Below are 72,089 nucleotides of genomic sequence, written 5' to 3'. Positions count from 1 at the left end.
CAACCCCCTCCAGATGCATGCCCGAAAGGTTAAAACCAGCTCCAACCCCCCAACCCCCCCTGCCCCGCGCAGACGCAGGCCCCAAAGGTGTACAAGCAGTTCCCAACCCCTCCAAGGCAGGCCCCAAAAGTGTACAGGCAGGCCCCTACAGTGTAGAAACGCTCCAACCCCCCCCCTTCCACCTCGAGGGAGGCCCTCGCCCCCCAGCATACACGAAGCTCCCAACCCCCTCTCAGAGGAATGCCTAAAAAAGTATACAAGCAGCTCCTAACACCCACCCCCCCCCCCCAAAAGAGGCAGTCCCCAAAGGTGTACAAGCAGGCCCTCAAATCCCTTAGGTGTACAAGCAGGCCCTTCAAATCCCTTAGCCCCTGCGCCAGCTTTATTGGCGAGCAGCGAGGCTGGGGGGGAGGGGGGCAAGACAGCCTTAAATAAAATACAAATATAAAAAGTGTTATAAATGGCTGTTATAAATCCAAATAGGATTACAATCAAAGTTTACAATTTATTAAACGAATAGAGGCAAGCAAGCAGCGCTGGGTGCGCCGGGAGTCTCTGCTCCCCCAGGACGCACACCTGTTACGTAAGGCGGCTGGTTTTGATGCTCCCAGGCTAATACATATTCATTACTACTTCGAGAAGAGGCAGGGTTATTAGAATTGGTTTCCGGAATCCGAAACCCCTCCCAGGGGCGCCTGCGTACCAGTCTCTGGTGGTCTCTCGGGGCTTGCTCGGGCTGAATGCTGGTTGTCTTCCTCTCAGGCTTTTGTCCTTCAATTGTCCTTCAGCTCCCCCTTCCTCCTCGTTTGGGAGCCTCTGCGCCGGATTTCAGAAACTCTAGCAACATCCCCTGCAGTAGTCAGCACTTTTCCCTAAAAACCCCTTTGTTCTCTTATCACCTAGACCCGGGCCTCGATGTTAACCCTTCAAATCCCTTAGTGACACGAATTGCTGGACCATTCCTTACAAAAGGAAGGATAAAATATGTAGAGGAGCAATGGCACACGCGAAAGCCCAGCGCCGCCGGCAGAGGCAGCGAAGGTTGACGGCAGAACAGTGCTCGGTTTGAACACGGAGAGGGAAAGCGAGGGGAAGGTGGCCGAAGCCGGCCGCAGTCTCTGAGCTCTCCTCCTCCTGATTGTTTTCTCTCAAAGCCATTTCTGTCTGTGTGCGGGCACCCGGAGCCGGCAGAAGTCCCCGTGAAGTCCTTCGGCAGGACGGAGGGCTGCGTGGGCTCCAGTGAGAGAGGGAGTTAGGAGAATCTTATCAAGTAGAGATAGAGCGCTGACAGCGTTAAACTAGGATGCTACTTAGTGTCTTTGCTAACTATGGTGCATTGTGCCAATTAACTAAAGCAAGAAGCCTTGGGCCCCTTACCAAGGTCAGTCTCCTAATAAGAGAGTGAGCCTGTCTTAAGAAACTGGGAGAAACTGGTCCTGCAGATGGACAAGAGCCAAGGAGCAACTGAGTCTGTGCAAAGACAAGAGGTCAACTAGCGCTGACGAGGAAGAGTCATCAATCTTCATGCCCACGACCTCCCGTGCTGCCCAGCGCTGAATAAACATACCTACTTTACAATCTCACTGATTGTGGAGTCCCTTTTCCGCAAGTCACTAGCAGCGGTTTCTTCCGCAGAGGTTTTCCCAGAGCCGCTTCAAAGCTTCCCTCGCGGAGCTGGGGCGTCGCAGGGGGTCGTCAAAGCACGCACACACACACACACACACACACACACACACACAGGCGTTGTTGTCCAAACAGAAAGTATTTACAACAAATTCGACAAGCGGTTTTCCTCTGCCAGCAGCAAATGCCTGAGGGCCCCTACAGCTTCACAAATCATAGCACAAAGAGCCTAAAGCTCCTCTAAAATTCAGGGAAATGATTCAAAATAGATCTGCTAGGGGAAAACGATCACTGGCGGCAGGGTACACAATACACGCGAGTCTCAGCTCTCCTCCGCAGGGTCAGTGCCCACGCCCAAGTGCGACGCTGATGGCACCCGAACATTTGCTGTAGCAGGCAGCAGAGCCAGCAGCTCAGGGGAGCAATTTTAAAAACCAGGAGGCACTTAAAACAACCCTTAATTGACCCAGTTACTGCAGGAGAGTCCCGACTACTCGCCCTGGAGTCCTACTGTCACCAGCAAAAAGCACCAACCAAAGCTTGGGGGAACTTTGGTACAGCACAAGAGAAGGGAGTGGGGGTAGCGTAGCCGTATCGCAGAGCTGCTGCTTTTCACACCATTTTATCATCCCTGATAATTGAAAGTAAGGCCGCGTGGGCTGACCCCACCACCACCACTCCTGGCAGCATGTTTGGTCCACAACGCTAGAATAATTATTTTGCTCCCTCCCGCCCCTACAGCTTCATCATCTGAAAAGATTACAGTCAAAACAATGGCATACACAAATAAAAGTCAAGAGTTGACATAGTAACTCCGGGATTTGGGTATCAACTGTCCGAGAAATCAGAACACCCAGGCTTCACAATGTGCCCAACATCGAGCTGTGCCAAGGGGGGGCGGAAGGAAGAAGCTTTCCGTTTAAGCCTTCAGAGCATCGCTCCATCACTACGTCAATTCACAGCCACCACAGCGTGCCGATGGACATCTTTCTGTGCCAAAAGAAACAAGTGTTTTGTCCTCTTGATATCAAAGGTAGCCACCTATAGTTACGGAACCATGCACAAGACCTTAACTCTGACCAGCAGGAAAACTTAGGACAACCGAGTGCAGATCCTGCCAATTTCTACCAGTTCCAACTGTGCTTTAAGTCTCATTGCAAAGCCTCAGTTAGAAAAAGGATCACCTCAGGGTATCCAACAAGAAGAAGAGTTGTTTTCTTTTTTTTTTTTTTTTTTTTTTTTTTCATATACCATAGGACTATGCAGTTCAATCATCAATCATCTTGGAAAGCTCAAGGAGGAGGTCATCCTCATCCTTCCCTGGGTCCAAGTCGAGCTCGGCTTCCAGTATGCCGTCTGAGAGTTCCCAAAGTAGCATCTCTAAATCCTCGTCTACAGATACGGGCGCGTTGCCTGTGGAACTCAGCCGGCGTGTCCTTGCTTCTTCTAGCTGGGAAGAAGCTGAAGTCGAGCTTGAGAACTCCATTGGCTCCACGGATTCTGCCTGGCTTCCAAGATGTGCTTCAGGTCTTGGCAGAGCAAGGAAGAGAACAATCAGTATATGCCATTTCTTAACGGGAAATCCCTTTTCTGCAAACCGGCTCTTAAAACCGTAGCCAACCCCTCCTGCACTTCAATCTTACCCAGGGATTGTTATTCAATTAACCCAGGGCTACATTTAGAGCCCAATATATTAGCAGGTACATTTTTCAGTTTGGGGGTTTCTCTGTGAAGCCAGAGCACCCGGAGTCTAGCAAAGAAGGGAAACCAACATGGCCTCCCGGAAGCCCAGTGTCCGAGAACTACATCTCCCGGCATGCTCTGGGAAAACAATATGGACTCCCGGAAACCCGGTGGCCAAGAACTACATTTCCCAGCACTCCCCAGAAAATTGAGCCTCGCAGCTGGCCGTAGGACGCCATTTTTTGCTCTGTGTCATTACCGGTTTCGTGTTTAAGGAGGGTTTTCCCGCCGTTTTGGGGGGTTTCCCCTCAATTTCGGGTTTTCAGCTCTCCATTTCAGAGTTCTTCCCCGCAATTTTGGGGTTCCTTCCCCTAATTTGGTGCTTCGCCCCCCCCCCCCCCTTTTGGGGTTCCCCCTCCATTTTGGGGATTCCCCCCAATTCCAAGCCCCCCACAATTTTGGAGGCCCCCACCATCCTTTCTTGGCCTGCCACCCTAATATTAAGGTTCTTTCCCCCAATGTTGGGGTTCTCACCACATGTTTGAGGTTCCTTCCCTTAATTTGGGGCTTAGCTCCCCGGGATCTGGGGCTTTAACCCCAATTTTGGGGGTCCCCCCCAAGTTTGGGGATTCCTCCCCAGGTCTGGGGGGGGTCCACATTCAATTCTGGAATTTCACGCTTCCATTTAAGTCTTCTTCCCCCCAATTTGGGGGTTCACCCACCCAATTTTGGGGGTTCCTCCCCTAATTTGGGGGGACCCGACCAATTTTGGGGGTCCCCCCCAATTGTAGAGTCCCCCACCCTCCTTTTTTGGGTTCCCCCCTAATATTAAAGAGTTCTTCCGCCCAATTTTGGGGGACTCCACAATTTGGCCGTTCCTTCCCCTAACTTTGGGCTTCAACCCTTCGATTTTGGGGGGGGCTCCCCCCCCCTTAGTTTGGCCTTCCGCCCTAATATTAGGCCTAACCCCTAAGAACCTTGACCCCTAACGCTATGGCAACCACGGATCTAACCCTAACCCCTACCCCAACAAACCCTAGAAACCCTAACCCTAAAAACCCTTGCAGCCCTAACCCGATAAAATTTACCACACTAAACCCCTGAAGACTGTTCTGGGGGGTCCACATTCAATTCCGGAATTTCACACTTCCATTTAAGTGTTCTGCCCCCCCAATATGGGGGTTCGCCCACCCAGTTTTGGGGGTTCCTCCCCTAATTGGGGGGGACACAACCAATTTTGGGGGGGACACAACCAATTTTGGGGGGGACACAACCAATTTTAGAGTCCCCCACCCTCCTTTTTTGGGTTTCCCCCAATATTAAGAGCTCTTCTGCTCAATTTTGGGGGAGACCCCACAATTTTGACGTTTCTTCCCCTAACTTTGGGCTTCAACCCTTCAATTTTGGGTGGGCTCCTCCCCTCTTATTTTGGCCTTCCGCCCTAATATTAGGCCTAACCCCTAAGAATCTTGACCTCTAAGCCTATGGCAACCACGGATCTAACCCTAACCCCTACCCCAACAAACCCTAGAAACCCTAACCCTAAAAACCCTTGCAGCCCTAACCCGATAAAATTTACCACACTAAACCCCTGAAGACTGTTCTGGGGGGTCCACATCCAATTCTGGAATTTCACACTTCCATTTAGGTCTTCTTCCCCCCAATTTGGGGGTTCGCCCACCCAATTTTGGGGGTTCCTCCCCTAATTTGGGGGGGACACAACCGATTTTAGAGTCCCCCACCCTCCTTTTTTGGGTTCCCCCCTAATATTAAAAGTTCTTCCGCCCAATTTTGGGGGACCCCACAATTTTGACGTTCCTTCCCCTAACTTGGGGCTTCAACCCTTCAATTTTGGGGGGGGCTCCCCCCCTCTTATTTTGGCCTTCCGCCCTAATATTAGGCCTAACCCCTAAGAACCTTGACCCCTAACGCTATGGCAACCACGGATCTAACCCTAACCCCTACCGCAACAAACCCTAGAAACCCTAACCCTAAAAACCCTTACAGCCCTAACCCGATAAAATTTACCACACTAAACCCCTGAAGACTGTTCTGGGGGGTCCACATTCAATTCTGGAATTTCACACTTCCATTTAAGTGTTCTGCCCCCCCAATATGGGGGTTCGCCCACCCAATTTTGGGGGTTCCTCCCCTAATTGGGGGGGACACAACCAATTTTGGGGGGGACACAACCAATTTGAGGGGGGACACAACCAATTTGGGGGTCCCCCCAATTTTAGAGTCCCCCACCCTCCTTTTTTGGGTTTCCCCCAATATTAAGAGCTCTTCCGCCCAATTTTGGGGGACCCCACAATTTTGACGTTTCTTCCCCTAAATTGGGGCTTCAACCCTTCAATTTTGGAGGGGGCTCCCCCCTTAGTTTGGCCTTCCACCCTAATATTGGGCCTTACCCCTAAGAACCCTGACCCCTAACACTACGGCTCCCACGGATCTAACCCTAACCCCTACCCCAAAAAACCCTAGAAACCCTAACCCTAAAAACCCTTACAGTCCTAACCCGATAAAATTTACCACACTAGACCTACGCCTAAAAGCCCTAACCCTAAAAATTAAGACCCTCTAAACCCTAACCCAAAACGTAAAGATTCTCAAAGCCCTAACGCTGGAGACCCTAACCTTAAAAAAAAAAAAATAAGACCTTAAAACCCTAACCCTAAATACCTGACCATAACTAAAACCCTAAGACCCTAACCCTAAAAACCCTATCAACACTAAAACCACAAAATACTTTAAAACCTTAACACACTAACCCCCAAACCCTAACCCTTATAACTCCAACCCTAACAACCTTAAAATCCTAACCCTAAACCCTGGAAACCCTAACCCTGAAACCCAACCCTAGTGCCTTAGCCCTGAAACCTTAAAACCCTAACACCTTATTAGAAACACTCTGTAACCAATACCATAGGCTCAGGCAAGTATCTCAGTGAGGTAGCATTTTTATTCACGATTGCAATGGCAGGCGTCCCACAAGCCACCTACTAGTTGCATAACACAGTTTATATAATTTTTTTTTTCCTCTCGGTGACCAGGACCCTCCCCAGTTTCCCCATTGACTGGGTAATCCATGTTCACAATCTATCCAGTGCTTCACAGAAAATACACAGCTGCTGGCCTGTTACTAGTCAATTTTATTTTTTTCTTGACTGTTTTCCTCTTTGAGGTGGTAATGTTTCTTACACCGTGATTTCCACCCAATTGCTCTAAGGATTCTGGTTGTCTGCATTTTACAAGGTTGTCTGTTAAGCTTTCTTATCACTGCAAGCATATATCAATACCACCTTCCTTCCCTCTAAACGATGTAACTCTGTGCAAAAACATTTTTATTCCCACAACCTTGATCCCCTTACCCTAAAATCCTTATTCTCTTTAACCCTAACAACTCTAACCACAACCCTAACCCTTCGTATCAACCCCCCGACGCTAATGACACTGACTAATGATCCAAACCCCAAACCCCAGGCAACCAACAAAGAAACAGACACAAAGCTGAAAACTACAAAAAAGGCAAAACCCTGGATACAGACCCCAAATCACAAACACGCTACCAAAATGCTACAGAAAAGCCCCAGACGCAGGCCCCAAGCACTACAGCTAGGCCCCAGAAGCTCTAGACACATCCCAAAGCCAAAATGCAATCCCCAAACACTACAGAAAAGCCCCCAAACACCAGACACAGGCTGCAGAAGTCTACAAGCAGGCCCCAGCCACACCCGGATGCAGACCCCAACTGTCCACAAGCAGCTCCCAACCCACCCCCCCCATGAACTGGACCCCCCCCCACCACCACCCAGATGCATGCCCCAGGCCCCAGGCCTCAGCCCCAGCCCCCACACCCCAGACTCAGGCCCCAAAGGTGTACAACCAGCTCCCAACTGCCCCCCTCAAAGGGAGGCCCCAAAGCCTGCCAGAGGACCCTAGAGCGTACAAGCAGCTCCCAACCCCCCCGGCACAGGCCCCAACCCCCCCCCAGACACAGGCCCCAAAGGTGTACAAGCAACTCCCCATCCTCCCCAGAGGCACGCCCCAAAGGTGTACAAACAGCCCCAACCCCCCAAGACCCAGACCCCTACAGCGTAGAAGCAGCTCCCAACCCCATGCCCCCAAGGCACATGCCCCAACCCCTCCCCCAAGGCAGGCCCTAACAGTGTACAAGCAGCTCCCACCCCCCCCCAGACGCAGGCCCCAAAGGTGTACAAGCAGGCCCCTACAGTATACAAGCAGCTCACAACCACCCCCCCAAAGGCAGGCCCCAACCCCCTCCAGATGCAAGCCCGAAAGGTTAAAACCAGCTCCAACCCCCCAACCCCCCCCCGCCCCGCGCAGACGCAGGCCCCAAAGGTGTACAAGCAGTTCCCAACCCCTCCAAGGCAGGCCCCAAAAGTGTACAGGCAGGCCCCTACAGTGTAGAAACGCTCCAACCCCCCCCCTTCCACCTCGAGGGAGGCCCTCGCCCCCCAGCATACACGAAGCTCCCAACCCCCTCTCAGAGGAATGCCTAAAAAAGTATACAAGCAGCTCCTAACACCCCCCCACCCCCCCCCCAAAAAGAGGCAGTCCCCAAAGGTGTACAAGCAGGCCCTCAAATCCCTTAGGTGTACAAGCAGGCCCTTCAAATCCCTTAGCCCCTGCGCCAGCTTTATTGGCGAGCAGCGACGCTGGGGGGGGAGGGGGGCAAGACAGCCTTAAATAAAATACAAATATAAAAAGTGTTATAAATGGCTGTTATAAATCCAAATAGGATTACAATCAAAGTTTACAATTTATTAAACGAATAGAGGCAAGCAAGCAGCGCTGGGTGCGCCGGGAGTCTCTGCTCCCCCAGGACGCACACCTGTTACGTAAGGCGGCTGGTTTTGATGCTCCCAGGCTAATACATATTCATTACTACTTCGAGAAGAGGCAGGGTTATTAGAATTGGTTTCCGGAATCCGAAACCCCTCCCAGGGGCGCCTGCGTACCAGTCTCTGGTGGTCTCTCGGGGCTTGCTCGGGCTGAATGCTGGTTGTCTTCCTCTCAGGCTTTTGTCCTTCAATTGTCCTTCAGCTCCCCCTTCCTCCTCGTTTGGGAGCCTCTGCGCCGGATTTCAGAAACTCTAGCAACATCCCCTGCAGTAGTCAGCACTTTTCCCTAAAAACCCCTTTGTTCTCTTATCACCTAGACCCGGGCCTCGATGTTAACCCTTCAAATCCCTTAGTGACACGAATTGCTGGACCATTCCTTACAAAAGGAAGGATAAAATATGTAGAGGAGCAATGGCACACGCGAAAGCCCAGCGCCGCGGGCAGAGGCAGCGAAGGTTGACGGCAGAACAGTGCTCGGTTTGAACACGGAGAGGGAAAGCGAGGGGAAGGTGGCCGAAGCCGGCCGCAGTCTCTGAGCTCTCCTCCTCCTGATTGTTTTCTCTCAAAGCCATTTCTGTCTGTGTGCGGGCACCCGGAGCCGGCAGAAGTCCCCGTGAAGTCCTTCGGCAGGACGGAGGGCTGCGTGGGCTCCAGTGAGAGAGGGAGTTAGGAGAATCTTATCAAGTAGAGATAGAGCGCTGACAGCGTTAAACTAGGATGCTACTTAGTGTCTTTGCTAACTATGGTGCATTGTGCCAATTAACTAAAGCAAGAAGCCTTGGGCCCCTTACCAAGGTCAGTCTCCTAATAAGAGAGTGAGCCTGTCTTAAGAAACTGGGAGAAACTGGTCCTGCAGATGGACAAGAGCCAAGGAGCAACTGAGTCTGTGCAAAGACAAGAGGTCAACTAGCGGTGACGAGGAAGAGTCATCAATCTTCATGCCCACGACCTCCCGTGCTGCCCAGCGCTGAATAAACATACCTACTTTACAATCTCACTGATTGTGGAGTCCCTTTTCCGCAAGTCACTAGCAGCGGTTTCTTCCGCAGAGGTTTTCCCAGAGCCGCTTCAAAGCTTCCCTCGCGGAGCTGGGGCGTCGCAGGGGGTCGTCAAAGCACGCACACACACACACACACACACACACACACACACACACAGGCGTTGTTGTCCAAACAGAAAGTATTTACAACAAATTCGACAAGCGGTTTTCCTCTGCCAGCAGCAAATGCCTGAGGGCCCCTACAGCTTCACAAATCATAGCACAAAGAGCCTAAAGTTCCTCTAAAATTTAGGGAAATGATTCAAAATAGATCTGCTAGGGGAAAACGATCACTGGCGGCAGGGTACACAATACACGCGAGTCTCAGCTCTCCTCCGCAGGGTCAGTGCCCACGCCCAAGTGCGACGCTGATGGCACCCGAACATTTGCTGTAGCAGGCAGCGGAGCCAGCAGCTCAGGGGAGTAATTTTAAAAACCAGGAGGCACTTAAACCAACCCTTAATTGACCCAGTTACTGCAGGAGAGTCCCGACTACTCGCCCTGGAGTCCTACTGTCACCAGCAAAAAGCACCAACCAAAGCTTGGGGGAACTTTGGTACAGCACAAGAGAAGGGAGTGGGGGTAGCGTAGCCGTATCGCAGAGCTGCTGCTTTTCACACCATTTTATCATCCCTGATAATTGAAAGTAAGGCCGCGTGGGCTGACCCCACCACCACCACTCCTGGCAGCATGTTTGGTCCACAACGCTAGAATAATTATTTTGCTCCCTCCCGCCCCTACAGCTTCATCATCTGAAAAGATTACAGTCAAAACAATGGCATACACAAATAAAAGTCAAGAGTTGACATAGTAACTCCGGGATTTGGGTATCAACTGTCCGAGAAATCAGAACACCCAGGCTTCACAATGTGCCCAACATCGAGCTGTGCCAAGGGGGGCGGATGGAAGAAGCTTTCCGTTTAAGCCTTCAGAGCATCGCTCCATCACTACGTCAATTCACAGCCACCACAGCGTGCCGATGGACATCTTTCTGTGCCAAAAGAAACAAGTGCTTTGTCCTCTTGATATCAAAGGGAGCCACCTATAGTTACGGAACCATGCACAAGACCTTAACTCTGACCAGCAGGAAAACTTAGGACAACTGAGTGCAGATCCTGCCAATTTCTACCAGTTCCAACTGTGCTTTAAGTCTCATTGCAAAGCCTCAGTTAGAAAAAGGATCACCTCAGGGTATACAACAAGAAGAAGAGTTGTTTTCTTTTTTTTTTTTTTTTTTTTTTTTTTCATATACCATAGGACTATGCAGTTCAATCATCAATCATCTTGGAAAGCTCAAGGAGGAGGTCATCCTCATCCTTCCCTGGGTCCAAGTCGAGCTCGGCTTCCAGTATGCCGTCTGAGAGTTCCCAAAGTAGCATCTCTAAATCCTCGTCTACAGATACGGGCGCGTTGCCTGTGGAACTCAGCCGGCGTGTCCTTGCTTCTTCTAGCTGGGAAGAAGCTGAAGTCGAGCTTGAGAACTCCATTGGCTCCACGGATTCTGCCTGGCTTCCAAAATGTGCTTCAGGTCTTGGCAGAGCAAGGAAGAGAACAATCAGTATATGCCATTTCTTAACGGGAAATCCCTTTTCTGCAAACCGGCTCTTAAAACCGTAGCCAACCCCTCCTGCACTTCAATCTTACCCAGGGATTGTTATTCAATTAACCCAGGGCCACATTTAGAGCCCAATATATTAGCAGGTACATTTTTCAGTTTGGGGGTTTCTCTGTGAAGCCAGAGCACCCGGAGTCTAGCAAAGAAGGGAAACCAACATGGCCTCCCGGAAGCCCAGTGTCCGAGAACTACATCTCCCGGCATGCTCTGGGAAAACAATATGGACTCCCGGAAACCCGGTGGCCAAGAACTACATTTCCCAGCACTCCCCAGAAAATTGAGCCTCGCAGCTGGCCGTAGGACGCCATTTTTTGCTCTGTGTCATTACCGGTTTCGTGTTTAAGGAGGGTTTTCCCGCCGTTTTGGGGGGTTTCCCCTCAATTTCGGGTTTTCAGCTCTCCATTTCAGAGTTCTTCCCCGCAATTTTGGGGTTCCTTCCCCTAATTTGGTGCTTCGCCCCCCCCCCACTTTTGGGGTTCCCCCTCCATTTTGGGGATTCCCCCCAATTCCAAGCCCCCCACAATTTTGGAGGCCCCCACCATCCTTTCTTGGCCTGCCACCCTAATATTAAGGTTCTTTCCCCCAATGTTGGGGTTCTCACCACATGTTTGAGGTTCCTTCCCTTAATTTGGGGCTTAGCTCCCCGGGATCTGGGGCTTTAACCCCAATTTTGGGGGTCCCCCCCAAGTTTGGGGATTCCTCCCCAGGTCTGGGGGGGGTCCACATTCAATTCTGGAATTTCACGCTTCCATTTAAGTCTTCTTCCCCCCAATTTGGGGGTTCACCCACCCAATTTTGGGGGTTCCTCCCCTAATTTGGGGGGACCCGACCAATTTTGGGGGTCCCCCCCAATTGTAGAGTCCCCCACCCTCCTTTTTTGGGTTCCCCCCTAATATTAAAGAGTTCTTCCGCCCAATTTTGGGGGACCCCACAATTTGGCCGTTCCTTCCCCTAACTTTGGGCTTCAACCCTTCGATTTTGGGGGGGGCTCCCCCCCCCTTAGTTTGGCCTTCCGCCCTAATATTAGGCCTAACCCCTAAGAACCTTGACCCCTAACGCTATGGCAACCACGGATCTAACCCTAACCCCTACCCCAACAAACCCTAGAAACCCTAACCCTAAAAACCCTTGCAGCCCTAACCCGATAAAATTTACCACACTAAACCCCTGAAGACTGTTCTGGGGGGTCCACATTACATTCTGGAATTTCACACTTCCATTTAAGTGTTCTTCCCCCCCAATATGGGGGTTCGCCCACCCAATTTTGGGGGTTCCTCCCCTAATTGGGGGGGACACAACCAATTTTGGGGGGGACACAACCAATTTTAGAGTCCCCCACCCTCCTTTTTTGGGTTTCCCCCAATATTAAGAGCTCTTCTGCTCAATTTTGGGGGAGACCCCACAATTTTGACGTTTCTTCCCCTAACTTTGGGCTTCAACCCTTCAATTTTGGGTGGGCTCCTCCCCTCTTATTTTGGCCTTCCGCCCTAATATTAGGCCTAACCCCTAAGAATCTTGACCTCTAAGCCTATGGCAACCACGGATCTAACCCTAACCCCTACCCCAACAAACCCTAGAAACCCTAACCCTAAAAACCCTTGCAGCCCTAACCCGATAAAATTTACCACACTAAACCCCTGAAGACTGTTCTGGGGGGTCCACATCCAATTCTGGAATTTCACACTTCCATTTAGGTCTTCTTCCCCCCAATTTGGGGGTTCGCCCACCCAATTTTGGGGGTTCCTCCCCTAATTTGGGGGGGACACAACCGATTTTAGAGTCCCCCACCCTCCTTTTTTGGGTTCCCCCCTAATATTAAAAGTTCTTCCGCCCAATTTTGGGGGACCCCACAATTTGGCCGTTCCTTCCCCTAACTTGGGGCTTCAACCCTTCAATTTTGGGGGGGGCTCCCCCCCTCTTATTTTGGCCTTCCGCCCTAATATTAGGCCTAACCCCTAAGAACCTTGACCCCTAACGCTATGGCAACCACGGATCTAACCCTAACCCCTACCGCAACAAACCCTAGAAACCCTAACCCTAAAAACCCTTACAGCCCTAACCCGATAAAATTTACCACACTAAACCCCTGAAGACTGTTCTGGGGGGTCCACATTCAATTCTGGAATTTCACACTTCCATTTAAGTGTTCTGCCCCCCCAATATGGGGGTTCGCCCACCCAATTTTGGGGGTTCCTCCCCTAATTGGGGGGGACACAACCAATTTTGGGGGGGACACAACCAATTTGGGGGGGGACACAACCAATTTGGGGGTCCCCCCAATTTTAGAGTCCCCCACCCTCCTTTTTTGGGTTTCCCCCAATATTAAGAGCTCTTCCGCCCAATTTTGGGGGATCCCACAATTTTGACGTTTCTTCCCCTAAATTGGGGCTTCGACCCTTCAATTTTGGAGGGGGCTCCCCCCTTAGTTTGGCCTTCCACCCTAATATTGGGCCTTACCCCTAAGAACCCTGACCCCTAACACTATGGCTCCCACGGATCTAACCCTAACCCCTACCCCAAAAAACCCTAGAAACCCTAACCCTAAAAACCCTTACAGTCCTAACCCGATAAAATTTACCACACTAGACCTACGCCTAAAAGCCCTAACCCTAAAAATTAAGACCCTCTAAACCCTAACCCAAAACGTAAAGATTCTCAAAGCCCTAACGCTGGAGACCCTAACCTTAAAAAAAAAAAAAATAAGACCTTAAAACCCTAACCCTAAATACCTGACCATAACTAAAACCCTAAGACCCTAACCCTAAAAACCCTATCAACACTAAAACCACAAAATACTTTAAAACCTTAACACACTAACCCCCAAACCCTAACCCGTATAACTCCAACCCTAACAACCTTAAAATCCTAACCCTAAACCCTGGAAACCCTAACCCTGAAACCCAACCCTAGTGCCTTAGCCCTGAAACCTTAAAACCCTAACACCTTATTAGAAACACTCTGTAACCAATACCATAGGCTCAGGCAAGTATCTCAGTGAGGTAGCATTTTTATTCACGATTGCAATGGCAGGCGTCCCACAAGCCACCTACTAGTTCCATAACACAGTTTATATAATTTTTTTTTCCTCTCGGTGACCAGGACCCTCCCCAGTTTCCCCATTGACTGGGTAATCCATGTTCACAATCTATCCAGTGCTTCACAGAAAATACACAGCTGCTGGCCTGTTACTAGTCAATTTTATTTTTTTCTTGACTGTTTTCCTCTTTGAGGTGGTAATGTTTCTTACACCGTGATTTCCACCCAATTGCTCTAAGGATTCTGGTTGTCTGCATTTTACAAGGTTGTCTGTTAAGCTTTCTTATCACTGCAAGCATATATCAATACCACCTTCCTTCCCTCTAAACGATGTAACTCTGTGCAAAAACATTTTTATTCCCACAACCTTGATCCCCTTACCCTAAAATCCTTATTCTCTTTAACCCTAACAACTCTAACCACAACCCTAACCCTTCGTATCAACCCCCCGACGCTAATGACACTGACTAATGATCCAAACCCCAAACCCCAGGCAACCAACAAAGAAACAGACACAAAGCTGAAAACTACAAAAAAGGCAAAACCCTGGATACAGACCCCAAATCACAAACACGCTACCAAAATGCTACAGAAAAGCCCCAGACGCAGGCCCCAAGCACTACAGCTAGGCCCCAGAAGCTCTAGACACATCCCAAAGCCAAAATGCAATCCCCAAACACTACAGAAAAGCCCCCAAACACCAGACACAGGCTGCAGAAGTCTACAAGCAGGCCCCAGCCACACCCGGATGCAGACCCCAACTGTCCACAAGCAGCTCCCAACCCACCCCCCCCATGAACTGGACCCCCCACCACCACCACCCAGATGCATGCCCCAGGCCCCAGGCCTCAGCCCCAGCCCCCACACCCCAGACTCAGGCCCCAAAGGTGTACAACCAGCTCCCAACTGCCCCCCTCAAAGGGAGGCCCCAAAGCCTGCCAGAGGACCCTAGAGCGTACAAGCAGCTCCCAACCCCCCCGGCACAGGCCCCAACCCCCCCCCAGACACAGGCCCCAAAGGTGTACAAGCAACTCCCCATCCTCCCCAGAGGCACGCCCCAAAGGTGTACAAACAGCCCCAACCCCCCAAGACCCAGACCCCTACAGCGTAGAAGCAGCTCCCAACCCCATGCCCCCAAGGCACATGCCCCAACCCCTCCCCCAAGGCAGGCCCTAACAGTGTACAAGCAGCTCCCACCCCCCCCCAGACACAGGCCCCAAAGGTGTACAAGCAGGCCCCTACAGTATACAAGCAGCTCACAACCACCCCCCCAAAGGCAGGCCCCAACCCCCTCCAGATGCAAGCCCGAAAGGTTAAAACCAGCTCCAACCCCCCAACCCCCCCTGCCCCGCGCAGACGCAGGCCCCAAAGGTGTACAAGCAGTTCCCAACCCCTCCAAGGCAGGCCCCAAAAGTGTACAGGCAGGCCCCTACAGTGTAGAAACGCTCCAACCCCCCCCCCTTCCACCTCGAGGGAGGCCCTCGCCCCCCAGCATACACGAAGCTCCCAACCCCCTCTCAGAGGAATGCCTAAAAAAGTATACAAGCAGCTCCTAACACCCCCCCACCCCCCCCCCAAAAAGAGGCAGTCCCCAAAGGTGTACAAGCAGGCCCTCAAATCCCTTAGGTGTACAAGCAGGCCCTTCAAATCCCTTAGCCCCTGCGCCAGCTTTATTGGCGAGCAGCGACGCTGGGGGGGGAGGGGGGCAAGACAGCCTTAAATAAAATACAAATATAAAAAGTGTTATAAATGGCTGTTATAAATCCAAATAGGATTACAATCAAAGTTTACAATTTATTAAACGAATAGAGGCAAGCAAGCAGCGCTGGGTGCGCCGGGAGTCTCTGCTCCCCCAGGACGCACACCTGTTACGTAAGGCGGCTGGTTTTGATGCTCCCAGGCTAATACATATTCATTACTACTTCGAGAAGAGGCAGGGTTATTAGAATTGGTTTCCGGAATCCGAAACCCCTCCCAGGGGCGCCTGCGTATCAGTCTCTGGTGGTCTCTCGGGGCTTGCTCGGGCTGAATGCTGGTTGTCTTCCTCTCAGGCTTTTGTCCTTCAATTGTCCTTCAGCTCCCCCTTCCTCCTCGTTTGGGAGCCTCTGCGCCGGATTTCAGAAACTCTAGCAACATCCCCTGCAGTAGTCAGCACTTTTCCCTAAAAACCCCTTTGTTCTCTTATCACCTAGACCCGGGCCTCGATGTTAACCCTTCAAATCCCTTAGTGACACGAATTGCTGGACCATTCCTTACAAAAGGAAGGATAAAATATGTAGAGGAGCAATGGCACACGCGAAAGCCCAGCGCCGCGGGCAGAGGCAGCGAAGGTTGACGGCAGAACAGTGCTCGGTTTGAACACGGAGAGGGAAAGCGAGGGGAAGGTGGCCGAAGCCGGCCGCAGTCTCTGAGCTCTCCTCCTCCTGATTGTTTTCTCTCAAAGCCATTTCTGTCTGTGTGCGGGCACCCGGAGCCGGCAGAAGTCCCCGTGAAGTCCTTCGGCAGGACGGAGGGCTGCGTGGGCTCCAGTGAGAGAGGGAGTTAGGAGAATCTTATCAAGTAGAGATAGAGCGCTGACAGCGTTAAACTAGGATGCTACTTAGCGTCTTTGCTAACTATGGTGCATTGTGCCAATTAACTAAAGCAAGAAGCCTTGGGCCCCTTACCAAGGTCAGTCTCCTAATAAGAGAGTGAGCCTGTCTTAAGAAACTGGGAGAAACTGGTCCTGCAGATGGACAAGAGCCAAGGAGCAACTGAGTCTGTGCAAAGACAAGAGGTCAACTAGCGCTGACGAGGAAGAGTCATCAATCTTCATGCCCACGACCTCCCGTGCTGCCCAGCGCTGAATAAACATACCTACTTTACAATCTCACTGATTGTGGAGTCCCTTTTCCGCAAGTCACTAGCAGCGGTTTCTTCCGCAGAGGTTTTCCCAGAGCCGCTTCAAAGCTTCCCTCGCGGAGCTGGGGCGTCGCAGGGGGTCGTCAAAGCACGCACACACACACACACACACACACACACACACACAGGCGTTGTTGTCCAAACAGAAAGTATTTACAACAAATTCGACAAGCGGTTTTCCTCTGCCAGCAGCAAATGCCTGAGGGCCCCTACAGCTTCACAAATCATAGCACAAAGAGCCTAAAGTTCCTCTAAAATTTAGGGAAATGATTCAAAATAGATCTGCTAGGGGAAAACGATCACTGGCGGCAGGGTACACAATACACGCGAGTCTCAGCTCTCCTCCGCAGGGTCAGTGCCCACGCCCAAGTTCGACGCTGATGGCACCCGAACATTTGCTGTAGCAGGCAGCAGAGCCAGCAGCTCAGGGGAGCAATTTTAAAAACCAGGAGGCACTTAAACCAACCCTTAATTGACCCAGTTACTGCAGGAGAGTCCCGACTACTCGCCCTGGAGTCCTACTGTCACCAGCAAAAAGCACCAACCAAAGCTTGGGGGAACTTTGGTACAGCACAAGAGAAGGGAGTGGGGGTAGCGTAGCCGTATCGCAGAGCTGCTGCTTTTCACACCATTTTATCATCCCTGATAATTGAAAGTAAGGCCGCGTGGGCTGACCCCACCACCACCACTCCTGGCAGCATGTTTGGTCCACAACGCTAGAATAATTATTTTGCTCCCTCCCGCCCCTACAGCTTCATCATCTGAAAAGATTACAGTCAAAACAATGGCATACACAAATAAAAGTCAAGAGTTGACATAGTAACTCCGGGATTTGGGTATCAACTGTCCGAGAAATCAGAACACCCAGGCTTCACAATGTGCCCAACATCGAGCTGTGCCAAGGGGGGCGGATGGAAGAAGCTTTCCGTTTAAGCCTTCAGAGCATCGCTCCATCACTACGTCAATTCACAGCCACCACAGCGTGCCGATGGACATCTTTCTGTGCCAAAAGAAACAAGTGCTTTGTCCTCTTGATATCAAAGGGAGCCACCTATAGTTACGGAACCATGCACAAGACCTTAACTCTGACCAGCAGGAAAACTTAGGACAACTGAGTGCAGATCCTGCCAATTTCTACCAGTTCCAACTGTGCTTTAAGTCTCATTGCAAAGCCTCAGTTAGAAAAAGGATCACCTCAGGGTATCCAACAAGAAGAAGAGTTGTTTTCTTTTTTTTTTTTTTTTTTTTTTTTTTAATATACCATAGGACTATGCAGTTCAATCATCAATCATCTTGGAAAGCTCAAGGAGGAGGTCATCCTCATCCTTCCCTGGGTCCAAGTCGAGCTCGGCTTCCAGTATGCCGTCTGAGAGTTCCCAAAGTAGCATCTCTAAATCCTCGTCTACAGATACGGGCGCGTTGCCTGTGGAACTCAGCCGGCGTGTCCTTGCTTCTTCTAGCTGGGAAGAAGCTGAAGTCGAGCTTGAGAACTCCATTGGCTCCACGGATTCTGCCTGGCTTCCAAAATGTGCTTCAGGTCTTGGCAGAGCAAGGAAGAGAACAATCAGTATATGCCATTTCTTAACGGGAAATCCCTTTTCTGCAAACCGGCTCTTAAAACCGTAGCCAACCCCTCCTGCACTTCAATCTTACCCAGGGATTGTTATTCAATTAACCCAGGGCCACATTTAGAGCCCAATATATTAGCAGGTACATTTTTCAGTTTGGGGGTTTCTCTGTGAAGCCAGAGCACCCGGAGTCTAGCAAAGAAGGGAAACCAACATGGCCTCCCGGAAGCCCAGTGTCCGAGAACTACATCTCCCGGCATGCTCTGGGAAAACAATATGGACTCCCGGAAACCCGGTGGCCAAGAACTACATTTCCCAGCACTCCCCAGAAAATTGAGCCTCGCAGCTGGCCGTAGGACGCCATTTTTTGCTCTGTTACATTACCGGTTTCGTGTTTATGGAGGGTTTTCCCGCCGTTTTGGGGGGTTTCCCCTCAATTTCGGGTTTTCAGCTCTCCATTTCAGAGTTCTTCCCCGCAATTTTGGGGTTCCTTCCCCTAATTTGGTGCTTCGCCCCCCCCCCACTTTTGGGGTTCCCCCTCCATTTTGGGGATTCCCCCCAATTCCAAGCCCCCCACAATTTTGGAGGCCCCCACCATCCTTTCTTGGCCTGCCACCCTAATATTAAGGTTCTTTCCCCCAATGTTGGGGTTCTCACCACATGTTTGAGGTTCCTTCCCTTAATTTGGGGCTTAGCTCCCCGGGATCTGGGGCTTTAACCCCAATTTTGGGGGTCCCCCCCAAGTTTGGGGATTCCTCCCCAGGTCTGGGGGGGGTCCACATTCAATTCTGGAATTTCACACTTCCATTTAAGTCTTCTTCCCCCCAATTTGGGGGTTCACCCACCCAATTTTGGGGGTTCCTCCCCTAATTTGGGGGGACCCGACCAATTTTGGGGGTCCCCCCCAATTGTAGAGTCCCCCACCCTCCTTTTTTGGGTTCCCCCCTAATATTAAAGAGTTCTTCCGCCCAATTTTGGGGGACCCCACAATTTGGCCGTTCCTTCCCCTAACTTTGGGCTTCAACCCTTCGATTTTGGGGGGGGCTCCCCCCCTCTTATTTTGGCCTTCCGCCCTAATATTAGGCCTAACCCCTAAGAACCTTGACCCCTAACGCTATGGCAACCACGGATCTAACCCTAACCCCTACCGCAACAAACCCTAGAAACCCTAACCCTAAAAACCCTTACAGCCCTAACCCGATAAAATTTACCACACTAAACCCCTGAAGACTGTTCTGGGGGGTCCACATTCAATTCTGGAATTTCACACTTCCATTTAAGTGTTCTGCCCCCCCAATATGGGGGTTCGCCCACCCAATTTTGGGGGTTCCTCCCCTAACTGGGGGGGACACAATCAATTTTGGGGGGGACACAACCAATTTTGGGGGGGACACAACCAATTTGGGGGGGGACACAACCAATTTTGGGGTCCCCCCAATTTTAGAGTCCCCCACCCTCCTTTTTTGGGTTTCCCCCAATATTAAGAGCTCTTCCGCCCAATTTTGGGGGACCCCACAATTTTGACGTTTCTTCCCCTAAATTGGGGCTTCGACCCTTCAATTTTGGGGGGGGCTCCCCCCTTAGTTTGGCCTTCCACCCTAATATTGGGCCTTACCCCTAAGAACCCTGACCCCTAACACTACGGCTCCCACGGATCTAACCCTAACCCCTACCCCAAAAAACCCTAGAAACCCTAACCCTAAAAACCCTTACAGTCCTAACCCGATAAAATTTACCACACTAGACCTACGCCTAAAAGCCCTAACCCTAAAAATTAAGACCCTCTAAACCCTAACCCAAAACGTAAAGATTCTCAAAGCCCTAACGCTAGAGACCCTAACCTTAAAAAAAAAAAAATAAGACCTTAAAACCCTAACCCTAAATACCTGACCATAACTAAAACCCTAAGACCCTAACCCTAAAAACCCTATCAACACTAAAACCACAAAATACTTTTCCTTAGTAACAGAGTTTCCAGATTACCCATTCATGATTGCATCAAGACCATGGACACCGTATACTCCAGCTGAACAGACCTAAAGGATACACCCCAAGAAGATGTGGAGGATTGGTATATAGATGGCAGCAGCTTCGTCCGCCAGGGACTTCGCCTCACAGGATATGCGGTAACAAACATCAGCCCAAAAGGTGGATATCATAGCCTTGACAAGAGGTTTTGAGCTGGCAAACATTTGGACATATTTGAAATATGCCTTTGGTGTGGTGCATGCACACAGGGCAATTTGGAAGGAGAGAAAGGACTTCTATCTTCCTCAATTAAACATGCAGAAGAGATACTGAAATTACTCCAAGCAGTATACCTGCCTACTAAAGTTGACATTAAAGGACATCAACTAGGGGATACTGATATTGAAAAGGGAAATAGATTGGCTGATGCAGGAGCCAAAGGGGTGGCAGAACGGGCATCTGAGAGTCAAATTTTGGCACTAGTACCAAGAACAGAAAATCAGGCATTAACAAAAGCTTTAGAAAATGAAGTAGAATATTCTAAGATGTAAACAGAAAATGTTACCTGCAGGTTTAACGTAAATAAATGATGGGAGAATTGTGATACCATATTAAATTGAATGGTAATTGTAGAACATCATAAAGCATGCTGGGGAACTGAAGCAGTATAAGAGTTTTTAAATAGAAAATGGATAGGGCCTAATTTGTATACCATTGTTAGACAGGTATAAAAGTAATCAAGCTCCAAACAGTGGCAAATTATTATTTATTTATTTTTTGAACTCCCAAGAAAAGGGGGGTACCGGAATTTATTGGTATTAACTGACACCTTTTCAGGATGGCCAGAAGCATTTCCAACCAGAACAGCTAAGGCTCAGGAGGTAACTAAGATATTACTACAAGAAATAATACCACATTTTGGAGTTCCAGCAACTATATCCTCTGACAGGGGACCACACTTTATCTCAAGAGTGGTACAACAAATTAGCTGCCATTTGGGTATAGACTGGCAACTTCATACTCCAGTATTGCCCTCCATCGAGTGGCCAAGTAGAAAAAATGAACCACTTAATCAAACAGCAAATTGTAAAATTGGGACAGGAAGCAAATTTGGCCTGGCCTCAGTCTCTTCCTTTAGCCCTTTTGCGTATACGAACTAGACCAAGGGCAAAGGAAGGATTAAGCCCCTTTGAAATCTTATATGGACGACCCTATGGAATACAAAGAGGGATAACCATGCAAGCTGGGGATGAAATTATGACCTCCTATATGGTGGCCCTAGGTAAACAGCTCGATGAAATTGGAAAGCATGTGAGTGGGACTCGGGGTAGAGGGTTAGATGGACCAGTGCACAATATAAAACTTGGAGATTAAGTGTATGTAAAGTCTCTTGCAGAGAAGACCTTGAAACCACAGTGGAAAGGACTTCCAGGTCACAGCAATCAGAATCAAGGAGCAGAATGCCTGGATCTATCATAACAGTGTGAAAAAGGCACCCAAGACCCCATGAAAGGTTACTCAGGTGCAACCTGGAAGGTTACATTTCTCACGGTCTTAATGGTATCATTGGTCAAGGAAACTGAACAGTGGGTATGGCAGAATATGTAGGAACTTTTAATCTTACTAAAATTAGAGATTATGGTGTAGGTGTCAACGAACTCAGGATCTCACAGCCTCAATTTTCTCACGCAAATCTGCAGGCTACAAAAAGGATTCTATTGGCTATGTGGAGACGATCATGCTAGAAAAAGCTTACCCTTAAATTGGAAGGGTCATTGTATTAGGGGCTATCTTAGCCCTCGAGGGGGTATATTCAAATAACACCTTCGTGATGAGACCCACGGGATTCCATAGTTTTGTAAGGTGGTTGATTCCATCCCTGGGAATAAGTGAATTAGAAAAAGCTGTCGTAAATATCTCAGCCACATTAGAAATTACTGAAAATGCCACAGCTGATGCTCTTTCAGCATTACAGGAAGAAATTTCCTCCCTACACAAAGTAGTGCTTCAGAATGGGATGGGATAGGACATACTTTTAGCCAAGGAGGGAGGATTGTGTACAGTCATAAACCAAATTTGCTGTGTATATGTTAACAAAAACAGATTGAGACTGACCTGGAGAAGATTTGGGAAAAGAATAACATGCAGTAGCTCAGGATGATACATCCTGGGGATTTATAGACTTGGTAGAAAAATTAACTTCCTGGTTGCCAAACCTAACCTGGCTGAAACAGTTATTTATCACAATGATCATGGTCGTGGTTTTGTTCATGGTTCTTTGTGTAGTGATCCGATGTACCTTATGGTATTTTAAGAGTACAGGAAACTCCTACAGCGAGTGGAAAAAACCAACTCAGATGGAAACTGGAGTCTAACAGATATTTTGAAAGAGCGATTGATAGAGAAACATTATATTGAACTAGAAATAGTAAAAGAATTTACTAACTTTTTAGAAAAGGAGGGACTGAGTGAGGGAGTTAGGAGAATCTTATCAAGTGGAGATAGAGCGCTGATGGCATAAACTAGGATGCTACTTAGTGTCTTTGCTAACTATGGTGCATTGTGCCAATTAACTAAAGCAAGAAGCCTTGGGCCCCTTACCAAGGTCAGTCTCCTAATAAGAGAGTGAGCCTGTCTTAAGAAACTGGTAGAAACTGGTCCTGCAGATGGACAAGAGCCAAGTAGCAACTGAATCTGTGCAAAGACAAGAGGTCAACTAGCGGTGATGAGGAAGAGTCATCAATCTTCATCCCCACGACCCCCGACGACCACCACCAGAATACACTGCACAAGCGCAGATGGGAGGAGTTTATGGAAATGACTCATTGGAACTAATTTTAATACAAAGCAGGGACAGGTTATGAATATGTATAGGTGTATTGTGAAACTTCATTCAGTGTAACTCTTCACTGCATATAACCAAGGCAAGTTGCCGCGTCAGGCACGCACAACTTTGGCGGGACTACCCCCCGTGCTGCCCAGCGCTGAATAAACATACCTACTTCACAATCTTGCGGATTGTGGAGTCCGTTTTCCACAAGTCAAACACATGGCAGCTTAGAGACATCTAAAGGCCACCCAGAGACGCTATGCATTCAGACAGTCCCAGAGACCCTGTAAAGAGTCCCACAGCTCACTAGGGGTGTCAAGGTAGCCCCCCAGTGCCTATGGAAGAGCCTGGAGATGCCTCCCCCCCTTCCTTCCCACCCCACCCCCCCCATACATGCGAGGATGGTATGAAGGAAAACCCTCAGAGATCCAGGCATAGCCCCAGAAGCACTAAGCCATATCTTGTACCTCCGTGTGTGGAGGGATCTTGGTGTGCTTCACGATGCCGACAGGTGTGCAACTTAGAGCAGCACTGCCCTTTCCTCCCCACACCCCTGCAGTGAGAACTGCTGTGTGGGTGGCCTGTGCAGCACACGCTATGGCTGGAACCCCACTCCAAAAGGCTTCTACAGGGCTTGGTACAAGTTGGTTGTGGTCCCAGCAGAGGGAAAGGAGCACCGGAGAGAGCTGTAAAGCACCTAGCACATGGGTCAAGCTTGGAGCCTGACTTCAGGGATAAAGAGGCACACATCTCGCGCTCCCCTGAGAAAGGGTTTAATGGGGACAGTGGGATCTGCTGTTTTTCAAACAAAAGAAAAAATGGGGTAATACCCACAGGGGAGACAAAAACATACACATATGCACACTATGTACAGAGTGGCACAGGCAGCACCAGGCATCCTGAGCCCACCCCCCCACATAACACACACACACACACACCCTATCCTTATGATGAATTGCCTGCCCCTTCTCCCATCCTTGACCAAGACAGGAGAAAGGGGGGGACGAGGGGAGGGAGGGGAACTTGCCAAGCAAGAGGGGGTGGAGGGGGAGTCACAAAAAGATTGGGATATAAGGGGGCAATGGGAACATAGGGAGGGGGGCTGCCTGCAAGGATGGGGAGCATGGAACTCTTTGGTTTCAACATTATGACTGCACAGGACTACCTTGTCCAGAGGGCCAGCAGATGCAGAGAAAGGTGGAACTGAAATAGAAGGACACTGTGTTGGTGCAAGAAATGGAAAGATTTAACAAGTGAGAGAGTTTTATTTTATTAAATGTAACCCAAACCACTCCATTAACAGAGGATGTTTTTCTGCCACTCATATACTGTAAACACTGGAAATTCAGAGTGTAGGATAGATTTGGAGAAAAATGATCTGGTGGCAAAATGAACCGAAAAAGTGCATGATAGAAGAAGAGAGTCTAAGAGTCTAAGTAGGCATTTTAAAAGAATGTAAACAATATTTTTATGTTTTTTATTTTTTAAACTACTTTTTCAATGTATTTCATTATATTTTACTTTCTTCCTTCACATTTATGGCCTGCAGGGCAAAGGAGTAAGAAACCGTAATATGCACACAGTTAATAGTTTATTGGTAGCTGGAAGTATGTCTGCTTATTTTTATATCATCTCATATGCTTTTGTTTTTAAATTCTTACTTTTTTTCCCCTTTCCTGATGCCTTTCTTGCTATAATTCTCTTTAACATTTTTTTTTCTTGGGATTACATATCTCTATCCATTTTTATTTTTCTCTTTGGTTCCTTAGTCTTTCTCTTGTTTTGTTTTCCTAGTTTTCTTTCTTATCTTTATCTGCTCCTCTATTCTTTCCTCCTTATTTTTTTTTCTGTTCTACTTTTTATTTCTCTCTTCACCTCTTCTACTTCAGTTTCTCCCAAAATTTTAATATTACTCTGTGGCCTCAAGTCTCCTTTGTTTCAGACCTTACCCACCTCTTATTTTGTAGTCTAAAACTTTTTCCTTCATCTAGTATACAGCGTACATACATTTGGAGTTCCAAATTTATAATCTTACCATACAGTATAGATTATATTAGAGATTAAAAAAAGAATGTATTAAAGTCTTTGTAGTCTTAAATAACTCTGTAACTTTAAAGATGTGTCTTTGAAGAAGCAGTTAGTTATATACCAGTTATGCAAGTTCCATAGATCATTCCATAGTCCTTTTTTTTTTTTCAGTGAGGATGAAGTATCTGACAAATCATAAAGAACTTACAATAATTCTGTCTTATTTTTTAATTCTAGTTTAATCCAAACTATTTGTATTGCACTAATTAACCTGAAAAAAAGCCATTGAAGGATTGGTTGTTATGGATGCAGACTTGGAGGCTCTGTGTGGCAGTCTACTTATTGGAAAAGTTCCTGAGAATTGGGCTAAGCATTCGTATCCTAGTCTCAAACCATTAGGGAGCTATGTCCTAGATTTTCTGGAAAGGCTGAAATTTTTACAGGTAATGTACAAGAGGCAGTACTAATTATTTAATCTACTTTTTTCATATAACTTGCCCTTTATGTTAAAGGAATATTGGGAAAGATGTGATAGAGTTTGCTAGCTTTTCTAAATCCTTTTATGTAGAAAGTGATCAAAGAACATAGGATTTTTCTCTTTCTGATTATTGAATGTATCGTTTTCCTCTTACCAGGATTGGTATGAATTAGGGAAGCCCACAGTTTTTTGGTTGTCAGCATTCTATTTTACTCAAGCGTTTTTAACTGGAGCTATGCAAAACTATGCTAGGAAACACAGAATCCCTATTGACCTTCTGGGATATGAATTTCAGGTATAGATAAATTACAAGTGTTTATTTTATTAATCTGGGTCCTGATGTTACAGTGAGATGCAGTAAGTAAATCCTGACTGAAATGTTCATTTTGCAATTGTCATGCTGCAGTTGAAGACATACATTTAATTCTGTGATGAGGTAGGCACATTTCCGTAAAAGAAATTTTGAAAGTAGTTCTCTCATTGGACCTGGGCCTCCACTCAGAGAAAAAAACGGCCTCCACAGCGTGTATTTGTCTGTGTGGTTAAAGCCTTATTTTATAACCTACAATAAGGGCAACTAGAAAGCCACAGAAAGCTTCTGTCTTTATGGTTTTGTATAAAAGTAACATCCAAAAGAAAGTACTACATTATTCTGATTTTGGATTGATTTTCTGAAAATTGGCAGTTGGTGTAATACATGAAAAAACAAACACCTATGAAAGTTTATTAACACAGATCACTTATTTCTTGTAGGTTATTCCTCGGGATACTGCTGATACTGTACCAGCAGATGGTGTTTATATACACAGATTATTTTTAGATGGAGCTCGCTGGGACAGGACAAAGTAACAAATTATTTTAGTACAGTTTTAGAAAGCTTTCTTAAGCGCTCAAGCAAGATCTAAGTATTTCAAGTGTTACTTTTCAAACTATTATAATAACACACTTGAAAATATATTCATTCTTCTCAGGGTCTCAAGATAAGAAAATAAAACAGTGACTCTTTTAAATATTATTGTGCTGGAAATGTTGGGATGTGCTAATCTGCATTAAAATACAAAAAATCATCTGGTAGCATGAGCTGCAGAAGGATTTCAAGCAGATACTCCAATTTTTTTTTTAAATAACCAATAATTGGTATCTAGCCTGAGTCATCTTAAGACTGTAAGACTGTTGTGACTGTAGCACTTTCTTTGCTTTTTTTACAAATTCCTCAAATAAACATTATATTGCTAGTTAGAAGTATTTTATATATAAAAATACTTTTTCATGCATGGAAAATGGAAAACAATCGTCAAAAAAGAGCACTGAGATATTATTTTTTCCTCTCACCCTTGGCTTGGTTTAATACCAAGCCACAAATAACGACTTTGTTGCTTTCTCTCACCAGGGGAATGTTAGCTGAGCAGTATCCCAAATTGCTCTTTGATATAATGCCAATCATTTGGATAAAGCCAAGTGAGTATAATTACCTTGAAGTACGTGCTATTTGACAAGATGTTCAAACAATGAATTCCTTTGTTACAGAAGACCAATGCTCGTACCCTCACCAAAGCACCCAAATGTGCACCTGACCTTTAACTTTTACATAAAAGATTGAATGAGTCAAATTGACAACCAGTCTCATCTCATCTGAGCAATAGGCCTGTCCCCCTCTCCACAGGTGTTTGTAATTATTAATTTGACAAATGGATTATTTAGATTAACCTGATCTGTTTCTCAATCAAAAGATAATTTTGGCAGGAAAAGCACATGGTGTTTGAATTCCTGGCTAACTCAAGTTGAGGAGAACTTTGAATTGACCTACAGAGACTTACTGTTTTACCTCGCATGATTTAGCAAAGTTTGCTCAGATTATCTTTATCTGCTCCTAGTTTTCTGTGATACCAGTAAAATGTTTTCTATGACTATTTTCTTTGATTAGGAACAGTAAATAGCTGATTTTCATTTATTTGCTTATGCAAGACTTTATATTGCAGTTGTTGCAAGTTAGATGCAAATTAGCTACTATGCAGCCACACAAAGTTTCCACTTTTTCTGTCTGTGCCTTCTTTTGGCATTGGGTGAATCTGTTCTCAGACTTGCACAATTTTAAACATTGTGCAAGTTGCACGTGAACAGTTTAGTTATAAGAGGATTGTTGAATCTCTAGTGATTTGAATTGCAGTTAGGCTCTGTGGCTGCTGGACCATAATTCTTAGGGAGATCCTAAAAGCTTGTGTCTAAATGTTAATCCTAACATGAAACCAGAATGCAAAATGCTTTAATTATGCAACTATTCAGATGTGAATGTGTTTTTGAATTATTACAAAGTTTGTAGAATCACAAAAATGCATAAATTCCTGAAAACAAATTGTAATTAAACTAGTTTTCTGGCTTTTTTAAATAAATAAATAAATAAACTCAACAGATACTGTGTTCCTCACAAAGCAATATTGCTATTTTTATTTAGCTTTAAGGATGTTACTGTAAGTACTTAACATTTAGATTACTACTTAATGTGGAGGTTATATTCATATCAATGTATCTGCTATATGTAAAATCTTGGTTTCTTTTGTTTTTTTAAAGCTGCAAAATCAGATATAAAGAAATCTAATGCATATGTTTGCCCTCTCTACAAGACAAGTGAACATAAAAGAGTCTTATCTACTACTGGACACTCCATTAACTTTGTCATTTCTCTGACGCTTAACACTGATAAACCAGTCCAACACTGGATCAAGCAAGATGTTGCATTGCTCTGCTAGCTGGATGACTAACTTTGACCAGTTCAGATACAAATGTCGAAAGATACCTTTCTTTTTGTGTGCTTACAGAAGTGGAGCATGCTGCGTAACAGAAACTTAGAGACTTTTTTTTTTTTATCTTAAAAGAGGGCACGTGTTTTCTGATCCTCAGTATTTTGCCTTAAATAAGTATGTGTTATTATTAGCACCTTTACAATCTTTAAAAGGTACGGTTAGGCTTTTACCCTTCGGAAACATTATTAATGTGTAAACATAAATTTTATGCATTACTAAAATATCACTAAATATATCTTAACCGAAAACAAAATGTCTGCAGTTTCTGTGAGAAACATTACAATTAATGAACTTGAAGCATTAAGAGTGCTGAATTGTGTGAGTGGAAACCCAATAGATAGTAAGTTGGGGGATTTCAGTCTTGTGTTATATATAGCCCATGTTCTGTTCTGCAACAATGGAGACTGCAGTATGAGAAATTTTTAATCTGTAATAGGCACTACCAAGTCTCTTCCTTGCTCAGCAAATTCATCTTTTCAGGATTTAATTTGGATATTTTTTTTTACTTTTCCAGTTTCCATTAAGCAGAAATGATTAAAACCTCCCTTATGACTGCCTGCCATAAAATGTTATTTCTGCTTCTTTGTTGCTCCAGAGAGGCAGTCCAGTTTCAATTCCTTCAATGATTCTATACTTCTCTTTTCTTAAAAATAATAATAGTAATAATAATTACTCAAGCATTCTACCTTAGCTCTCATCTACTAAAGAACTGTTTCCACCTTGCATGCAGACACAGCTATCATCATTTCTTTGTAAGGATCCCTCCACAAAATACAGTGAGTGAATTGAGCACAGGAAAGTCTCACTCCAGCCTACCTTCACCGTTACAACTAGACAACTTTATTTTTCATTTCATTGCTTACTGTGTGTTACACATAGAAGAGGTTTTGGATGTTTTTTTCTGAAAAACTCCTTTTCCCTGTACAGACTCCATATTATCTTTTCTTTGCTTTCTTATTTCTTTTAATATTTATATGTAAATTGTGATAGGCAATCGGAGGTGGATAGTAATATTAATAGGGTCATCTCTTTATTTTATTTGATAGTTTACACTTACTTTTATTGTTTGTATTGTTTTCTTTATGTGTTGCCTTATCTATTTTTAAACAAGCTCCTGCCAGTATCTGTAGTTCACTCTTGTGAAGTACTAATAATTTTTTTCTCTCCATAAGGTAACACTTACTAGTTGCAGTTCTCAGCTTCTCATTCCAAAAACTTAAACAAGAGTATTTTGTAAATAAGTAGAACTTCAAATTCCTTCTTTTGTTGACACCATTTGTCAGATCAGATTATGAAATGTAACTAACCTGTATGAAAGAAACATGGAGAAAGTCCCAGAGTATATTATGATAGGTTATTTATAGTGAGCTATTAAGGGACACAAACTCTACTGAGATCAGTTTCTATCCTGCAAATATTGCTTTCAACTTAATAATCACTTCTTCAAAGTGTGAAGTCTTCCACAAGGTGAGGAAAAACTGCATTTTCTCAATTCCTAGGAAAATCAGTACATTTTTAAAGAGTGTTTATGTACACATTGTACTACTGATAATCGAATGCTAACAGATACTTGTATGTATGTTTTCTTACTAAATTTCTCTTTCTTGATACTTATGCAATTACAGAGCAAGGCCTTGCAATCACACATTAGGTGGATCACATAACAAATGAAACGATGCAGGTTTGCTATGAATTACTGCTGCTCAACTTTAAGACATTTCTAGAATTATTCCAAGTGTTGTATTGACATTTCTTCATTTTGCTGCACTTATTCCTTTTCTCATTTATTTGTCTTCAGTTTTATTTGTTCATTTTATTTTATTTTGCCCTGTATTTTTAGTGGAAGTTTTGATGAGGTAAAATGGATGAAAGGTTTGAGTCTAACAGAACATCTTTGATTTTAATCTATAGTACGTAGCCAAATGTACAAAGGAATAGTGCTACAGATTATGCATATAAAAAGTGTACATCTACACACATAATATTTAATGATCGATTTGGGTGTAAAGATTTTCTAATTTTTTTTTGGAACATTTAGACTTAAATAGTATAAATGGGATTTCTGTGCTACATTGTTTGTATTATAATCTTAAAAGATTCCTAAAAACATTCTTAATTGAATCCTTTCAATTTGGTAAACTTTTTCTTTTTCTTTTCTTTTAACTGTGGTGATGTTCTTCAGCTTTTTATTATTATTATTAACTCCATTGTGATTACACCAGTGTTTTTGATTTCTGCATGTATTTGAATTTATATTGTTGCAATATTTTTATATATATCCCTTACAACTGTCAGGCAAGTACAGGTATGCATTAACAAAGAATGCACACTTGTAGGTTTCTCTCTGCCAAATGGCTGCAGATGATATATGCAAGGTGGTAACTTTGGTCTTTTTTCAGCCATGGAGTATGATGTTGTTTCAGTTGAAAGACTGAAGTACATGATGTTAGCAAAATTTGCAATATTTTTTCTTGTCAGTCAGATACGGCTTGTAGTCAGATACGGCTTTCTTGTAGTCAGATACATCTGTAATGATATATTTGTTGAAACACGTTGAACAAAAGGTATTACTAACAAATCTTATGTCTTTCAGCTACTTTTCACTACCAGGCCCTCTGTGAACAAAACGAAAAAACATCCCAAATTTTATTGCAGAGCTGCTTTCCTACTAAGGAAGCATCAGAGCATGATTGTGGTATTTGAGTGTCTGAAAGTTTTAAGGGGGAAGGACTATTTAACTATCTGAAAATTATATTTTACTTATTTTTATTCTTTCTAGTAGTAATGCCAGATGAAGTACCTATTCTGTATGTTCAGTCTGTGGAATAGGGATAAAAGCTGGCACATGGTATTGGACTAGAAGACCTTTATTCTGTTCTAGAGTAGAACAGCTCTCTTTGCAGTGTTCCAGACTAAATACCTGGGAGAAGATGGTAGCTTGAGAAGGAGTAGTTCTGATTCATTTATTTTAGGCCGTGCTTTGTTTCTCTTGATAGTTAAAAAACAATTGCTGTTTCTATTACTCCAGACATAACCTGAAGACTTAACATCTGTGTCCAATTAAAAAGCAGTGTTTTCCTACAAAAAGGTGATCCAAGTTGTGCTGATTGGCCATGTATAATGCTATATATATATCTGACAATAATTCTGATGATGAAATCTCTACCCAGCAAGCTATTCAGGAAAGCTTACAAGATATGCATAAAAATGAAACGAGTGCCAATGCAACAGAGGATGAAAGGTAATGAGTTATTACTTATGTTTTGGGTGATTTATTGCCATTATTATATGTCTGGCGTTGTGTCATTGATACTAGAAACCACTTGTAGCTTGCTTGTTCTGAGTTCTCCCTGGAAATGTACACCTGTTTCCTCAAAAATATGGAATGTGTGAAGCTGTCAGGTGACATTTTATCTAATATCTAGATGAGTACAAAGCTTCACTGAGGAAGATCAGGATGTGATACAAAAAATAGATTGGTGTGGTCTTTCGGTGGAAACCCAGTATTTCCAGTGGCACAGGCAGACCAACAAAAATGCATTTTAATGTGTTAAAGTGTGACAAAACCTGCGTAACTCGAAGAAATCTGTACTCAAAGAAATCTGTGGTCTAGTCTTGAGTATGTAAGTTAAGGTATAATTATATCCTGAACTTCTCATTAATTATAGCACTTTATTTTTATTGTGTTCATGCAGTTTCCAGTTTGTTGCCAGTAAAGAACATGGAACGATAATTGCAGCAATTCGGACAGTTAAGTACAAATACACTGCACTAAGCCTATACCCTAGGAATCACTTTGGTACTGCATTGTTGAGCAATGCCTACATTTTGTGTGTTTGATCAGCTGATTTAAGTGCAGTTTTTCATGTAAACAACCCCTAGATTAAAAATTGCTTTCTCAAAATAATTTTTTTATTCTTGATACACTGGGATAAATAGCACTGAATATATTAGTGCCTTAATTTCTTTTTAATGATGAGTAATCAAATATGTGTCTGTCTCAAAGTATCACAGGTCAAGAAGAGGTTTTGAAGAAGCTGGTGAGGCACAGTTCTGCTTTTGAGGAGGCAGATCAGCAAGGCTGGCTTCCCGTACATGAAGCTGCATCACAGCTAAATATGAACATCCTTGAAATAACGTTCAAAGGTATGGAGTCCTTCTGATTTTCCAATAAAAAGTATTACAAAGCCAGCTCTGTTGAATGATTCAGCTTCGGATGTGTTCTGCTTTTCTGTATTTCAGCCTCCCGTGCCATTACGTGGGAACAGACCACACTAAAAGGGGAAACACCTCTCTTGGTGGCAGTAAGAAATTGCTTTGCAGAAAATGTCCACTTTCTCCTGTTCAATGGCTGCAATCCCAATGTTAAGAATGAAGAGGGAGATTCTCCTTTAGTTGTAGGTGAGTATCTTGTTTGGGGGTGAATTGAAAATACAGTTACATGTTTTAGGTTGCAATTTGACTTGTGCAGTATCTAAAATATTTTGCTGTAAGGAGCAAAAAATGTTAATCTCAGTATTTAACGTGTTTGTTTTTCTTAGAAGATATCAAGGCTTTAAATGAGCTTACAGAGCTTACATTCCAAGTTAGTAACTGTCACTACAAGGTTCCTAACATTATTTATTAATTAAAGTATTGTTCTTATTGATCTATTGAAGTGTGGGAAGCACAGAGCTAGGAGAAGCTAGAAGTCTTTCCCCAATGTCTGATCTACAGCCTCCTTTAAGGTACCTATAGAGAGCGATAAGGTCGCCCCTGAGCCTCCTCTTCTCCAGGCTGAACAACCCCAGCTCCCTCAGCCGCTCCTCCTAAGACTTGTTCTCCAGACCCCTCACCAGCTTCATCGCCCTTCTCTGGACTCTCTCGAGCACCTAGATGTCGTTCTTGTAGTGAGGGGCCCAAAACTGAACACAGTACTCGAGGTGCGGCCTCACCAGAGCCGAGTACAGGGGGACAATCACTTCCCTAGACCTGCTGGCCACACTGCTTCTTATACAAGCCAGGATGCTGTTGGCCTTCCTGGCCACCTGAGCACACTGCTGGCTCATATTCAGCCGACTATCAACCAGTACTCCCAGGTCCTTCTCTGCCAGGCAGCCTTCCAACCACTCATCTCCCAGCCTGTAGCTCTGCTAGGGGTTGTTGCACCCCAGGTGCAGAACCCGGCACTTGGCCTTGTTGAACTTCATGCAGTTGACCTCAGCCCATCGGTCCAGCCTATCCAGATCCTCCTGCAGAGCTTTCCTACCGTCGAGCAGATCGACACACGCACCTAACTTGGTGTCATCTGCAAACTTACTGAGGGTGCACTCAATCCCCTCTTCCAGATCATCAATAAAGATATTAAAGAGAACTGGCCCCAGTACTGAGACCTGGGGGACTCCACTAGTGACCGGCCTCCAACTGGATTTGACTCCATTCACCACAACTCTTTGGGCCTGGCTACCCAGCCAGTTTCTAACCCAATGAAGCGTACGCCAGTCCAAGCCAAGAGCAGCCAGTTTCTTGAGGAGAATGTTGTGGGAAAAGGTATCAAAAGCCTTACTGAAGTCAAGGTAGACCACATCCACAGCCTTTGTCTCATCCACTAAGCGTGTCACTTTGTCATAGAAGGAGATCAAGTTCATCAAGCAGGACCTGCCCTTCATAAACCCATGCTGACTGGGCCTGATCGCCTGCTTGCCCTGTAAGTGCCGCGTGATGACACTCAAGATAATCTGCTCCATGAGCTTCCCTGGCACTGAGGTCAAACTAACAGGCCTATAGTTTCCCAGGTCTACCCTCCGGCCCTTCTTGTAGATGGGCATCACGTTTGCTAGCCGCCAGTCGACTGGGACCTCCCCTGATAGCCAGGACTGCCGATAAATGATGGAAAGCGGCTTGGCCAGTTCCTCCACCAGTTCTCTCAGTACCCTCGGGTGGATCCCATCCGGCCCCATCGATTTGCGTACATCCAAGTGCTGTAGCAGGTTGCCAACCATTTCCTCGTGGACAGTGAGGGCCACATCCTGCTCCCCATCCCCTTCCACCAGCTCAGGGTACTGGGTATCCAGAGAACAACTGGTTTTGCCGCTAAAGACTGAGGCAAAGAAGGCATTAAGCATCTCAGCCTTTTCCTCATCTCTTGTAACTAAGTTTCCCCCGCATCCAGTAAAGGATGGAGATTCTCCTTAGTCCTCCTTTTTGTGTTGATGTATTTGTAAAAACATTTTTTGTTATCTTTAATGGCAGTAGCCAGATTGAGCTCCAGATGAGCTTTGGCCTTTCTAATTTTGTCCCTGCACAGCCTCGCAACAGCCTTATAGTCATCCTGAGTGGCCCGCCCTCTTTTCCAAAGATTATAAACCCTCTTTTTTCTCCTAAGCTTGAGCCACAACTCTCTGTTCAGCCAGGCCAGTCTTCTTCCATGCCGGCACGTCTTTGGGCACGTGGGGATGGACCGCTCCTGAGCCATTAAGATTTCCTTCTTGAAGAGTGCCCAGCCTTCCTGGGCTCATCTGCCCTTCAGAACCACCTCCCAAGGGACTCTGCCAACCAGTGTCCTGAACAGCTCAAAGTCAGCCCTCCGGAATGCCAAGACAGCGGTTTTACCGGTCCCCTTCCTGACTTCACCAAATATAGAGAACTCTACCATTTCATGGTCCCACTGCCCAAGACAGCTCCCGACCACCACATCTCCCACCAGTCCGTCACTGTTTGTGAACAGAAGGTCTAGCGGGTCACCTCCCCTGGTAGGCTCGCTAACCAGCTGCGTCAGGAAGCTATCTTCCACGCTCTCCAGAAAGCTCCTAGACTGCTTTCTCTGGGCTGTGTTGTGCTTCCAGGATATGTCTGGGAAGTTGAAGTCTCCCACGAGAACAAGCGCTGACAATTTCGCAACTTCTGCCAGCTGCCTGTAGAACTCCTCATCCTGGTTCGGCGGTCTGTAACAGACCCCCACCAGGATGCTTGCCTTGTTGGCCTTCCCGCTGATCCTAACCCATAGGGACTCAACCTTATCATTCCCAGCCTCGAGTTCCACAACATCAAAACACTCTCTAATATAGAGAGCCACACCACCACCCCTTCTGTGCTGCCTGTCCCTTCTGAAGAGCCTATAGCCAGACATTGCAGCACTCCAGTCATGAGAGTGGTCCCATCATGTTTCCGTGATGGCAACCAAGTCATAGCCTGCCTGCTGCAAGATGGCTTCCAGTTCCTCTTGTTTGTTAACCATGCTGTGTGCATTAGTATAGATGCACTTCAGTTGGGCCATTGCCTTCTCCCCCGGCCTTGCCATTGTTCCCCCTGGCACAGCTCCAACAAGCCTTATTTCAGCCCCATCCCCCTTCTTACCTAGTTTAAAGCCCTCTCAATGAGCCCTGCCAGCTCCTGGGCTAGGATTCATTTTCCCCTTAGAGATAGGGACCCGTCTGCGGCCATCAGGCCGGGTGCTGAGTAAAGCGCCCTGTGGTCAAAGAAACCAAAATTTCTGTGTTGGCACCAGCCTCTGAGCCACGTGTTAATCAGGTAGGCTTCCTGTGTCCTCTCTGTACCCCTCCCTGCCATTGTAGGGATGGACGAAAACACCACCTGTACTCCTGCTCCATCCACTAACCATCCCAGTCCCCTAAAGTCCTGTTTGATAGCCTTCAGGCTTCTCTCTTCAGTATTATCACTGCCAGCCTGGACTATCAAAAGAGGATAGTACTCAGAGGGGCGAACCAGGATGGGAAGCTTTCTGGCAACATCCCTGACCCTGGCCCCAGGGAGGCAGCAGACTTCCCTACGGGTAGGGTCAGGCCGACAAATAGGGCCCTCTGTTCCCCTGAGAAGGGAGTCGCCTACAATGATCACCCTTCTATCTTTCTTGGTGGAGGCAGTCTTGAGGCATGGAGTCGACTTCCTCGCCCTAGGCATCCTCCTGGGTAGACTTTCTACCTCATCTTCACCCACCAGTCTCTCAAGCTCCAGGACCTCAAATCTGTTGTGTAATGGCACCTGGGAAGGTGGGGCCGGTAGGGGGGGGCGTCACCTGCAAGGTCGAGCAGGGACCTGTCTCCATTCCTCCTCAAATCCTAGGTCCTCTCCCTCTGCCCGACAGCGACAGGGCAGGGGGTGCACCCCCATTTGGGGTGTCTCACCCCGGTACCTCTCCTTCAGGCCTTGCAGGGAGCTGCTCCACCAGTCTATCTCCCGCTCACACTCCCTGATGGCCCTCAACCTCTCCACCTCCTCCCTGAGCTCTGCCACCAGGCACCTCACACACACAGTCTCTCTGCCTCCCTCAGATGGCAGCAACAGGCTCAGACACTCCCTGCAACCAGAGACCTGAACTGCCGCATTTTTGAGCAGGCAGGCAGTCTGGGTGGTTACAGACTTTCTACAGAGAGCACTCATCCTGGTGTAGACCATTGCAGCCTAGCTAGCAGTCGACAGCCGTTAGAGGAGTTGTTCGTATTGGCGGGGGGGAACGCTCTGCCCTCTCTGCTCGCCCTGCGCAAACTGCCGCGCAAACAGCCGCATCCCGCCCTTCTGACACACCACGCCCTGCTTGCCCACCCTGGTCGCCGCGCTCCTAGTCGCCCGTGCTCCCTAGGGGCTGCTTTTGAATGACCGGGGAGGGGATGCTGCTGGCTCCGCCTACGCGTCGTCAGCCTCCCTCGCGAGTGCAGCCGGCTCCCTCGAGTGGCCTCAATGCCAGAAAAAAAGTCCTGCCTGTCCCGATCCCCCGCTCTGCTGCAGAACGCGTCTGCCCCGGAGCCGATCGCCTCGGCAAGTAACAGGATGTTATGGGAAATGAAGGCTCAGGGCAGATTCCCTGAGTCTTTTACTAGAATACGGGGTTGATGCCAATGTACCAAAGCACTCAGGTCATTTGCCAATCCAAAGAGCTGCATACAGAGGACACTTTCTGTAAGTTAATATACTTAAAAACCAACTAAAAATGACATCAAAAATACCAGTTTTGCTAATTCTGCCATATTCGAAGCAGGCAGTGAATCTATAGTTTTGTAGAAAAAAATTCTAGCCAAGTAAATAGGATTTTTCTGTGTCTGAATGTTAGAGACCTATCAGGATAAAAGCTTCACCATTTTAGGATGAACATACTCTCTTTGGAGAAATCTCATCTCCATCCTATCGTAGGAACATAAACCTACTAAATACTTTAATAGGTTTAGGAGATATGGATTACCCCTATTTTAAAGACATGAAAGTCAGTGGAAGATACTGATGTTAAAATCGCAACCAATAAGTAAGAAACAACTCTTCAATACTGGGAATGTTCCGTGGTGCTTAAGAATCTAAGGATTTTTAATACCTATATTAATATATAAACTATATTTAAATATAATGTATTAAACATTATGTTGTACTATGTTAATTATATGTAGGTATTAATATTAGAATATATTGTATTAATTCGCTGATTCCCATAGGTTAAACAACAACACGTTGCTCTCAACGTTCATGGAAAGCTTTTATTTGAGAAGGACCAATTATTCCTGTAGCAAGGACTGGGGCTGTCCATGAATAATAGTATACAATTTTATGAGAAGCCGGTGTAAAGTCATATTATCCATTGCTGGCTAACTATTTAATTCCTAGCAATTAAAGTTAATGCAGTGGTATAGCATGCCATGGTACTGATTTCATAATTAAGACATTGAATACCGTCAGGATAAATTTTGAAGCCCAGCAACACAGAGATATTCAAAGATTGAGGTAGGTGAACCAGTGTGCTTCAGATTCCAAGATTCTCCTTTTTTTTTTTTTCTCCAGTGCCTTAAAGAATTTAGTTCCAGTTACTAACTTTGATGCCATTAAAGAAAGTGGAATAAGTCCGATTCAATCATCAGCAGCAGGAGCACATCCTCAGTGCCTTAAGTTTCTTCTCAAATCTGAGTTTGATGTCAATTTTATGTTGGATCAAAGAATTCGCAAAGGCTACGATGACCGCTGTAAATCAGCATTATACTTTGCTGTTTCAAATGGGGATATCTGTTCAACACAGCTGCTGCTGAATGCTGGGGCCTTGCGAAACCAAGATCCCGTCAGCTGTCTGCAAATAGCCTTGAGAATAGGCAACTATGAGTTAATGAATCTACTGCTCCAACATGGGGCTAATGTCAATTACTTCTGCAGAGTGAATACAACACATTTTCCATCAGCTCTACAGTATGCTCTGAAAGACGAAGTCATGTTGAGAATGCTGATGAACTACGGCTATGAGGTGCACCTCTGCTTTGATTGCCCTCGAGGAAATGCTTCCCATTCGCAGTACGTGACTGATGGATGGACTTCTACTGCTATCAAAGATACAACGGTAAGTGTACCAGGTGGCTTCATATGTTGGTGTTTTACTGCCAGCATCCTTCATACAACTAAGTGAAGATGTACTGATGAATGTGAGCTGTCTGAAAAGGAAATGTTTGAACTGTAAGACAGTCTACACATAAAGGTAGAAATAGACAAAGTTTTAAAGTTAGATAGATGTTGCCATGAGGCCTTATGACAGCAAACTACCATGAACAGTATTTTAGAACTGTGAAAATCCCACTAATGATGTGCTAATGATAAGTACCGAATTTGCTCTCCAGGGCAGTCTTGTCCATGCTGTGAAAGCAGGGACTTGAAGGCTGGCTCACTGAGTTGCCTTGTATCACGTCACTAATAGTGGAAGCCTGCTGTGGGAATCCCCTTAATCTGGCATGATATAAACACTGAGCAAAAATTAACAAACCTGGATTGACCTAAACAGGTTCCTAGAGACACCCATCAGAGTTTTACTGTATTGCAGTTTGTAAAGTCCATTTGGACATAATAAAACTTTCTTTAACTTGATGATCATAAAATCATAGAGTATCCTGAATTGGAAGGCACCCACAAGGATCATCGAATCCAACTCCTAGGTTCCTAAAAGCACTACCCAAAAAATCAGACCATGTGTCTGAGAGCATTGTCCACTTCTTGAACTCCTGCATACCCTGGGGAGCCTGTTCCAGTGCCTGACCACCCTTTTCCTGCTACCCAGCCTAAACCAGCCCTGTCACACCTCAAACTCTTTCCTCAGGTCCTATTAGCTGGTCTCCAGTGAGAAGAGATCAGCGCTTGCCCCTCCGCTCCCAAGATGAGGGGGTGCAGCATGCACCAGGCTGGCAGGTACCGTCTTCAGCATGCTGAGACATAGGTCTCCTCCAGCACCAGCACTGTCCATAAGTTTAAATTCCCTGCTGAGGGTTTGGAATTCCTCTTAGGGAAGGGTAGCACTTCTGTTTAAGCACTTAGTTACCGAATATGCAGCTATTTAAGTTCATTTTTGGATCTAGTACAGAATAAGTCTCACATTTTCAGATTGTACTAGTGAGGCTTAATACAAGCTGCGCCAACCTCTAAAGCTCCTCTAACAGACTGAACGCTTGCTCTTCCTAGCGTTCTGCTGAAGTTAAATAATTGTTCTTGTCCTGCAGAGGGGGAAGTCATTTACAGGAGTATCAAATGTTTTCTTATTAAACATTTTGTTTCCATCAGTTCTGTGAAGTGATAACCTTGTCATGGCTGAAGCATCTTTCTGGGAAAGTGGTGGGAGTAATGTTAGATTACGTCAATCACGTTAACATCTGCTGGAAGCTAGAAGCAGTTCTGAAAGAACAGGAACTCTGGGCAGACATCAATTCAATTTTAAGTATCTGATATTTAGATGTAAATGACACACAAGTTGTTCTGGGATGGGGACCTTTGTTGTTGGCGTTATTTTTATTTATTCTTGACCTTTGTTAGGCCAAAAGTTATGTTTTGACAATAAGGTATCTCTGCAACAAAACTCAGTCTGTGAAGCATTTAAATTAAGTCTCCTTCAGAAGTCTGACAGACCGCATAGTTTATGTGGAGTACTGGGGAACTTCAATTACAAGGTAGACAACACAATCCTCTTCAAGGGGAGAAAAGCTCTTCCCCCATCTCAAGGTGATGGAGTAACTAATTACTGTCTTTAACTGAGTGATTGGAATTCCAGTCTAGATTAACTCCATGTCCTTTTCATTTGTACATAGATTAAAAAGCAGTAAGTCAAAATTCTACTTCTAGTAGCTTCTTCGGATTGGCAGAGAACATTGACCAACTATTTGGGTTAAAGTACACTTGCTCGACTTAGACTACTTATACTCTTATACTGCTTTAAATGCTCAGTGTGAAAATTTAAAGAACTGTTAAAATCACAGGTAGGGCTGTAAACCTTGCATTATTGCTAGGTTAAAGGCTGTCATAACATGTAACGCTACCTCCAACTGCAAGGTTAAACTCAGCATTTGGTTGAAGGCCATGAAAGTTAACTAAAACCAGGAATGGACATAATTGTTTTTAAATCTTGTACCTTCCCTTCTCTTGCCAGGAAGTAGAGGTTTTATTTATGAAGACCTACAGCAAAGTTCTAGAAAGCAGCATAAGTAGATTTCTTTTTTTTTTTCACCCAGTTAGATGATTCCACTTCCTAAGCATTAAACTAGGATTAACAGCTACAGATGCCTGCTTACTATAGCAGCTAGTGTGAAACACCAGTGTTTCAACAAGGCAACAGTACTTCTGAAACAGGTTAGTTCTACATCTCAGTCTCAGGTATTGGTATGTCTCATCCACTATGTATTGGATTGCTCTCTCTAGAACTCGCTTCCTTTCACAGTGCTGTCCCAAAATATGCTTGAATTTTTTTGGAGTTGCTCTTGAAACAGTTGCAGCTTAAGCTTACGAAGCATCTACCTGAGAGCAATCACCACTGTTGTCTTAAAGTCTTACATGATACGCACAGACCCACAACACACTTATTCTTTCTAAAAATAGTACTGATACCAGTCTGTGTAATTTAAAAAAAAAATCAACACATGTGGTATTAATAGTATTTATTTATTCCTTCATTATCAGGTAAGCATAGATTTTTCTCATTATACATGCATCTGTATTCACTTAAAGTTACGTAATTGAAAAGTCTGCTTTTCTCCAGAAAAATCTACAAATCTTATAAAATACAAATTTAACCATAATGTAGTTATGACCCCTTGCTTTTTACACAGTGTCTGTCATGTAATTAAGAAAATTAATGAAGCCAGTGAAAATATGTAAGTACCCATGCTAATAGTTGTGCTGGTATAGCTTCTGTACACATGAATTCTGATCATTACCATAATGACAGCTCTGTACAAAGTGCTACACATTGTCAGGTAACTAGAGCAACATGTGCACTAAAACAGCCAGCTAAGAGAATAAGGATTTTCTTCTAATGTTCAGTCTTTGATTGTTGCAGAAGTTATCAGCATTCCCAAGTACAGCAACTTCCTCTGAGTGTATCTGGCTAATATGATTAAACTTAAGGGAATTGAGATATGGTTTGACAACAGAGGGATTCAACTGCACGTTAAAACTTCGTTCAGTGGGAGGGAATGCATCCTGTCACCAATAATGGGGCTTCCTCAAAATCAGTATTATGAAATAAGCAGGCAGCTTTCATATCAGTACAAATTCCCCCCTGGAAGTTACTATACTTAAGCTTTTATTTAACCTACAAAATACTGACTGAAGCTCTGGCATTATATATAATTTACTATTCATGCTTCCAAGATTAAGACACAACAATCAAAGCTGAATTAAGTATACTAGTGGAGGTTTTAATACAGCTATTCAGGGAAAAAAACGTGTAAGTCTCAAACATTGCAAAAATCACTTACACTTCACTAGATCAGGACCAATCCAGAACATCATCGTAAGAATTTGACCACTCCACTGTATTATAAAAATGACCTGAAAGACTGCACAAAATCCTTGGCTTGCAATATAGACTTCATTAGGAATACAAGTGCATTCACAATGACACAACAACTTACTCATGTCATAATAACTTAGATACCACCGTGGCAGGACAAAAAAAACAACTTAGTGCCTGGGTGAAAAAAAAAAAAAAGCCTTGGAGACTGATTGACTTGCAAGAAATTTTCTAAAATAGAGCAAAGGAAAGAATATAAAATATCAGCTCTTGCTCTTAGACTAGATGTTATCTCAACTAAACTCAGTAATCAGAGGCAGATTTTCATTTGTGAATTCTGAAATAATAAGAGACTATATAACAAAGCTTTCTCCAGTGGCTTCTCCTACATTCTGTGCAACTGTAATTCATCAGAACTCACCTTAAAGATATGCACAGTCAGTTTTGTTTCTCTATATCAATGTACATCAATTACATCTTTATAAATGGTTTAGCAGTATTAGGTTTTTTAGCTGTGGGTTCACATCCATATAAAGATGAAATTTGACTGGATTGTAGAAGGGAAATATTTCTGAACTCTTAAACATTACTTGACTGTTAAGATATTAAGTTGTCTTGGTATAGTTTAAAACCTAAAAAGATCAAGGAAATAACAGACTATCAAATCCACGTTAGTTTATACAACACACTTGTTACCAGTTCTGTGTGGCTAAGTTGCATATGACTGTTAACTTGTCCTCTGGTTTAGACTTCAAGAAATATATTCCTGGACATAGAAGGAGTGCTAGGTATTATCTGTAGTGCAATAAAATGCATTTCCATAGTTTGCCCATGACTTCTTATATGTTTTGATATTCACGACATCATATACATAAAGAACATATGTAGCTTGAAACAACTGACGGCAAGACCTGCATGGTCTACATAGTGTAATAAACTTTATATCCCTTACCCAAGGGATAAAAAAAAAGTCAGCAACTGTTAGACTGGAATTAGCAACATAACTTAGTCCTAAAAAACACTGCTGACCTATGCAACATCCTTTTAAAATTACATACTTGAAAAAATAGTTTCTGAAATAATACCAGGTTCACATGAAGCAAACTACAGCTTCAGCTGAAAGTGCCTGGAAGATCAGTCCCTAATAAAAAGTAACAGGAAATATTAATCAGGAGAAATAAATTACGGGAACAGAAACCAATAGGTAATTTAATTACAATAATAGGCGGTGAAATTCTACACCAGTAGCTTCCAGGAGAACTTGAGGTATTTACATTAAAAATTGTACTCTCAAAGTAAATACTAAGCATTTCATATTTTTTAATTAACAAAAATATTTTTCAATAAATTAGTTCTGTTCCACTTTAATGTCCTGATCTTTCTTGACTTGCCATTTGCTCCTGCAGCTTGTGTCACTCTCCTGGATGCATTTCTATCTTTTTACTCATTTTATACCAGCAAGTCTCCTGAACAAGCAAAAAACCCTGATTTCATTCATGTTATCTCGTTGTTTTTGTTAAGCACTGCTCTCCTCATTAATTTCTCTTCTTTTCAGTAGTTACGAGAGAAGAATCATCCACTGCAAGTGAAATGCGATTCACTCCTACACTGTTTTAGAAAACTAGATTTAGTCGCAATAGATGGGAAAGCCTGAGCTAAAACTGAAGTAATTCCAATCATAAATAGTTAAATCTGACAAATTCCTTAACAGTTATTTCATGTCCCATCTTTTTCTCCTGATTTCCTCCTCATAGTTACATACTTAAGTCTAAAACATTAATGGTACTGGTCAAGAAAAAAATATATCAATTCTCTGTCAGCAGTGCTTTCTGGTGAGATTACTAATCTATTATCTGTCTTCCCCGTGGAGCGGTGGCTATTGCAGCTAATCTTACTCTAACAGCCCAGTGACTAGATTCTAGAAACTGGATACCACTAACCACATTCTTCCTCAGCTGTTTCACACTTAACTTTGTCTTCAGCATGTACTTAAGGAAGACACAATAACCTTGAGCTGTGCTGGCATGATATTTGATTGATAGAAAGCAGAAATAGTGCAAAAAACAAAGACCATTAGAGAAAGAAACACAAACTAGATCAATTTCCAGAGATAAACTGGCTGCCATCCAACTATCTGTAAGCCTGTATTTAGGCACAAAAAGGAGAAAGATGCATCTGCTGCCTTTCTGTACCTTTTTTTGGAAAGAATAAAAACAGTCTCTTACAGATGAGATGAGAATACAAGACTACAAACAAAATAAAAATGCTATTTAAGTTTTTTTTTTTTTTTTCTTTTTTTTAACTAAAAAAAGCCTCAGATTTGTATGGTCCATGTGACAGTGTGCTGGCCAAACCTGGCCACAGGCTGATGCTATTGGGCCTGACTGGGCAACACCAAAAGCAGGTATTTCTGCAACTGGCTACAGTGGGGATGAAACATGCTGGAACTGGAGCTGCTAACCACCTCAGGAAGAGAGCCTTAAGTCTCTTCGTTGCTCAGTCTCCCACACCACCTCCTCTTTTAAGGCAGGAATATTGTGACTACTTCCACAGCTGCTCAGTCCCTTCTATATGCTATAGGGCCTGTGGCATCACGCAAGCTGCTCTAGTTCCTGTTGCTGTAGCAGCCCAAGCGAAGCAGACTTATTCCTGCAGCAGGCACTGCTCCTTTCTCTCTCCTGCGATAAGAGCCAGATGCAGTTAAGTTTCTGCATAGAACTTTTCATCTCCAGCAGAAAGAGCAGGAGGAGATTGCCACTGTTAGCCACAACTCCTGTGTGCGAGGAGAGTTAAGGATAGCGTCCCCTCTGTGCACCTACAGATGTCTAGCAGAGAGGTCCTGAGCTTCCTCCCTTACTTACTTTATCAGTGCCAACCGACTCTAGCTCTGAAGGACTGGGCCATCACCAGCTGATGGGAAATATTCTGAAAATTGCTTCCATTCCTGAACACCAGAAACACCCTGCAATAAACTGTAAAACAGTCATAACTTACAATACAACTTGGAATATACGTATTTTATTTTCTTCCTACATTTCCTATTACTTTCAGGCCCCTATTAGAGAGACAACTGTTTCATTGGCATTTAGTACTTACAGTAATTAGTGCAAAAATAAATATTTCTTCTTACTTCAAACAAGTTTTCTCTTCTGGATCAAAAGATGAATGCACATTTAATATTATACAAAATAAATATTACACAGGGTATGGACCATGGAGTTCAGGCTTAGAGGTGTAAACAGACATTACTTTGAAAAACATGTTATGGGATTTGACTCTAGGATGTAGACTAGCATATTCTTTTACTTCTGTTTGCAAAATACAGCTCCATAAAAAGACTTTAAAAGCCTTAACTCATTTTCAGTAAACATAGTGTACTGGTAGCAAGGCATTTATAGATTCAGAAGATTTTTCAAATGATAAAATTCAACATGTTCCTGCAACTCTAAGCATGTTTTTTTATTAAAAAAGTGAACTCAAAGGCTTACAGCTTTTTATCACATATAGTGGGAAAAACCAAGAACATGGCACTTGTGCTACAAGAATATATACATTATTCTTACTGTTTGATAAGGAATGTTTTATACATTCCTCACGCAGCGAAGTGAAACTGCATCTTTTCAGCTCTTATATTGGTCTGACAAAGTATTTTTTCTCTCCTGTTCAAAGACGCCTTCCAGCATTATATTCACCAAAAAGAAAAAAAAATCAAGACGTGCAATATGAAACAAAAAATATGATCTTTCTGTCTAGAACTATTGCACATGTCACTGATGTTAATAGGGATTTTTCTTTCTACGAACAGCTATGTGCAACAAGTTATGTAAAGCTTAGCACTGCCTTATTTAGGCATCCACTTTTGTTTCCAGCAAGGTGTTCTGCATACTTGTGTAAAGAACTAATTTCACCACACTGTTTAAGATCAATGGAAGTTTTAAGTCTTGGTTCAAAAGCAGTCAATTACACAGGCAGGTAAAAGGGAAAAAATGTAAGAGTTTTTCCATACTGCAGAGAATTTTTTGAGAAAACAATTTTGTGATAAACATGGTAGCATCACCATGCTTTATCTGGCATACAAAAGAGAAATTATACTGACATGAAAGTGGAAATCACTTAATTGAGAAAGAAAAATCGAGGCATATAAGGGTCTACATATCATGAAGTCTTTTATACAATACAACAGACCCACTTACATATCAGTTCTTGTAGAACTTACATCCATGATTCCAATTTTAATTAAGTAGGCAGCCTTAGGTTTCAGATTCTCTCTTCTTCTTTCCATCTTCTCCTAAATCGCTGTCTTCTGACTGGCTACTGCTAAGGACTACAAACTGTCCTTCTCCACCACTTGGGTTTGATCTGCTGGAAGCAGCTATCAATCGGCTTTGCTCCTCTAAGTCCTAATTTAAGAAGAATGGGAAGCAAAAGGGAAAAAATCAGCAAAATAATTCTCATTTTAAAGTTGTCTGAAGTGGAAACAGGATACCGTTATTCTGATTTGTAAACTGTCTTTTAATATTATCAATGGACAACTTTTTGTAGAGAAGGAGTTAAAAGAATGAGTAGGAAACCAAACTATTTTGGCTTCAGTAGCTGGAATTATTAGAACAGCTAATGCATTTAATACATCTATACCAGCAACCCATTAAAAAAAGCAGGTCAGAATAAGGAGCTTGGCCTACGGCCTGCAGCCCCTTCCTCACTATGTAGCAAATGAACCATCTCCGTACATGGCAGATGGATACTTGCCACATATGGGGCAGTTCATGCATGTAACAACAGCGTTTTTATTTTGGGCCTGTGATAGTTGTTCCTTCAAGCACTGCTCCTGAGTGCACCTATAAAGGTGTTCTGTGGTTTCTCTCCTCAGAAGAGCTCTTTTTAAAAATGACTGCGAAATTATACAAAATCTGCATAGGAAATACTTTCAAAAATTAACTTTATTCCACAATGTTCTGTGAATTTGTACTAAAGACTGTGAGACTGTAGCTGGAAGTAAAAAACTACAAAATAAAGATAACACGTAGGAAAAAAAAACAAAAAGCATTAAGAAATAACATACCTTTTCAATTTGTTTTTGTTTACTTAATTCTTTTTGTTGTTTCTCTTTGACTCTCTCTATTTCTTTTGCCTTTTCTGATGCTTTTCGATCCTGAAGGGTAAAAATGTAAACAAAAGTAATGAACAACAGTCTGACATGTTTGATACAGTACTGATTTATATGAGTTTGTTCAAAAGTGTTAAACACTTAATTAGTCTTCTCTTAATGGACAGGTATGTTTGGTAAAGGTATTAAGAAGTCATCTTGATTATTGTTCTAAAGTAAACATGGCTCAAAGTCTTTTTATCTTGGGTTTAAGCTCTATAAAACAAATCCCTCAGAGTACTCCACAGCAACATTCACTGCATCTGTAAGCATCTTGCAGAATATATTCTGTTACACATACTAAATATACCATCTCCATTCCATTCATGAGGGTACCTTCCCCTAAAAAAGATTCTTACCAGTTCTGCATGAAAAGCTATCTGTTTTGCCAGTCCAACGGAGTCACAAATCTAAATACAAATCAGATTTGAAATAATCTGTAAAAATCTAATGAAAATGCCTTTGAAAATACACCACATTGTCATATCAGATATGACAGTATATTAAAACATTTTGTGGTACTATCAGGTTAACTCTTTTTCGGTACATAAACAAAATACTTAGCCAGCTTGAATGGATTGGATCTAACATTGGAATCCATGTCAGGTTCCAAACTGATACAAATATAACTATCACCAATACCTTTTCCCCTTCGTTATTTGATTCAAATATATAGCAGACGGAAGTTTGGCGGTTGTCAACTCTCCCTCCTGAAGTTTTAAGCACAAATCCAAAGAGGCGCTTATTCTCCTGGTGCGTAGCATACAAGACTACGTTGGGCAAAGGAAACTGCCAGAAAGGATCAAATATGGAGATATTAAAACCGGTTTCAGATATTTTCTATACGAAGTTTCACTGTACTGCACATTACTTCGTTATCAAAAATATGCAATCACACCAGCGAAAGTTACAATCTGACTGGGCATGCAACTGCCAAACACAAAAAAAGGAATTTAGAAGGGAAAGATTAAATGATTCAAAAGAGAGAGGAGGGAATCATATTTGCCATGAGATTCAGTCACCTTTCTAAATGCGAACGAGCATTTTATTTATTTTTATTTTTAAAAAACAGTCAAAAATGCAATTTGTATATGTGTCTAAGCTTTCAGTATTTGGTGCACTTCTCTAAAACTTTAACTGCAAATAGTTCAGCTCACCTGAACTATATAAGCAAGAAAACAAACAAGCAAAAAAAAACCAAATCCATATAGCCTTACTATTTTGTTAGAATAAAAATACTTTGCATTCTCAATTCCTAAAAGAAGTCAGACTAGACATTTCAAATATATTTTTTTAAAACTTGGCAAAGGATAAGTTTTTAAATTCTGATGGTCCCTATTACAAGTATTATAAACTGACAGGATGAGAGTTCTTCGTAACCTTGACTGCACACATTTAGAATACTAGACATTTGACCCGTTGCTTTATCTCACCTTTAATAGCTCCCAGCTTTGGGGCAGTTTTGAATTTAGTGTCACAAAGGTAAAGAAAAAAAAGGGAAAAAAAACCCACAGCTTGAAATATTAGAAAGGTTTCATATGCTTAGGATTTCTTTTTATGGAAATGATAATTTAGAGTCCCTGACAAGTTGAGCATCTTTTAAAGACGACCCAAAGAAGTTAAATGACAGAACTGAAACTGTGCAGAAACAAAGGGGAGAGGGGAGGAAGAGTTTCAAAATACAAAAAATAAAGATCGCTAATACTGAAGAATTAAGTTTGGCACATTTCATATGCTATGAAGAATTCCACCTGTTTTTTCATGTATACTTATTGCAAAAAAATGAATAAACAATCAAAAAACATACAACGCTAAACATAATTATGGATTAAAAACAACACACAAAACCAAACACCTACCAAAACCTATTAGACTTCTACACTTATTTAACTCCAACTTTAATGATACTTCTCTATCACATACATAAATATTTCTAAACAGACACATTATTAAAATAAAATATTCTTATTTTCCTAAGATTTTACCCTATCAAATCACAGGAAAAAATGTTTCAAAAACCTATTTCTCCTATTAAGATCACTCCCCTTAAACCTGATTTTCTAGTGTTTTTCTGTTTATGTTTAGATGTTTGCATCTGTCTCCCAGTTTTCATGGAAATTTCTGTGGAAATTTCATGCTGTCAGTGATTTTTGCTAACATTTCATAATATCATTTTAAAAGTAAGAGAAATATGTTGCTGGGTATTTATCCCAAAATGTAAAGTTACTTACTCGTAGTCTTGTAACTTGTGTCTGTGGATCGATTAACCTAAAAAATTGTTTTAAGAACAAATCAGAAAGTAAATTTTACCAAAGTGAATGAAGATTACTCTATAAATAAACATCAGTAGAAGTCAGAAGCAAACTTACTTTAAACAGTCACAAGTGACTAATAAATGTGATTCTGTCATCCGGAAAATGTTATGGATAGCCCGAGCTGCTAGTATTTGACGCATTGTTTCATAAACAATGTCTGGACTTTCATCAGACTTCACCGCCATAGAGCCAAGAAATCTTACAATAAACAACTGATGAAGAATTGAATCTAAGAGAAACAAAAGTACTGAGTAAGTGATCTCCACTTTGGGTCTTCCATTCAAAAGTACTTCTACCAAGACCAAAGATAGACTGCAGTCAGGAAAACTCCAGGCTTCCAATAACTTGAGAAGAGTTTGCTTGTACTTATGTATTACAGGTACAATTACTAAACAGCAAGTCACGCATCTTTTCATTTGGTTTCATGAATACAAAAGATGCAATACAATGACTAAAAAAAACAAAACAGGACTTTCAGACAGTCTGATTTAACTCGTCTAATAATACATTGCTAATGTAATATAACTAAGCACTTTAAAACTGGTGTTAAATAAGAAGGTACAGATGAAAATACAAAATTAATTTGTAAATTCTATTATTCACTTTGTATTTAAGTTTTGTTTTTTTTTACCTTCTGTTTCAGATTTTGAGCCTCCAGATTCACCAAAAGGATTTGTGCGTCTATTAAAAAATGAAAACATTAAACCAGGAGTCAGATTACAAGAACTACTAATGAATAATGTTGTAGTCTCACGCTGCATCAAATAAGATCAAGATGTAATGATTTCACAATTTATGATCTGGAAGAATAATGAATTATAAATCATAAGAGCAAGCAATTTAATTGGAAGAAAGACATAAATTGCTATATTTGAGGGCTCAAATTACGGGCAGAGTACCAGGTATTACTGTCTTATTGCTACCACAGAGAGTTTGACTCACACGGTATTTCTTATACTCAAATTAAGCCCAAGTCAAAGCTTTGTTAATATTTGAAAAGGTACAGTTTTAGGCAATGAAATACAGAATTCAGGAATTACAGCCAAAAGCTAGTACTTTCATTATTCCGTAGGAGCACCACATCTCTTATCACTGTCTCAAGTTGTTGAATTATTTACTGAAAAAAGTCACTGGTTTTATTTCAAATGCAGCTTTGTGAAAACATCACTGGGGTTTTACTCCTAGAGGGTCAAGAGAAATGTGGCTGTTTCTGGCTCTCAAAGACAGAAATGCTATCAGTAACAACAAAAAGTGAAAATACTCTAGGCTTCCAAGTCTACATTTTCAGTAACAGTAAAGCAATGCTGAAAAGAATACAGGGAATGGGAAATTAGTTAAAACTTCTAAACTCTTTCTCCTTGGCTAACTGGCAGCTGAAAAACTCTTGTCAAGGGTTTGTAAACTTAGAATTAGGTTTTAATAGGGGAGTAATGAAGCTATCACCTCTCAATGGTTAACATTCTAAAAGTAAATTTCAGAACGAAGAGAAAAATTATGTGAATCTCTCCTATTCAGCTACGTGTCGGAAATCTTAACTAAGAGTTGTCCAGTTTAATAAAATTGTTCTAGATCGAACTCTGAAGTCAAGATTGCATTGCTACAATGCTTAAATAACATGGACTCAATAAAGAATCCTCCCATTGAATGTTGACCTGTGTAAATATACTACAGACAAATTCTTTCTATTAGCATCTTTTATCACTTAGATTCTTCTGGACATTTAAGACTAGATGGGAACAGTAAATGGAAAATCTCACAGGATCTCACAAAAAAATAAAAAAAAGATTAAATATATGTCATCAGTATCAGAAAGTAAGGAAAGCCTTTAAAAATAATAAAAAATTAATAGCTCTAAAGTTGCAGTGTTTGGTACAGATGGCAACACACTATTCTTTACTGATCGTATATGGTTAATTGAAAATACTGAGCACAACTCTGAATCATTTTTGCTATGAAAAATATGATTTTTTTTAGAATAACTGATGATTTGAATTTAGCTCAAGTATTAAGCTTTCCAATTCCTGAAATAGAGATTGATTCGAGATTGATTTTAATCAGTATGTTCCTACGGGTCTAGTTAGCCAACTAATTATCCCCTACAATACCAAACAACAACAACAAAAATGTCAAAAAAATGTTAAATGTGTATCATTTTAACTCTTATGCATCTGTGGTACAACTGAAAGTTATTTTTCTAGAGGGCAGGAGAATACAACGCACATTACTGTCACTAGAGTCACATCAATTAATTTTCAGCCATTTTTGTTTTTCTACAAGAGCAGCTGAATCTGCAAAATTTTATCAACATCTGAATTCTGTACATACAGTTCCAGAAATGCAGTGCAGATTTACAGGGTTTTATTATTTTTGAATGGGAAGGTTTAAAAAATAATAATAAAAACAGGAAAAAGGGTTTTTATGTTTTGGGATGAGCTCTTAGACAATTTTAACTTGTCTGTATGTCAGATTACTCTAGAAGCCTAGATCATTTTCACTCACCTTTCAGGTTAAGAGGAGTGTCATCGTATGCCATCATCACCTGGAAGCAGGGCTACCAAATTTCTCTTGAGTTTCCAAGAGGAAATAACCCAAGCTGCTGGGTAAGCAAGCAATAGGAAAGGAAAATACTTTGTGAAACCAAATGATTAAAATAAATAAATCATTAGCTGTTACAGTAAGAAGAGCTGCTGCAAAATAGAAAATAACATTCTGAATCTAATGTATGTAAATAAGCCACATTTTACAACTGAATTTAACCAAAAAATACTAGTTTTGCTTTGCTGGTCACTGTAAATTTTTTGACAAGAAAGAGATTAGGGACAGAGGCAATGTGTGTGTTGGAGCTGCTGCCTAAACATATAATATATATATTTTTTAATTAATATTTATTTGGGGACTTTTTTTTTTCCTTCTCTCTACATTTCCTACCTGCCTGCCTGCCCTGAAGATTTTGCTTGACCAGGCAGATCTTCACTAACTGGAGATATTATGTCAAATTGTATAGGAGTGTCAGGGGCAACAAATGAATCCAAGGGAAGTGCAGATAAAGTTGCTGATTCAGATCCCAGTGACCCTGTGCTGCTAGTACGAGCTGCAGTAGGACGAGATTGTCTGAAACAAAACAAAAAATGAACATGAAGATGTGTTAATTTCAGGTTGGTTGATAATAAATTCAACTATATGGAGGACGAATACAATATTCCAAAAACGAAACCTAAGAAACTGAACAAGATTAGGATATAGTAAATACAACAGAGTCTACCTTCCAAACAAATCTGAGTAATTTATAATTACTACTTTCATTAATAATGCTATCAGATGGTCTTAACATCAATGTATAATTGCATATGAAATATACTACAATCTGAGGTCTGCTTCCAAGAGTTGTACAAATTAAGAAAAATCTCATTAATACATAGAACAAACAAGCCAGATGTGATATAACTGACAAAACTGTCTATGCTCAGCTGGAAGTCTGAATCATTTGTAACATTATTGGATGATAAATGATGATAAAAAGATGAATTCAGGACACGTTCCTCTAGCCTATCAAAGCATTAGTTCTGAACATTTTTGCCCCCCCCCCCCCCCCTTTTTTTTTTTTACTGGAGCTTTATCCAGGATTCTTTTTATATGTGTTCTTCAAATGACCCACAGTTCAGCAACTTACACAATTGGACGCATGCTCTCATGCCTCTGCTGAAAGGAAGGGGATGGAGTAACAGCTTCTAAAGCTGACTGATTTACACGTGCAGCAATTTCCTGCAATAGATGGGAAAAACTAACTGAAAACATTGCCCTCAAAGTACATTTTCAGATTTTAGTTTTACATGCAATTGACAGAAATTATCAACTATGTTACTGAAAGGGGACAGTTTTAGTATTTTCTTTAACTTATAACATTTCCTGCTATTGCACTTGCTTTATAATACTGCATATGTTAGTAAAAGCCAGCAGTAAAATTGCAATGGTACGTCTGACAAAATAAGCAAACATAGCCATGCAGAAAAATAAAAATCTCACTTGAGACACGTTGCCTTCAACTACTAACTAACAAAACATGGAGATTCAAAAGTCTGCACTTGAAATTAGGGAACATGTATAAGTTTCTGAAAAAACAAGACATGAGTGACTATCAAGTAAGCACTATGTAGCAATGTTATTTCAGCAAATAATGGACCTTGTGCAGTTGAAGAATTCCACTTTAATCTTTCATTAAATCACTAATTCTGAAGTATCAGTATTTAATATTGATGGCTTCACTTCATGGGGTAAAGCCAGTGGAAGAAATCACTGGGTAAATAGGATTTTAGAGAGGGAAAATATCTGTATCTGTCCAGATATTGGTCATTTTAATTTGCAACAAATTATCATACACAGCTAAAAGGTCTTGCAGCTGTCAAAATGTTATACCAAACATAAAAGCCATATCATTTTAATGCTTTCTACACAAGCATTTAGATGAATGAAACAACAGAATGTGTGCTTTCATTAATTCATGAAGCACTATCAACCCATACAATGACAAGCTTCAGATTAGACATGTAGGAAGTACTCAGCTTAATCCCATGCCACCCAATTAGGTCCAGTTGATCCCTTTTAAATTTTCTGTATATCTGTATCTGAAGAGATTACTGATACTATCAATTTTAGCGAAGTTACCTCGGGGTTTTCGCTTAGATATATCTGTTTAGATATGTTGTTTATTGTGCATATCCACTGAAAAAGAGAGGGAAAAGAAAAAAGAGAGAAAACATTAAATTTTTCATAACTTTTTCCAGGAACTTGATTAAATACCTGAGTTGACTAGTTTCAGCACCTTTTCTACTTCCTTTGTAATTTCAGGAAGCCAAACCAGTATTTTCTGCACACTCAGTTTGCTATTGAATTCACTGCTATCTGCATACTGCACCTTACAATATCAGATTTTACTTAAAGAATTGTTTCAGTCACACTGAAGATCAAAACGAAAACAAGCTTAAATCATGATTCTATGGAATGCAATAAAACAAAATATTGTATCGTTCCTGCTCCGGCAGGGGGATTGGACTAGGTGATCTTTCAAGGTCCCTTCTAATCCCTAACTTTCGGTGTAATTCTGCGTCTGTGTGTGTATTCTCTGAACTCCATTATTTACTGACTGCACATTACATTGTTTCCTCCAAACATTAAAAAAATTCCATCTGCCTTCTGTGGGATTTGCCCATCTCTTGCACCTCTAAGCTAAAACCTCTTTTCTCACTGTACTATGAAAAACCCTTTGCTCCTGCTCCTTGCTTTTCAATTTTTGGATTATAACTCCAAATTTTCAACTAACTGAATTATATATATGCATGCTAGCAGCGCTGTTCCACTGAACCAGAGCGGCTTGTTTTTAGGCATGTCACCTGAGCTATCTAAAAGCACAGCAGCTACAGCTCAGGAAACCACAATTCTGAGCTACTGAGGCTGACTACAAGCTCCCTTCTTCTGGTGGGCCTTCTGAGGGTAAATGTTTCAGAGTTAGGCTATACAACTTCAAGAGAACAAAGGGACCAGGGCCAACCTGACATAGCCCAGTTAAAAACCTTAGAAATAGCATCAAAGGCTTACATCAATGTACCATTAATGATCTCAGAGGAATGTGAATCAAGGCTGAAAGTACTGTATTTTCTGTATTTCCTTATTCTGTATTCACAAGCAGTCTTGAAAGCAGCTCAAAAGCAAATCACGCCCCATTTCTTGATTCAACTATTGTTCATTATGTTTCCCTGATCATGCATCGGGGGCCACAAAACATTTTTCCCTCACTTTTCAGCTGCCTGTATCATTACCTGTGCCCTAACTTAAGATCTCCTTTATTTTCCATTCCTGACAAGCAGGTACAATGAAAGAAGCTTAGGAAAGCACAAAAGGGAAGATGCACCATTTGCCAAGCTTCCATTACTAATATCTGTTTTGCTGTGGGCTTTTTTCATTATTATTCCACAATACTGAAAACAAATTGGCAACAATCAGAACAGGATTTTTTTTCTTCTAGTATTTAAACACAGTAGTATTTTATCAGACTTCCTGAAACTTATTATGGATAGCAAGTTCACTATTTATTACCTAAAACATACAAAACGAGCACTCCAATTATTCTTACTAATGTATTCCCTTCTGTGCCACAGAAAATCACTGGACTCCATGCGAACCTCCCGTAAGCTTACCTCTTCATAATCTTTTTTACTCTCTGCCTGTAAGATTGAAGACCTGAAAGAAGAGAATGAAAAAGAAAGTTTTGTCTACTTAAAATGCCTCAATTCCATTTAGACAGGAAACCCCATTTTCATATTCATATATTGCACAACAAATTAATACAGTCTGAAGATTCTGCATACACGCTGAGCGCAGTCAACATTTAATGGGTAAAAAGTCTTATGTTTTCAATTCAAGTGAAAATGAAAAAAAAATCTGTGCCCATGTAATAAGCACTCACATAATGTAGTCAAACCTTTTTATGTATTTTCTACCACATTCACACAGCTATAGCAATTGTGAGTACACTAGCAGATAGGTAACAGTAACGTAAGAATACTTACTTTTTACCATCAAAAGATGTTATCTGAAAACAGTAACGTCTGTCTTCGCAGTCCACAGCCATTACTGAGCAATTGTCTATATCCATGACAAGTCCTCCAGCTACATCACCTCTTGCTTGGCTCATCAAATTTCCACCTTGAGTGAAGTAAAACTGTCTCTCCCAAATGGAAGATACCAGCCCTGTCTTACTAAAACACAAAAAGAAATCCTTACTTAGTAGGTTAGGAGTTCAGCTGAGCTGTATAAATTAGAAAATAAAATAAAATGAAATTTCATGAGCAAGCCATCTGGGCACTTAAGAGAAAACATTCCTCATGTTTTAGGTTAACTTTACAGCTAAATTATTCTCTTTCCATCAGTTGCTTTTTTTATTCTGTATCCACTGCTGGGTAAAGTATACATAAATATTTGCTTTCTTAGATTATATGAAACTTAGCTCAGAATAAAAAGTCATAGATTCTTTAGTTTTCATTATCAGGTTTTACAGTGTTGCTTGATGAAATACTCATATTCAACTGATATGCATTATCAACATAATTTCTAAGACCTCTGAACTCTACGCTGCCTTACACTGTTAAAAAGACTAAGTCTTGGAGAACTTCGTGTTAAGCACTAGAAAAGACATGTAATGTAAAATACAAAATACTTGGAAAATTGAGGTATCATTCACTTTTTTTTTCTTGCCTTTTTTTTTTATTTTCCTCTTTTTTTATTTTCCTCTGGAAACAAGCAAAGGAACCTGAGACAAAAAGTCACTAACACTTGTGGTTTAGCCTTCCTTTTTGGTCAGATACTCCTTTCTTCAATATTAATTGCTGCAATTGTTCTGCTGCAGAAGTCCATGCCCCATTCAGTGAGTATTTTACTCTATCTGTTGCTGCAAAATTAACCTGACTTTTGAAAAAATCTTCTTGTTTGAAGTTTACTATATAAATTATGGAAACAATCTTAGTGTTACAACCTATTTTTAACAACTCTAAAATTCAGCTGCTGAACTTACTAATAACTAAAGTTATTGAACAGCACCTTCCAGTGGACAACATGAAATTCCACCTCATGAAATCGTGAAGGATGCTCAAAGCATATTTAGGCTAACAGAGTGTTCTGCCCTGTGTATCTCAAGCTTGTATTTTATTAGTAACTTGAATCCTAAAGCTTTACTGGATACTTATACAACAATACTGACAGCTGCAATCTTGTTGGCTTCCAATTACAATCCAGTAAAATTACATTCTCATGAATTTTAACTTTTCTTTTTGATGTGAAAGTTCAGGCAAAATAAGACTAAAATCGTGTGCTTTGTCCCTGAATGACACTGTCAGTGTAACACAGAAATTAATATTAAACAAGTAAAGGATTGCAAAGAAAGGATAGCTCCAATGTGACTTACTAAACTGAGTATCTAAAGATAAACATAACTAATTTCAAAACAATATAATCATATTGGAATGGACTGCCCAGGGAGGTGGTTGAGTCACCATCCCTGGAGGTCTTTAAAAGACGTTTAGATGTAGCCCTTAGTGATATGGTTTAGTGTAGGACTTGTTAGTGTTAGGGCTGAGATTGGACTAGATGATCTTGGAGGTCTCTTCCAACCTAGACGATTCTGTGATTCTGTGATTCATACATTTCTAGGTCTCCTTTCCCAAAATTAAGTATTTTCTAAGTTTTAAGAAACTAGTCTTACTTTCTTGCGTTGAGATAGCCAGCTTTCCGTGTTAGATTTCTATGAACGGGAAATTTCGTAGTATCAGGATCAGGCAAATACAGTGGATCACTAGCTACTTCCAAGTCCTCTATAGTTTGTTGCATGTTTTCTATTTCACACTCCATTTCCCTGCGAACACTAAAGTAAGTAATATGTTACTAACAAAGATAATATGTTAACAAGTAGAAACAGAACAATAATTGTATTGATAACAGTTCAAAATTTAACAAAAACAACTTACTTTTGTACGCTTGTGCCAATATTTGTCAAAAATTCTTCCAACTGCTCAGTAAGATTTTCTGAACCCATTTTAAAAAAACTTATCTTAAAAAAAAAAAAAAGGAAAGGAGAATTTAGTCATGAATAAAACTAAATAAACAGTTAACAAATGAAACCATATAAGTTTAAATCTTCTCAGAGAAATCTGGTTTTGTCCCTTCTTCCCACCTAAGTCTCAACAAAAGGAACAGAATACATGTTTTTGTCTGCAAGTGAAGGTTGATGTTGGCACTGCAGAGGAATCTAACTTTGTTCAGAGGATGCACGCAAAGCCACCTGGATGAAATACAGAAATATGTGAATGTAGAAACTTGCCAGGGTGCCACCCTCTAACTGTGGACCCTTCCTAGGGGAACTGGCAACATGCATCTTTCAACAATTTATTCCATATTGGTACTGCCACATCTAAATTGGATTTAGCCATATGAAATCTTGGAACGGGGAACCATTGGAGGTGGCCCTGCCACTCTCATTCTCAGATTAAACAAAACCAGCACCCGAGCAACAGGTTGCACTATCGACTTTATTACATAAAACATTTAGAACTTAGTTCCTATGTGCAAGCTCCAAAATTTGCAAGAGAGACAAGAGTTCTTCTTGGACTTGGAAAGCTATCAGACACTTTGTAAGAGTTAATTCCTACAATCTGGCAGTGACAGATGCTGGAAAGTTTGCTTTTTTTCTTCTTTTACAAAAGGTACTGACAACATACTTCTGAAAATACAGCTGAAGTCTCTCCAAACTTACTCCATAGCTAATTTTCTATTTCACTCATCCTGAAATAAACCCATCATGAGTTCACTTGTATTAAACAAATTCAAGCCAGAATGACTTTAAGCATTCCAGTTCTTTCACACCCTTGATTAGAAACGGTAGTGATGTGGTTTTGGTGATTATCTTATTTCAGAATAGCTGCCACAGGAAAGAGAGCTTAACTGGCTCCATGCTACTTTCTGAGAAGAAAACGGAGGAGAAACGGTCTTCCACGGAGACCTACATGCATCAAAGTTTTAATCAGCTATTCCTGTTAGTGATCCTGAGAGAGAAAAAAAATAGTACCAGCAACTAAGATTTAGGCAGTACAGTAAATTTAGCCACCTAGGTTTTGGATTAGAACAAGGTCTTTATATTTGACAACAAGACTTCCCCAAAAGATTCTCCAACAGGAGTGAGAGCATGTCATGATGAGATTCAAAAAACCTCATATATTGAGCAGAAAAAGAATAGGGCTAATAATGATATTCACAGCAACAGACATGACAAGATAGACGGATGAGGATGGAGTTTGCTTCCCTGGATTGCAAAAGAGGTCTTGCAGTGAATTTGAGTAGATCAACCCCTATTAAGTACTTTTACATCTTCTTTAAGACTTACAGCTTACAGAATCTGAAATTACCTGAGCTTGCATGTATCCTAGCAAGGGTTCTAGCATAGCAATTTTCTTTTTGTACTGAAGAGTATTTAACGCACAGAAATAATGCATCATAGTTTGATGCTGTTTTTTCCTTGAAGTATATACATCTTCTGTAACTTCAGCCTTGATCTAAAGAGATACAGATGGGAGGGGGAAAAAAAAAGGTTTAAGATTCGGCATTCATCACATGCCTTGTCAACAGCTTTATAACCAGCACAAAAAACACCACAGTACCGTTCTACCCTCTATCATCAGCATTTGCATCTTTTGCGCTACAACTCCCTTTCTCTAATTTACAGATGCATGAAAAACAAACAGAGTATTCTTTACTCCCCAGAAAGAGTAGTTCTTTCTTTACAAAATAACAAATATAGTATCACAACTTTCATCTTCTAGCTTTTTCAGTGTTACAAGACAGGCGTGCATTCAGGAAAGCTGTTCTTGTGTTCTGAAACAAACTGTCTGGAGTGATAGAATGTCAACTGTAAAACTTCAAGTGCAATCTGCTGTACATTATCTTCCATCATAAGTACATATATTAGACAAATTATTTCTCATCTCTAAAAAATACTTATATGCAGTATTTTGTTTTACGAACCTTTTCATTTTCCCTTCTTTTTGACAACCGACTGTATCGGGTAATGGCAGCATCATGGTCTAAGCAATGAAGAGAGAATTTATGGTCATTTTGATAAACTAATCACTTATGAAATAGAGCATAAAACCTTTTATATCACTTTGTCTTGTAATACAAGTCAAATTTAAAGTTCTGCCGTACTAAAACCTTTAAGAATTGCTCTTGCCTCTTCATATTTACTATGTGGCCACACATACTTTTGTTAAAGAAAAATCCTAACCAGATGTAAATATGCCCAAACTGTTATAAATTTCCCTAAGCATCCAATATTCTTCAAAGACAGAACCTGACACAGAACAGTCAGCTCTCCATGAAAATCTTTATCTAAACATTTTTGCTTCTAAAAATTCTGAAGCTACCCAGATTAAGAGAAGGATATAGTAGAGCAAAAGTAAAAACAAGGAAGAAAACTATTAAACTCATTTTAGGGAGGTAAGATGTGTTAAAATCAATCTATTTTAAATCCTGACTTTAAAAAGTGAGCTAACACCTTACTCTTTAAATTGATTTTTGTTGCATAATCCTGAACTATTTAATAACAATATATACATTTAAAGTATTCTAAGAAATAATGTCTATTTGCCTTAACACTTTGGTATATAGAGCAGAGATTTACAAGTGATCCAAGGACACTGGGTGCCTATACAAATATCTTCGCTAATTTTCTGAGTAAGTTATCTATGATAACACTGTCATATTTTAATACCTGTAACACTGAATATTTTACACTTACCATTGCTTGCAATTTGGAAAACTTCTTTTAGAGTTAATATCTCTACAAAACAAAACATCATAGTTCAATTAAGTTATTATAAACATACCATTTATACACATAAAGATTTCTCAGGCAATTTTACATTACTGAGTAGTTGTAGCTGATAGCTTGTACCATACTGAGCTATCAGCACAGGCATTATGCGGCCAGGGAAGTCTGCTCCTACTTAGGGCCCTAGTATTGTTTATGCGGGCATCTGACTTGCCAAAAATGACACTATATTCTAACAAGGTAAGGAGAAACTTCTTTTCCAAATACTTTGACAAAGATCATTAGTCCAAATGCATCACCTGCAGTTCTGGTCAGAGCTCTGGTATTCGCTGGATAAGTGGAAGCACAATAGAAAGGGAAGGAAAAGGAAAGGCCCAAACATACTGTGATTCCTCCCCCACGTGTGATTCCTCCTACCTAAAATAAGCGATGCCCCAGATGTTTTTTGTCTCGCTTAGTCAGGGAACAGAAATCAGTACTATACTTAGCACTACTTGCTCTGATTGCGATCATGTTTTTGTGTCACATCACAACATAAGCAAGGAAAGAGCTATATTCAACTTCATGGTAAAGCAAAGACAAAGGAAAAAAAACATGGAAAAGCTTTACAGAAAGTGTCTATGAAGTACATAAAGAAGTATTGTATCATTAAACACTATGTTAGCTGGTATTTTTAAAAAAATGCCAGTGGGAAAATTTCATTTGCAATTATTGCCTCAGGGATGCTTCTTCAGAAGATACTAACAGACCTTCCCAAGCTCTGAGCAGTAATATTAGCCTTGAGAAGTTCATCATCAGGGTTTTAAGTTATTTTGTTTTTAACTTCAGCTTATATTTGAAACCAAGTCTATTCAATTCAGCACCTTCAGTAAAATCTATCATACTCAGGTCTATTATTTTAGATCAAGCAGATTAAGATACATCTGTTACAAAAATAAGCAGTTGAAAGCATCTTATGCTTGCACATAAGATGACACCTTTGTAACCAGCAGGGCTGAAGAACTACCTTACTAAACCTTAATAATAAAATACGTATCATAACTTTGGCACTTTGCTTTTGGAATTCAGTCCAGACATTATATTGATGTCATGGTATTGCTATATACGCAAATATTTCCTGAACATATCTGAAAATTATTCTTTCCTAATGTTTACAGAAACTGCAAAATTTTTATCTTGAATAGATAAATGCTTCTATAACATAACTAGTATTTTTGTGGTAACAGCAGTACTGTTTAACTACTGTAATACTGTGATGAGTAGAAACAATTTACAAGAAAAAAGAAAGCAAGATGCATTCTTCTGAGGATATGCAACTTATTTTTCAGCTCTATTAAGTGAAATAAGAGCTACAGAGATGGAATGCTGTAATTTCGTCATTGCTGCCATTGATAAAAATGTTGTTTGTTTGACAATACCTTTTAGATCTCTTTCTTTAAACTGAGTAATAGGAAACATCATTGCATCTGCAAGTTGAGTTGAAAGTACTGCATGGCAAGAGCTGAGCTGTAAAAGACAAAAGAAAGAAGGAAATTTTAGGAAAATAGTGCTAAGACTAAAGAAAAATAAGAAAACAAGATAGGTTTCACTCAGGTATGACAAGTACAACTTAAATGTAATTTTGCAAATTCATTTTCCCAGCAATTGTTTTTTACGTTCCTGATCTCATCACTAGCTTTTTATAGAAGACATTCAGCATTTAGTATTTGTCCCTACCTGCCCCGACTATATTCTAAATTACTGGATCATGTCAGAAGATAGCCTCATACCTTCTGAAGACTAGTCAATTTCTACAGTTCTCCTCCAACTACATCACAGCCTGTCTTTCTCAGGTTACAGAGGAAGAACAAATGTTTCCTTCCTTCCAAAGTGCAGTGTTTAAACTGAGGAGAGGGATCATGAGAAAAATCCCGATTCAGACCTTAATGATGCTACGTTGTCTTTCAAAAGAGTCAGTCGCTTAGTATCTGTCCCTAACACAGACAGCAAGTGGCTCCTCTGTCAGTCAGGCATCTGAAATGAGGGAGTGCAAATACCCTCTTGAAATGCAGTTTCTAATGGTCATTTTGTAACGTTTTTTGGCTGCATCTACAGTAAGTTAAGCTACATTCGTTCTCAACAATGCATCCTCATGTTTAAAGTTACATAACCTGAAGATAAAGAATCAATTCAGCAAACTATGTTGCAATATAAAAATTAAGCATTATCTTATTGACAAGTGAAGGGCTTTTCTGTACCTCCTATCTTAAAGAAGACTAGAGTGATTAAGCAAGTCAAAGTGCATACATAACAAACATTAGCATAGTAAATTAAATAAATACAAGTACTTGCCTCATCAATCACTTTTGAAAATTGCTGTAAAGTGGAAGTCATAACTTCATCATCTCCCCCTAGTGGAAAATGCTACAAAAAAAAAAAAAAAGGCATGCTGGTTGCAGTGTTTTCTGCCATTCACATAACCGTAATAATTATGTCTATTGTACTAGGTATTTTGTTATTTTAAAATATTATACGGTTGAAATACATTGCAGGACTATTTTGTGAAGCTTTTTTTTTTTTTTAACTGTCTTGTGATAAGGGAATACTTCAGAAGTTAATTAAAAAATAGTTCTCTTTTTTTTGAATCTATTTTCCAAATTATCTCTAACATTCAGGGAACGATGCAAACCTGATGTCTATGACTTATGTCATAGGGGTGATTTATTGTCAGTAGGAGTGTTCCCCAGGCTCAGTTCTAGGGCCAGTCTTGTCCAACATTGTTATCAACGCTTTTTATCAGCACCAAGGTGCTGGTAAAAGGACTGGAAGGCCTGTCCTGCAAGGAGAGTCTGAGTACACTTGGGTTGCATACTCTGGGGAAAACAAGGCTCCGAGGTGGCCTCTTTGCTCTCTGCAGCTTCCTGAGGAGGGGAAGCAGAGAGGGAGGTGCTGGTCTCTGCTTCTTGGGAACCGATGGCAGGGGAACGGCACAAAGCTGCGTCACAGGGAAGGTTCAGACTGGATATTAGGAAAAATATTTTAGCATGAGGGTGGTCAGACACTGGATCAGGGTTCCTAAAGAGGTTCCTAAAGAGGTGGATGCCCCAAGCCTGTCAGTGTTCAAGAGGCGTTTGGATAATGCCCTCATTAACACACTTTAACATTTGGTCAGCCCTGAAATGATAAGGCAGTTGAACTTGATGATCTTTATAGATCCCTTCCAACTGAACTATTCTATTCTAATACAACACTACTCTGAGCAACCCCCAAAACATTGATCCAAAAGTAAAATCTTCTATAACTTACTAATATTCATCATGGTAAGAGGAACTTACTTAATTCTGGAAAATAGTAACAATAAGACTAGTTTCTCTCCAACTGACTACTTCTGCACACCATTTTTCTACACAGAACGTAAGGCATCTGTATTTTTGTTAGAAGAACTAGTATGAACATGGTGGATCAAATCTTTGTCAAAAGAATCAATCTAACTGTGACATTTCATTTCATCTGGATCAGACCTACATACATTCTGTATTGTGCTCTGGGAGATAAAAAACTACAAAAACATAGTCCCGACCATGCAAAGACAACAGTGATTTACACTACACCTGTTTCTCATATTCCTTCAGAAGCTTTGAAGTCAGATGAGTTGCTGCACTTAATTCATTCTAATTCAGAAAAGAAAAAAAAAAAAGAAAGCTTGTTACTTATTGATTTAAATTAATATATATATTTTTAAATCACATATTTGAAAAGGATACTACTACAGACACGGAACTTGAAAAAAGGAATCCTGATTGAAGATTTTCAGAAAACCTAAGAATCCTGCCCTTCCATTTCTTAAACATTACTGAGAGTTACACGTAATCAGTATCAACAAATAGAGGTTCCCAGCTTGCACTATGCACAGTGACATCTGTATTTTTGGTGCTATGCAGTACATATTTGCTTTTGTTTCAAATTAGCTGTCCTAGTTACTGTAAATTAAGAATTTGTTATCTGTGAAGGAAAGAAAAGATTAGAATGGACCTCAGTACTACCTGGCTACAAATGGCTTTGACTCATACACATGCAGAGGACCTAATTAGCAGGTTCATGGTATGGAAGAGCTTCATCTTTCACAATGCAGATAAACAGGAGAAAGTACAGAAATTAAAAGCAAATAGAAAGGCAGTAAAATAAAATTACATAGCAGGAAACCTACAATAAATACACTAGTCATGAAAGTAAAAACAGGAAAATAAAAATAGGAAAAGCAAGACTAACAAATTAGTAAAAAAGTTAAACAGTCCAAGTGTACACCAATTAAAAATACAACCATAAACGTAATTGTTCAGAAAAACACACAAAATAAATTCTGCCTTTGGTGTAAAAGCACAGTTACTAATTGGTGGTAAGTAAAAAAGTATGAATATGTTGTGGGTAAAAAAGAATGTCCCACTTGGTACACACTATTATGCACCTTAAGACCACAATGGAGAGCATTTTAGAAACGCCTGGGAAATACAGTAAAATAAGTAGAAGATGAGAAAATGGGAAAAAACTGGGAGGAGTGACTGACACGCCAGAAGGTTGTGCTGCCATTCAGCGAGACCTGGACAGGCTGGAGAGATGGGCAGGAAGAAACCAAATGAGGTTTAATAAGAGCAAGTGTAGAGTCCTGCACCTGGGAAGGAACAACCAGACATATTGGTACAGGCTGGGGGACGACCTGCTGGAGAGGAGCTCTGAGGAGAAGGACCTGGGGGTCCTCATGGACAACAGGTTGGCCATGAGCCAGCAGTGTGCCCTGGTGGCCAAGAGGGCCAGTGGGATCCTGGCGTGCATTAAAAGGAGCGTGGCCAGCAGGTCAAGGGAGGTGATCCTCCCCCTCTACTCTGCCCTGGTCAGGCTTCACCTGGAGTACTGTGTCCAGTTCTGGGCTTCCCGGTACAAAAAAGACAGGAATCTCCTGGAAAGAGTCCAGCAGAGGGCCACAAAGATGATACGGGGCCTGGAGCATCTTCCCTATGAGGAAAGGCTGAGAGACCTGGGTCTGTTCAGCCTGGAGAAAAGACTGAGAGGGGATCTTATCAATGTTTATAAATACCTGAGGTGTGGGAGACAGAGGGATTTGGCCAACCTCTTTTCAGTGGTTTGTGGGGACAGGACAAGGAGTAATGGCCACAAGATGAAGCACAGGAAGTTCTGCACCAACATGTGAAAGAACTTCTTCACGATGAGGGTGACAGAGCACTAGAACAGGCTGCCCAGGGAGGTTGTGGAGTCTCCTTCTCTGGAGATATTCAAGGCCCATCTGGACGCCTAACTGGGCAACCTGCTCTAAGGAACCTGCTTTGGCAGGGGGGTTGGACTCGATGATCTCTCGAGGTCCCTTCCAACCCCTACAGTTCTGTGATTCTGTGATAATCTTTTTACTTGTCATAAGAAGTTCTATTGCAAAAGAAATTCCAGGTGACAGTCAGAATTTAGTTCTCACTATCCCCTAGCATAGAGAAAAACAATCATTTAATTTCATTTCCACATAGTTTTAAAAAATATATATATCACTTATTTTAAAAAAGCAAGAGACATGAAATGTCATTCAAAAACTGTATATGCATTCAGGAATTTCCATAACACTACCTGTGCATCATATACTCTGTGCATCGCTTGAAATAACTGATTGATGTAATTGGAAATTGCAGCAGCATCTTCTTCAAATACTCCCAGCAGAGAACGGGTCTGCAGAAACATTAGCATGGCAAATTAGCAAAGAAGTATTTAAATGTAACAAAATTCCAAAGTTAAGTAGCTTTGTTTCAGGTTTCATTACTGAAAAATTTATAAAGCCCCAAACATTGTTTACAAGAATGCTACATGTTACATATCAGTTTTTTTAAAAAAGGTATCTTAAAAAGATATCCAAACTCCATCTCGCCAGTACCACCAGCCTCTCTCCAGGTTAAAACAATTACATTTTCAGAAAGGACCAACAGGAATGGATACGTATAAAAACGTTGGAACTGCGGGCAACCACTGGACCCACTATGGTACACTCCTAAGGAAAATGGTAAAGCTGACTGACCAGCATGCCAGGTACGCACATTTCTTCTGCAAGGAGGAGAGCCGTGGCTTTCTGGTGCTACCCATCCTGCACAAAGTCAGCTGCTGGCTGTGCGTGGACATACAATTCACCTCTGCAATAAGAGTCAATTCCACGGCCAAAAGACTGAGAAACTGAAAACAACCAAAGCAAACCAACCAAACAAGAAAACAGCTCATAGGATCTACATCTTCTTGAGATTTATGTTTCCTCTCCCTCACCACTCCACAATGAAAATATCTGCCCATTTTGTCCAGTTCCCCCAGCTCGCCAGTCAGCCTGTGCCTTAGCTAGGGGCACCCACAAGGCTGATGACTGCACATCCTGTTGATCACTTCCCCAGTGGCGCAAGCAGCACAATCTCTTTATCACTGTCCACCTATTAGACTTCAAAACACTGACCACCAACCTTTAAGTCTAACTGGTCAGCAGCTTTTTCCAGGCAGCTGCAGCCTGTACCTGCCCATTTTGGCCAGAAGGAGTTACTAGAGACCATATGAAACCCTCGGTTAGGTCAAGGCATGCACAGCTCTCCCAGGTGATGAAATGACTGACTAGATGAGAAGGCAATCAGGCTGCTCAGGCATAATTCATGCTTAAGTTTAAATTGATGCTTACTCAGTGCTTTTGCATCCTTTTTGCACTTGGAAGCACTATCACTCCTCACCAGGAGGGCATCGAATAGCTTGCTTCTGCCAAGACAAAACACCAAAACTGGAAGAGCAGAGAACATACCTATAGCTCTGCAGAAGCTGTATTTGCTTTTCCTAAGAAAAAGCTACATAATACTACACTAAAATATTGGTTGGGATGCTTGTATATAGAAACAGGAATATCACTTGCAGAAAACACAGAATAAACCCTTTAACTCTAGTAATGTCTTAGCAAGAAGACTCTGCTTCATTTTTAGGTTCATACTAAAATTAATGTCCTGATAGAAAATGAAGAGAATTGTGAGTATATAAGTGATTTTTTTCCTCACAAATTATAATTTTTAAACACTTGAAATTGTAAATTCTCTTTCTTAGTCTTCCTTAGACTCATTAACTTCCTTTAAGGAGGAAGGGATGGAACATACGGGACCTGGGGAAAGAATGAAAGACTGGCGCAGGACATCAGGGAAACCTCTGATGAGATTAGCGAAAAGCACTGGATCACACTGCACATGAAACAGGGTGTTTTTATTATTAGAAGTTCTTTCTAACTTGAATACTTGTCTTGAAATGACTTAGAATGCACTCCATCTTCCCTTGAAGCAAGGAGGTCTCTTTCAACTACTTTTCTTCATTTCTGCTTTTAATGATAACCAAGCTATGCACACTAAACATGTATAAAATATGTTATTTGAGCATGAAACTCTAGATGAGTGATTGTCTCACAAATATGATCATACCATATAATGCCCACAGGATACCTAAGGGGAAAAAAAAAGCAAACAGCATTGCCAACACAGTAAATCGTTTTAATGATGGTTTTGGTTTATAAAACAACTAGAAAAAAAAGTGTCAGGGGTGGGTGGAGGAAGAAGAGGTGGAGAACTCAAATATTGCAGGTGTGGCAACATGTTGTGTCATCCTAATGACACAAGTGTGACTCTTCCATTAAAGGGAACAGACATGAAAGAATGCAAAAGGAAAAAATTACATAGTACCATAACCACTGAATTATATACTCATGACCTTTAAACTTGAACATAAGCAAATCTGACCTTGCCATTTGAAAGGGTTATCAGGTTGAGTGTCTGGATTATGTTTACTCTTTAATACAGAACACTGCAGAACATTGTAAAAATATCACTTGTTGATGTACAGACTTCAAATTGACAATGTTACCACATTGACGGAAAGAAAATAATCTGAAACTGAAAACACTGACAGATACTGCTTAAAAAAAACAAGGAGGAATTGTTTACTCATGTTTCTAGAAAAAAAGAAATGGAATTCGGCATGTTCTTTAAGATGCTTTCATCCCATATATATGAGCAGATATACTAGAAGCTACCAGTAATAAACAGCACTAAGAAACCACCCAGTCAGAAGTCAGTGAATTGTTAAACAATTTATGTTATCACACATATTGTATTCTAAGTGATAGGAGATACAGCCTGTACTGTGAAGTCTCTTGGCCTTTTTATTGCGCAATGGCTTGGAAATGCAAGTAAGAGAGCAGAAATTCTCTCTAAATAAATTATACATACACTGAGTATGCGTATAATATATGCACTAAGTTCATATTGAAATTGTGCTGCATTGCTTGGCAGAAGACTATGTAAAGTGTCATTTGGCTTATGACTAGAACTGGTGTGGCTAGTTTTTTGTCCTGCAACAAGAAGAAATCAATGGTTTTTGCCATTTTAGAAAAGCCTTTCTTGCCCTTAGATGCAGAATAAGTTTGATTTGAAGCTTATATAACTGAAGCCAGCATTTCAAACCAGTCTAAAGGTGCAAAATCCTAGTCCACAGATCAGCACTGAAAAACTATCTAGATTGATTGATTTAATATTACAACAAAGCAATATGAACACATAAATCAGAAAGCCATGGCAACTCTTAAAGAGAGCACGGTTTCGTCTCTCCTCAAGCAATGTTTGTTGTCATTTTCATTGCACTAATTACAAGATAAAAGAAACAAACTGATGTAATAGAAAACTATAAGCCACAGTTACATTCTTCTAAGGGGTGATTACCAGAATTCACCTGAAATATCAGGTTGGCTGGAAGACAGAAAATTTTGTAGCTCAAATAGGAGAAGATATAGGCAAATCTAATAGCTTAGGTATATTAGTAAGTAAAGATTGTCTAATTAGGCTTTGCTAATCTGTATTCCTTACAAACAGCTTCAAATGAAAGATTGTAGAATTGACGATTATGTTCCAATATGCAGCTTTAGCCTGAGCTTCCGAAATGACATTTCAGTCTTCAGTACTTGAAAAAAACTCAACATCTCACTTATCAGGCATCCTAAGTTTATTTTACATTAGACATTTCCTATAAATATGAATAGTTCTGATTTCCATATACTGAGAACAGGCCTTCAACGGACAATTATGTTAAATTACCATCATTATAATGCTTTCATATTTTTTTCCTGTTTGCAAGCATACATCTCTGGGCCAGAGACCATACTACAGAAAAGATCTCATCCAACATCTGCTACTAGAGCTATATGGGGCACTGTTCTTTGGAAAGTGATGATATACTTCCTACATGGCCTTCTTCTGGCACCTTTTTTAGGCTGTTCCTCCACTTGACGTAGATTTGCTAAAATAGTTGTAATTTCAGGGATTAACATTCCATATTAAGCAAGTGAAAGTTTCTCCTTCTGTGGTTGAGGGACCAAAACTACCAATGCATATGCTTTTACAGTACAGGCAATCTTGCTCGTCAACACAAATAATGCGGTAAAACAAGGATCTAATTCAAAAGAACAACATTTAAAAATACGTATATATTGTAAATTTTATTTATCCACGCCTAAGAAAAGTGACGGTACCAAGTACCTGCTGTTGTTGCTACCAGTAAGGGAAACCAGTGCAACTGAAGACAGCATTTCCTGCTTCACGGGAGCACGAAAGAGCTGGCGATATACCGCACGGCACCGCTGCCAAGGGCAGGCAGCAGGCGCAGAGGTGCAGGTAACAGAGCGACCACAGGCACCCCAGCACCACGCGCTCCCTACCCAATCACAGCATTAACAAACACCACGATAACCTCACCCAATAACCTAACGTTATGCGCATCTATTAAAACTTTCCCGTTTTTTGTGCCAGACCAAGATACTAAAAACCCTTTTGAGAAGCCAAGACGGCGTTTGCGAAGGCAAACCCCCTCAGACCTCCCTCGGACAGCCCCCCTCAGGGCCAGGGGACTCTGAGGGGAGCCCTGAGGAGGGCGCTGAGGGGGGGAGTACAGCGGCGCTAGGCCCGGAGTCCGCAGGTGGGCCTTCAGCGGGCCGCATCCCGCCGCTCCTACCTGGGGGCTGTCCTCCAGCGTCTCCTCGATAGGCAGCTTGTCGATGCCTGGCATGGCGGATGGCTGATGGGGACTGACAGGGGCTGAGCGGCGCCGCTGCGCTCCCGCTTCCCTCAGGCGGCCCGGGGGACTGCGCCCCTCCCCCCGCCGTCACCGCACCGCCCTGCGCCGCGCCGGATGTCCCGCCCACCCGTCCGGCCTACCTATTGGCTCTGCCGCCAATCCTGCCTCCTCGCTATTGGTCAGCGATTCCGTCTGTCTGCCAGTAGGGATGCCTGAGGGGAGCTGTCCAGAAGGAGGGGGGACTGGAGCTGTTCCCGCCTCGCGGTGGGGCGGCCAGCGCCAGAGGTCGTCGAGTGAAGGTGCTGAGAAAAATCTAAGCGATTTCATTTTTTTTATTCTTTTTTTAAGTGCTCTGTGTGTTAAGCCATGTGTCTCCCAGGTCCAGTGGTCTTTACTCTGTAAAGACCCGCTGTAGTCCCCTCAGAGAAAAGGGGTGCGTTGAGGGGACGGCGCCTTGTGTCCCTGTCAGGGCGGCGGCGGCGGCTGCTGTGCCCTCTGGGTGCCACCCGCGTCCCCTCTGAGGGGGCCCGTCTCATCCCTGCCACGTCTCTCTCCTCCACCTATCAGGATTTTCTCAACAAATAATTTATCTCCCTACCAACCTCGTATTTTTTGTGGCTGTGTCTTAAAAACCCCCAAAGCCCCCAAATGTGCTGCTGATCTCGATTTTAACACTTCCGAAGCAGGATTGTAATTCGCCCTAGTGGCCCCCTGCTTTCTTAGCCTGCATGGGCCTGCTGCTGCAGGTTGGTGCCCAATTCTAGGTGCTTCCAACAACTGTGGGTGCCTGCTAGAACTAGGGTGTTTAGACTCAGATTACTGTGTTTTAAATTATTCCTGAGGGTTAATTTATATTTTAAGGGTAAATCTCTTAAGGGGCATAGGCTAAATACAGCTTGATAATTGAGAATATCTACCTAATTTGTCACTTATTTGAAAACATGAAAATATGCTGTGTCCAACAAGGCTGCACACTTATTCTCGCTCTTTAA

General features: G+C 42.0%; 2 protein-coding genes across 7 annotated transcripts; one reads left to right on the top strand and one right to left on the bottom strand.

Moving 5' to 3' along the window:
- Positions 1–23,614: 23,614 nt before the first annotated feature.
- LOC308200257 (ankyrin repeat and SOCS box protein 14-like) lies at positions 23,615–44,548 on the top strand. Of its 6 annotated transcripts, XM_080605656.1 has the most exons (4): positions 23,615–25,599; positions 26,388–26,479; positions 27,025–27,092; positions 31,464–31,599. In XM_080605656.1, exons 1-4 carry the CDS (start codon positions 25,459–25,461, stop codon positions 31,472–31,474), a joined length of 312 nt encoding a protein of 103 aa, XP_080461782.1. In that variant the 5' UTR covers positions 23,615–25,458; the 3' UTR covers positions 31,475–31,599. The 6 variants fall into 6 exon arrangements, 3 of the variants coding, with proteins under 3 accessions (XP_080461782.1, XP_080461780.1, XP_080461781.1); XR_013955397.1 differs by adding an exon at positions 32,678–32,812 and having other exon boundaries at positions 25,792–32,581; XR_013955395.1 differs by adding exons at positions 32,678–32,836; positions 38,561–38,676 and having other exon boundaries at positions 23,618–32,581.
- APPL1 (adaptor protein, phosphotyrosine interacting with PH domain and leucine zipper 1) lies at positions 41,294–71,218 on the bottom strand. The gene is made up of 22 exons (XM_080605652.1): positions 71,035–71,218; positions 66,604–66,702; positions 64,587–64,646; positions 63,328–63,399; positions 62,415–62,502; positions 60,964–61,005; positions 60,192–60,250; positions 59,576–59,722; positions 58,142–58,224; positions 57,880–58,038; positions 56,192–56,380; positions 55,820–55,862; positions 54,291–54,347; positions 53,299–53,390; positions 52,557–52,739; positions 50,260–50,309; positions 49,683–49,857; positions 49,545–49,581; positions 47,956–48,102; positions 47,673–47,723; positions 47,230–47,319; positions 41,294–46,567 (listed from the first exon to the last, which is right to left on the bottom strand). The coding sequence occupies exons 1-22, from the start codon at positions 71,086–71,088 to the stop codon at positions 46,418–46,420; spliced, it is 2,127 nt and encodes a 708-aa protein (XP_080461778.1). The 5' UTR covers positions 71,089–71,218; the 3' UTR covers positions 41,294–46,417.
- Between the last annotated feature and the right edge of the window lie 871 nt (positions 71,219–72,089).

The sequence above is a fragment of the Anser brachyrhynchus genome (genome assembly GCF_964034855.1).
Source record: "Anser brachyrhynchus genome assembly, chromosome: 10".
Lineage (NCBI taxonomy): Eukaryota > Metazoa > Chordata > Aves > Anseriformes > Anatidae > Anser > Anser brachyrhynchus.
The sequence above is the reverse complement of the archived record's forward strand: the minus strand, read 5'-3'. Positions and strand labels throughout refer to the sequence as shown.

Bases quoted from the DNA above. Each gene is read 5' to 3' on its own strand.
- LOC308200257 (XM_080605654.1), top strand. From the start codon at position 32,425: ATGTGTCTGTCTCAAAGTATCACAGGTCAAGAAGAGGTTTTGAAGAAG. The intron at 32,582-32,677 runs GTATGGAGTCCT...TCTGTATTTCAG, and splicing joins CCTTGAAATAACGTTCAAAG to CCTCCCGTGCCATTACGTGG. The intron at 32,837-38,586 runs GTGAGTATCTTG...ATTTTCCATCAG, and splicing joins AGATTCTCCTTTAGTTGTAG to CTCTACAGTATGCTCTGAAA.
- APPL1 (XM_080605652.1), bottom strand. From the start codon at position 71,088: ATGCCAGGCATCGACAAGCTGCCTATCGAGGAGACGCTGGAGGACAGC. The intron at 66,703-71,034 runs GTAGGAGCGGCG...ATGTTTCTGCAG, and splicing joins CGCTGGAGGACAGCCCCCAG to ACCCGTTCTCTGCTGGGAGT. The intron at 49,858-50,259 runs GTAAAAAAAAAC...TGTTTCTCTTAG, and splicing joins CTCAAAATCTGAAACAGAAG to ATTCAATTCTTCATCAGTTG.